Raw genomic sequence first — 72,089 nt, 5'->3', positions numbered from 1 at the left:
CTGACTGATTAATTGCTCTGCTGCCTTGTAGACGCAGGGAGTTTCCTCCACATGACCTGGGACTGCCCTTTTATCACACAGTTCAAGAACAGGGTTGGGTAATACATTGAGAAGATGGCAGAGAGGAGGCACTATATGATGCTTGATGCCTGTATTCAGTGTCTGCCCTCACTCCACCCCCAAATCGGGCAAATCAGGGACAAGATCTACAGATTTAATGCTAATTGTAGGAAAAATATCCACAACGATGCAATTGAAATCCACTATTAGTCCGCATATTAGACAATGGAAGTCATCAGAAGTGAAATGTCGGATAGTAAAAGTACAGAGCCACACAGAGAAGAGGCCAGGGGCCTACAAAAACACCTTATCACGAGAGAATGAGGTGAATTGTCCCTGTCCTTCTACCAAAAAATAAAAGATGATGGAAAACACCCATAGAGTGGGTGTAGATATTTGTATTACTTCTATTTTAATTTCCATGAGGGATGTGCGGAAGTATATCCCAGGTTTCATATCATGCGCCTGAGCCATCCCTTGATCTTTGTTCCTGCTGATGGGACACCTTACCTATGCACAACTTCATTAACATCACAAGGCTAGTATGTAATAACTTGATTAGGATGGTTGTTGTGATCTTGTGAACAGATGAACTCAGCTCATTTACTCTGTTACGGCTCTTTGGATAAGCCATGCTGTATGTATTGCTGTTATTGCACTTCAATTATGTATTTTGTATTACAAAGAAATGCAAATATAAAATGGTTTCTAAAATGTCAGTTGATGGTTGGATTTCTGAAGTGAGGCCACACTTTGCTCTTATACTGCAAATATAAGAAATTGTCTTCTCCCTGTCTTCCACATTATAATCAGAGCCACACAAGAGTGAACCTCGCCCAAGAGACAGGGAATTTCAGTTTTCTCATACCTACAAAAGTGAATCCTAGAAGAAACGCACACAAATAGGAAACTAGGCGGGCATGAAAGGAGTTAGACACAAACATATGAAAAAGCACACATATAAACACATAATTCAACATGAGCACAAACAGGCACTCTGGATACAAGCATGCATACAAACACACCCATTAGGGGGGACTCAAAATATACTCAGGACGGAGCACTGCAAAGGGTACAGCCGCCCGGCGGGCTCTCCAAAGGATTCCCAGAGTGGTAATTGTGAGTGAAAAGGCGTCATTGTCCTTTTAAGAGCCGGGCCTGAAAGGAATGCACTATTTCAAGTGGCCCAAATTAATTTGATCGCGACATTATGATGCACTTGGAAAAGATGAAAGCCGAGGCAGGCCGTCTCCTCCAAGATCTCTCTAATTATAGATAATATATCCTATTTCAAAGCAATTAGCCCAATCAGGCGGAGCGAGGCACTTTGCTGCCAGGGAGTAACAATGCCTCACGGTTATTTAAGCTTCAAGATGTCAGGCAGACTCTGGGCTGCGCCCAAGAAGGACTTGGCTGGCCTGGGAAGAGCCCGGCGCTGGCGGTGCCACCCCTCGCAGACAGCGCTGCAGACGGACGAGAGCGCCTCAGAAACCCACTTGTCAGGATTCAAGGGGGGTAAACCAGGATGAACATTCATCACATACCGCAGGGCGTATCGTCCCAAGTTTACAGCTTGCTGTACTCGCTGGCTCTCCCGTCTCATGAAGACTTATCCCTGCAGTCTGTCATTAGCTCTATTGTTGGCGATGACAACGTTTATAAGCCCAGGCAGGCTGCCATGGCGGGCGCGGGATGAGACACCGGCAGGAGAGGAATAAAACTGCGCAGCCCCGACGGGCAGCTCAGAGAGGGAGAGCGCCGCCGGCCCCGAGACACCGCCGACAGACAGCACCTACTTCCGGTTTGGCCGGCAATGCTTCCGGGTCGCCGCAGGCAGCGCGGCGGCCCGCCCTGCACGGGGAAGGGAGGCAGCTTCCCAGGAGGACAGCACCTGGCCGCGAGCGCGTTCTCGTGCGCGTGGCCTTAACAAATCGCCGCGCGCGGCCAGTGCTGTCCTCCTGGGAAGCTGAGTCGCTAACAATAAGGTCTCTGGCGAGAGCGAGCTTCGCTCGCTTCTAGCCGAGACCTAAAAACGGGTCGGAGTAGGAGTATTATGGTCCTAAGACCCTAGTGCCAACATGTTTCAGTCCTTATGCGGCCGTAAAGGTCCTGGACTTTCTTCAGGGCTCGGGTTGGCCTCCCTGGGGTACAGAAAGGGGAGTTCCCTGTCCTGTCAGTGAAAAAAGGGCAGAGTAGGTGCTCCTTATGTGTGTGATAAATAATTTGTCTATCACATGTGGGTCTCCATCTGTAAGAAATCAACAATAAAGAGGGAAAAGCATACAACATTGTATGAGTGTACATGTGCACTTCCCTGTTCACATTGCTCAAGTATGTGCTTAGTTGAAAGAGAACGAGCCCACAAGTGCCCAAATGCTGTGCAACATAGTAGTATTCAACCTCTTTCAATCTTGTGCCACTCGCATAAAAGTCTGTACATGACCATGCTATGTGACAGAATATAGTGCAGTGGCGAGCTTGCTCGCAACCTGACATTATCTGCATCCCCAGCAGTGCGTATTATCAAGGAATCACACACTCCGAAGAGGCACCTCACTGTTTGTTTAAGACCACTGAGACAAAAGCTTCCATTATCAATGGTGCTCTGGGGGTTTTATTCTTCTTCGTCATTTTGTGCGTTGATAGGGACAGTCTTGTGGGTAGGAGTCAGTTCAGCGGTCACTGTATCAGATCAATGACCGGTCAGCAGTGGCTTTATGCAATAGATAAGAACTGCGTTGGCCTGTTGCATAGTAGTCTGCCCGGTATCATTTCACATCCTCAAATTAATGTCCAGGTCCGACTCCCGGGTCCCATCTGAAATATGTCCCCAGAAAGTTTATTAAGTCATTTTTTTACGTGTAATCTAGGTGATTATAAAACAAAGAACTGTAATTAGAAAGTCTCTTATAATTTATGGTTTAACATTCTCTGATTTGTTGTTTTGCCTATGTTTCTGTCGTATATTGATTGCTAGAAATATAGGGCCAGATGTAGGAGCCCTAATACCGGTCGGAAACGGCCGATTCCGACCGGTATTAGGGTTTTGAGATGTAGGGGGCTGAAAAATACAGAATCGGTATATTTACCGATTCGGTAAAATTACCGAATCGGTAAATATACCGATTCTGTAGTTGCAAAAGTAGGTGGCACAGTTTACAGTGCCACAGGCCCTTAAGAGTCTGTATTTTACCACACAATCCTATTGTGTGGTAAAATACCGAATTCAGGTGTGCATGCACATCTGTGCATGCACACCTGTGCAATGTGACACACAGACTTGCCCTTAGGGCATGTATGTGTGCCACATTGCACACAAGCCTGTACTTGGGGTGCTAGAGGGTTTCAAAGTGACACCCCCTGCACCCTTGCAGGATTCGGTATTTACCGATTCTGTAAATACAGAATCAGTATTTCTCATTGATTCCTATGGGCTTCAAATCCCATTGGAATCAATGGGAAATACCAATTCTGTATTTACAGAATCGGTAAATACTGAATTTTACAGATTCGGTAATTCAGATTTAAAATTACCTAAATCTGCCCCCTTTCCATTTACAGACTCTTAAATACCGAATCGGTAAAATTCGGTATTTAAGAGTCTGTAAATGGGAATTACCTCCATCTAGTCCTAAATCTGTAAATATTAGATTATCATCAAAGATATTCGTTTTGATGATGAGTAGTTACATAAGGTTAGAAGATTTCACTTGACGGAACAAAGGTTTAATAAAGGGCTCTTGATTGGCTTCTGTTCTAATAGCTGAGACACTCTTACTAACTCATCTAGAGCCTACCTCTTTATTCTTTGACAGTTTAAACCCATAGATCTGATAGACTTGCTAACTTAAAGCATTCTTTAGAGATTGCTTGATTTGTTTGGGATATGGCCAGAGAGACATTTTCTTAGAAACTTTATCAGATATGAGGACTGTATGAAGAAATACATTTTGAAGGCTGGCTGCCCCCTACAAGGAATAATCACAACCTTTGTCAGGGTGAACCGTCAAAGTCGTAAAATCAACCTGCGCTTGATCCCCTGGAAGCTATGCAGAAAGTCTTAACTTAAAGCAATATGTAAAGTATGTACGAAGTGCCAAAACAGTAATAAAGTTGAAATGCAAACAATAAAAATATCAAACCAAATTAGAAAAATAAGTAATAGAGCATAAAGTGCCTATGATAGTCAGTGGTTGCAGCAGACAAAGACCTAGGTGCAATTTGATGTTGACCGCGATGAAGCGCGGATTGGCTACACCAACCCGGTTTATTCTGGTCAAAGATTTTACCATGTGACTTTAGTTCTTTAAGTCCCAATCCACCACAGAAGTACACTTCTAAATCCCCACAGAACCTAAGGGGAAGCATGTAGAGACTCATGGGGTGTCAGTCAGAGGCCAAAAGTAAGGTTCAGTCCAGATCCAGTGCCACTGGTCAGCTGAGCAGTTGTAAGAAAGCCTTCTTGTAGCTTGTTGTATCTCTCTAGCTTGAAAAGGAGGCCAGGCGTGTGACTTTGTAGTCCACTTCTTTTTCCTTGATAAAAGAGGGAGAGTAGGTTCAGTCCTTCAGGGCTCTTTGAAGGTCTCAGACAGCATGTTCAATCCTTTTATGATATTCTGCAGGTCAAGTAGTGAGCTGAGGAGGGTACTAAGGATGCTACATTTATGCCTGCCATCGGCCTGTGGGTGAGGGAGACTCCTGGCCCCTTCCTAAACAAAAGGGTAAAAGGTCCCTGCCGCAATCCTATCCACTTTTGCACCAATTCTTGTGTTCCCCTATACAGAGCTTGTGTATCCACCCCAGAGGTGTAGCAATAGAAAGGAACAACCCCTCCTCTGTGAGCACTCTATACCAGTTTTGAAGGCAGCTCCGCTCCCACTGAGATTGGTGCCTGCTTGGCTGGGGGACAAAAGGAGGGCCTGCCCAAGTGTTGGCTAACATTTGCCGGTGACAGGTATGCCTCGTTGAAGTGAAGCAAGTTCCTGGGCACAGCCCACTGACCATCCTGTCAAGGGAACAACAACTTAGATCTTTGACCTTCTCTAGGAGAAGTTTTCACACCTTATCTATGGGGATATTATGTTGGCAGGTGGAATTTGGGGCTCATTCAAATGGTTCTCCAGAGGCTTTAGGCAGGGGGAAAGGTAACTTTCTAAAAGTAGATTTTTCTTAATAGATATTAAAAAATCGATTTTACCATTAAATTTAATTTTGAATAACTCTGTGAATTATATTTCTAGCTGTTTCCAAACTGAAATTACAAGTATTAAAGGTAATACTGTAACCAATGGTTTCCCATTGAACAGCCAGCCTTGCTACAGTGAAAATAGGTTTTTGAAGTTTTTTTACTATAAGGAAATGTTCAATATAAAACTTCAACATTTCTTACTTAGAATACAATGCATCCTGACTTATGGGCATTAAGACCTACTTAATGCTGACTTATAAACATTTAAAAGTAAGGTTTTCAGCAGTCAAATGGTTTATTTTGGCAGATTAAAACTGCAACATCCAGGCTACAAATGGTAGGCCTGAAATCATGTATGCACTGACCTTATAGTGGGTGACACAATGGGTGCTGTAGTCCACTATTGCTACTAACTTACAAGCCTTGTGTACTCTTTAAACCATATACTAGGGATGTACAGATGAGTTAAATATGCCAGTTTCATCATGTTGAAAGGAGGAGCACTGGCTCTTTACCTCTGGTTAGCAGGGGTAAAGTGCACAGAGTTCTACAGCCAGCAAAAACAGTTGAGGCAAAAACCTGGGGGTACACCAAGCAAAAGATGCTCATTTCTTCAAGGAAAGACTTCAGAAGAAAAAAAAAGAAGTGCCTGGTGGCCACGTGAAACTATACCTTTGTAATCTATGGCCAGGTAGTAAAACTTCTCAATTCAGCAGGATATTCTGATCTACAAAATGGTTCAGGGCTGTCACAAGGGAGCGACAGACGGGACAATATGGCCCAGGACCCACAATTTACAGGGCCCCGCTATCCTTCAGCAACAATAATATATAGATTTTGAATTGCAGCCAAGCTTACCGTCTTCAATATTAATGAGGTAGCTTAAGTTGCCTGACCATTAGATGGTGCCAAATGCCATGTTTTCTCTTTCCCTAGAGTACGTTATATTTGGTACTTAGACGCAAGTGCTTATGGCACCTGACAAAAGTGGAAAGAGCATCCAGGGGACCCTGCATCAAGTTTTGGACCAGGGCCTCACAAAAACTTCAGACAAGTCAGAAATGATGTAACCTTAAACTACCATTTCAGGAAATTGTGGCATGTCTGAAGAGTGAAGAGGCTTTTTAGATGCTAACAGTAGTTCAAAATCACGAATTCTGGTAATTTATAGGTGATTATTTAAGTTATTTAATCTGGTTCTAATATTGTCATCCCAATTGAGAAGGAGTTTTTATGATATGCACATGTTTATTGTCTGACAAAAAGTTACATAACAGCCAAGTTTGTCAGGCTCTCCCTAGTGTCCACACTACAAAAAATAAAAAGAAATACAATTTACAGTTTATGGTACTTCCTTTACCTTTCAGTCTTTTTTTTTTATTTAATAAAAATTTGTATTGCACAGATAGTGTACGTGGCCATTTGCCTACAACCCTGGGGCCAGCAGCATGTCTATTTGATGATTGAAACACAGCTTCTACGCCAACATCCAGTAGGGCAGGCAGCGATTATTAAACTTTTGTGCATATAGTATTTATATTCAATAAGGCACGTGATACGATCAGGTGTGTCTAAACATTTAAACCATGTAAAAAACAAAACAAAAACAAAACAAGAACTCTGCAACTCCCACTCCCCCCGCCATCCTGTCAAGTTAAGAGACTAGCACCTTTACATAACATATGACAACTCACAGGTACCCTCGTTAGTTCCCTATCTGTAGTTGTGTCTGCCAATGCTCTTCTCCTCAGTTGTTGTCCTGTAGTAGTAGTTGTGATAAACGTAAAAAAGTAAGAGGTACCCCTTGAAGTTATCAAGGGAATTGAGGTATTAGTACCAGCACACAGTGTGATCCCCTTGATCCAACAATCATATAGACAGATAGTAGTATACTCAATATCAGTTCCTTCACACCTATAGTATAATTAAAATGACACTTTATTAAGAAAGAATATTGTTCTAACAGTTCACTTAAAATACACAATGACATCCACTATGCAAAAACACAATACAATAATATAATCACCTAAATAAAAACAAGCATAATGATCTCATAAAATTGTATCTAATACATAATAATTATGACCTGCATAATTAAGACAGACAGAAAAGAATTTTGTAAGACATAAGACTTGTCCAATACTTTTGTACATCTAATGTCCTATAATAACACGTTGTCTAATACATCAATACAATCTGTATTTCAACAATAGTGTCAGTCTTCTGGATTGTACTCTGATTTGCGTCGACGCATTTCGATGGATATAGCTTGTTACACCATCTTTATCAAGACATTTGATAATTCTGTCAATTCAATTCAAAGACTTTATTCGGTTATATCACATAGATAACCATAAAAGTTCATAAAATCACAGCATTATATAATCAACAATATGGAATCTATATTTTCCTCCCTTATTATTTCTACAGATGTTTTCTTTCCTTCCCTTCCCCAGAACAAAATGTGATAATCAAGGCTCTTTGGATCGTATCTTTTTAACTCAATCCTCTCACCGGAGACCCGTTTATTTTGTAAATGGGGGATCTATAGCGGTAAATCACTTGAGATGCCGTTCCGTATTTATATCTGGCAAAACTCTCTGTGCTGTCGCCTAGATCATCTTACAGCAATCTTATCGGGTTAATAATGTAAAGTCACTCCGTCCTTTGATTTGAACGTAAGGCGTTCGTTACTTCGCTTAACGATGCCCTTTCTTAAAAATATGCAAAGTTTCTGCCTCCATATCGTGGGGTTCCGCATAATTCCGCCAATTATACTATAGGTGATGGACCTGATATTGAGTATACTACTATCTGTATATATGATTGTTGGATCAAGGGGATCACATTGTGTTCTGGTAGTAGGTGTGACCCATGTATCCTGTTATAAGTATGATATGAATTAACTAGCCAACTGTTGTGTGTGTTTTACGTGGCTTGTTCATTCCGTTTCCGTTTCCGCCCGATCGTAGCCAGTCAGCAAAAGGTTCTCATATGTCCGTAGGTCTAGATCTGCTAGGCATTAGTTCCCAGTATTGGGACAGCTGATCCTTGCAAAAAGTGGCCGCCTTCAACCATTCGGCTATTGTAGGAGGATTCTGTTTCTTCCAATGCATGGCCACCTGCCGTTTCGCCAGCAACAACAGCATGGCCGTGAGTTTACGATAATTCTTCGGCACCCCCTGTACATACCCCAATAACGCTATCAAAGGTGTAACAGCTAACCGATTGTTGGTAATATGGCCAATGTGCCTAAAAATGTCTACCTTTCAGTCTTTGAATTGAAATTTCAAAATGGGAAACTACAGAGAGACAGTGTTTTCGACAGTATAATAAACACCGGCCCCAATTGGGATGGGGGCTACATGCATGCTCCCAGAATGTTAGGGACCCTAGAAGGAACCAACTGGGATGTCACACCACAAAATAGCACAACACAGATAATGAGCCATCAGCTGCAATTCGGCACAGAAGCAAGAAAATACAGATTATACATTCGGAGCCTCCTTATGCTTAGTGGAGCCAAGTTAGTGGCGGCACTCTCTCCTGATCTAAGCATTAATGTTTGTCCCAAATGTCACTCTCAATCGTACCGTTTATAGCAGGCTAGCTAGAACACAAGTGTCTAGAAATTCGAACATTTGCCGGTGAGAGGTAGGTCTCTTTGAAGTTAATCAAGTTCCTGGGCACTGCCCACTGACTAGCCAGATATAGATAACTAGCTGGAACCCAAGCGCCCACAAATTCCCTTTTGATTTTCCGCAAACTCTTAGTGATGGTTGTTTGACACTTGAGAAAACAAGCATTTGCAATGCAATAGGTCGCGCATTACCGATAGTTTGACCTATTGGTGTTGCTAATAATAATGCAACGCCAATAGCTCAAACTTTTAGTAATGCGAGACATATTGCATTTCAAATGCTTGTTTCTTTCCATCCTGAGGCTGCACTTTGGAATAGAAAAATGTGAGAAAAAGACAACATTTCCAGCAAAAGTTTTTTTTCTCTTTTGGATCCATTTCACAGGAGAACGAATGAAGGAAAGAGATGGTAAGAGCTGTTTCTTGAATCATGCATTCATTCAGCAAGTGAGGAGGAACGAGACAGAAAAAGAGTGAAGAAGAGGAAGAAAGAGATCAGGGCATCTGAAAGCAGCAGAGCAGCAGAGCAGGAGAAGTTGACACTGTCCTTGGATTTTTGGATTTGGATTTCGATTAGGATTTGTAGAGCGCATAGCTACCCTTGGGCATCCCAGCGCTGAATCAGACCTTATTTCCTGGGGGGCCGGAGTGGCGGTGAGGGGGAAAGAGTGTTTAGGGGAAGAGCCAGGTTTTTAACTGTTTCCGGAATGAGAGGAGGTTGTGATCTCTCCTCATGGCTACTGGAAGGGCGTTCCAGAGTTTAGGCGCGTTGTAGGCAAACAAGCGGCCGCCTGATCGTGCCTTTTTTATTCTCGGGATGCTGGCCAGGGCAAGAGAGTTGGATCTTGTCAAAGCAGAAGGCGAAAGTGCCTCTTTCTGGACACTATTAAAATTAGGAGGCCCCCTATTTGGGTTTGTCTGGGACCAGGGGGAAGGGAAATAAAAAACACGTGGTGTCCCACACTATCAGTCCCAATGCTAGACTTAAGGACTGCTATATGGAGATTGTTGTGAATCTATCAGTGAAACACAAACAGAAGACCTGTCTGAAAATACTCGGGAACGAAAAAGGCATGAGGTAAGAGGTACTACAAAGTAATAAACTCCCACAGTTTATAATACTGTTTTCACACAATTATAGCAAAAAGTGGATTAACGAGGCTGTTTTCAAGAGGTTTTTTGTGAAAGATGTATACAAATTGTTATTCTTATTATTACATACAGTTTGATTTATCAATGCGTTAAAAACAGAAGTTTTGCTGAATAGCCAGGTTTTGAGAATTTTCCGGAAGGTGAGGAGGTTGGGTTCGGATCTGATATGGAGAGAGGGGGGGTTCCAGATCCTGGCTAGGTTGTAGGAGAGCGAACAACCACCACATCTGGCCTTCCTGATGCGTTGTACTGAGGCGAGGTGGGAGGTCGCGGATCTGAGAGAACGAGTGGGCTGGTAGGCTTTCACATGGGGAGAGTTGATGGGGGGGCCTGTTCCCCAGTCAGAGCGATGTGCGATGCACATGCTCTTAAATTCGATTCTGGATCTCACCGGGAGCCAGTGAAGATCTCTCAGTCTGGCTCTTACTGAGGTACGGCGAGGAATATCCAGGAGAATTCTTGCCGCACAGTTTTGAATGACCTGGAGTTTGTTGAGTGTGGATTGAGGTGCCCCAAGATATAGGGCATTTCCACAATCGAGGCGGGAGAGGATCAATCCTTGAACCATAATTCGTCTCGAGTGGAATGAAAGGAGAGGGAGAATTTTGCGAAGCAGTCTCATCAGCCCAAAACAAGTGGCAGCTAGCTTGGTGGCCTGATGGTTGAAGGAAAGAGTGTGGTCAAGCCAGATGCCCAGGCTCTTGATTTGCTCCTTGGGTTGCGGGGAATTGCCTAAAGAGGGAGGCCAGATGGGGTCAATGGTTTTATGAATTAAGGGCCATATGAATTAAGTGAGTTAATACGAGTATGAATTAAGGGCCATATGTATGAAGGTACCGATTTGCGATTCTGAAATAGCGATTTATAAGAAATCGCTATTTCAGAATCGCAAATTGGTATGTATGTACAAATTCGCTTTTTTTGTGCAAATTCTTAGTATTCCTTAATTGCAATTAGCAAATTGTGAATCGCAATTAAGGAATACTTTCCCATTCATTCCTATGGGCCAGGAGGCCCATAGGAATGAATAGGAAGGTATTCTCAATGTTGTGATTCGCAATTTGAAAATCGCAAATTGAGAATATCAAGGGTGCAGGGGTGTCCAAATCACACCCTGTTGCACCCCTGAAATATGCATGGGTGCACATGTGGCGCACATACATGCCCTAAGGGCATGTATGTGCGTCACATGGCACTTTGAAAAATGCTGAAATGTGCATTTTTCAAGGAAATCGCAACTTACCACCAACTAGAAGTTGGTGGTAATTTGCGATTCCTTAAGGGCATTTTGGAATTTTTTTTTGTTCCATACATTGCATTGAAGGAATCGCAAAATTTGCGATTCCTTAAATGCAATTGCAAAATAAGGAATCGCAAATTTTGCGATTCCATATTTTGGACCAGATTTTACTTCATACATATCATTTTGCTAATTCGCATTCGGAAAGGCCGAAATTCTGCGAATTTTGGCCTTTGTGAATGCGAATTTGCTTCATACATATGACCCTAAACATCTCTGATCAGGGTTAAGTTTCCATAATGTTTGCTACCAATGTTGAGGAAGATCACAACAAGCCAACTGTTGTGTCTGAAAATAAGAAAAACTTTGGAAACAACTCCCTATGTCCCAATATTACCATAGGACCTTCTCCTGCCTGGAGGCAATCAAATAAGGACTGAAAATCCTTCCGCAAGGTCTGTGGCTCCTATGCCACATAAGAGCTAGATTTCAAGGCAATGTTTGATATCGCAAAAGCATGTTTTATGGTGCTTTTACTTTTTGATGCAATAAATTGATTTTTTAGAGGCTAGAGAGGAAGATAATGCCATACCTAAAAGTACTGTGTCGATGATGGCTACTTGCGAAAAGTCAATATCAAACTGTTCCAAGGTATATCTTTTAGGGAGAAAAAGTGGAAAACTTGAGCTTTCAATATCTTTCCACTCTTCCAATGTATCGATTCTCAGGACATCACGAAAGGAGAACTGATCCAAACGCTGCTACTTTCGTAGAGAGGAATAGAAATGTAGAAAGGTACAAACTTCTGCACCTCTCTTGGGTGTGCCACCATCTGTTGGAAGAGAGCCCCTTGGATATGCTCACTTCCCTTTGGGACTCACTTCCTGCTCCTTTTGCAACGAAACTGACACCTTTCCAATGGGATATTGGGGAGAATTCTATTTTGAAGACACACATTTCTACCCACTGAGTTGATGAGAGAGACATTAATGGTATCTGTATAAAGAATGGTAATGCCTCCCGCTGGGCTCCCTACTCTGTGTACTTCAATCATTCGATAATTGTCTGGGAGAGCCTGTGCTGAAGCAGGTATAGAGCTACAATTTAGCCAGGTATCCGTCCAGGGGCGGCTCTAGGCTCATGGCAGCCCTGTGCAGGGAGCGTAGGTAGGGGGCCCCGGAAGAGGGGGTCCGGGCGGGGTGGAGCCCCCCAGAGCTCAGGAAGGGGGTCAGGGTGTTTGGAAGTGGAACAGAGCCGGAGGCCGCCAAATTCCTGCCACTGGGGCCGCCACGCAAATATGTATCCATCCTCAGAGGATTATTATATTAAGGATACATTTTGGCGTGGCGGCCCCTGGGGTTTGGCGGCCCTGTGCTGGTGCACAGCTTGCACATGCCTAAGGCCGGCCCTGATCCATCCAAAAACCAACCTCAGGTCCAAGCGAAGAGAAAAGATCATAGCATTCCGTGGCTTGTTTCTGTAAGGATCTTACATTGCATTAAAAAAAACTCATGCCATTAATAACATTTTTCTACACGCTATATAGAGTGCTTCACTCAAAAGAAAAAGTAGTGCTTGAAAAGCAAGCAGTGGATGCAACGATGCAAAGCTAAAGCGTGTGTAAAGAGGAAACGCTCCATGGGACGGACAAACATGAGACTCACAAGCAGGGACATGAATAAGAAACAGGTAAATTAGAGTGACAAAAAGAACCAACCAATGGGAAGCAAGGTGCGGGCTTCAAGCTACTCTATATATTCTAGGTAGCCTGCAATATGCTTTGCAACGGACAGCGCGAAGCTGTGTAATAGGCTCGACCTAAAAAACTATGTTTTTGGGGAAGAGGGGCAATATGTGCATGGCAGGAAAGGTCTGAGCAATACAGAAAGGGTGAAAAACTGAATGTAACGTGTTTTCAGCAGGAGGAGGCGGCCGGTCTCATGAAGTATGGAGCTGTAACAGCCTCCGACTCTTCTCCCTCACCTACCGCTCTCTACCCCTTTGATTTTTTTTATTTATCCATTCACTCTGTAAATATGTGATATATTGGAGTTCTGGACTTTTTGGTTCCGTCCAGAGGTGTCAGGGTACAACACCCAAAGACCCCGGAGTCCCACCTGCCTTGGTGCACAAATGAACAGAAACACGGGCTTCTCGATGGTGGCGTCAAAGACCAAAGGTTTATTACTGCAGGGACACAGAAATCACAGAATCTACACACGGGCAGAATCTAGGAGACTGTTCGATTTGTACAAAGTGGGTTGCTCCTTATATACCAAAAATTGTGCTCTAGGCAAATATTTCACATGTCGGTACATTCCCAAACCTTTGTGTCTCTAAACAATAAATATTTGGCGTTTACACAGGAACTGTCGATAATATCTGATACCAAACATCACGAAGAGGGGTTCCCACCAGTCCATCACAATCCCTTGTCAATATTGCATTCAAGACCCGGACCGCCTCATCGTAAAGTTCGTTACCTCCCCCTAATAAAGGCCCAGAAGGAAAGGAGCAGAGCCAGGTGCAGAAGATAGAAAAGCGGGATAAGAGATGTTTGTGGGTTGTAAATGGGCAAGGCTACCGGCTTCGGCCGCCTAATCATGATCAGGTACAATGGACAGGAAAACCAGTTCAGGTGGGCTGGCCTCGGGCAGAGGAGGCAGCCTTTGTCGAGTCATGCAGCTTCAGCGTGATCTGGTTTAAGGTGCACGTGTCATGTAAGAGGTGAATCTCCGGCTAAGGCTACGTGTCCTTAATCAAAGTGAAGTAAATGAAATGATCAGAGGCTATTGCATATGTGAGGGCAAGGAACCACAAAATGGCGGCCACGATCTAAGATGGATGCCGTGGGTATATCAGAAATATGTCAATGGAAGGAGTGCTCTTGCTCGTAGCGTAGCGAAAACACCAGGATATGCTAAATGGATCATTTGCGGTTCGCTGATACTAATTTTATGTATTTCCGACAAACTTGAAAACACGGGTTCAAGTCGTCACGGAACCGTCACGGAACCGTCACGGAACCTCAGACCCTCCTTTTGCCCTTACATAGGCAATTACTCAATCTATGTCTGAATCTAGTTCTATGCTCATCAGGTCAGTGACATGCTGTTGTATCATCATCCTTTCTCGTGTCTTTTCTCCAAACGCAGGTGGTTTCCTAAAACAGGTTGTAGCACAAAGACTACACAGAGCAGGACCACACTGGATAATCAGACAACATGAGAATAGGAATACTAGGATGACACCAATGACCATTAGAACCTTCCATCCCCACGCTGAAATCAGAGTCCAAAACCACTCCATGAAGGACCAGTTTCCCTCATCTACATGTATGGAGTCCGAAATCTTGTGCAACTTAGAGATCGCCTCGTAAACTGTTGGAGCATTATTAGGAATAAAGACACAGCAGCTCGATTGGATCATTCTGCATACCCCACCTCGATCTGCAAGTATAACATCTAGAACCATACGGTTCTGCAATGTCATGAGCCTATCCGCCTGAAGCTCAGCTGTCAGATTGCTAAGGGCACCAGCAGTTTCGGTAATAGTAGATTCAACTACCCGTGTTAGCTGACGTATGTTTCTACTATTGGCCATAGGCCCCCAGAACGGAAGGAAGCCTTTGAAGAAGTCTCCAGCTTCCTGACCAGCGGTATCTTCCTTGCTGAAGACACCTCTTGCTACTCTTGTTCTGTGGTAATCAGGTGAAGCAGTGTATGTCGGAGGCAATAATCGAGCAATATAACATGATCCTGAGAAGTCGGCAGGCAACCATGTATAAGCTCTGTCTCGACAAATGAAATAGGTACCCCTAGCAGTAAGAAAGGCAGGGGAAGAGTTAGCCGGAAACACATAAGTCTCTACGCACTCACTCCTCCCTAGCTGAGCTCTCGGATTTCTCCCATTACCTTGCAAACAGACCTGACCTCGGTGAGGTACGACCCAGATTGGAGTTGAGCTTTTACGCTTGCTTTCTCCTAAACTAAGGCGATACTCTGAAGTATTCCAACTTAAATATACTCGCAATTCGTCTCTAGGGTATGATGGAGTATTATTGACGTCTTTGACCATGTCAATAATTCCCTGGACTAAAGCTTTGTTGGCAGAGTTATATTTAGTGGAACGTGGTGGACGTGGAGGATAGGTCTCAAGAGCATAAGCAAAGATGGTTTGAAGGGCCTGAAATGATCCATTGTAGCTGAAAGGCAAAACCAGATAGGGAATACCTTTATCCATAGTGTGAGGTATCAAGCCACACACCCAACAGTCTGTCGTGTTAACTACCAGTTGGTGTTGGTGCAAGAGCTGTACAAAAGTATTATTAATGAATTCTGAGCGTCGAGCTTGCTCATGTTCCGGAAACGAGTGAAAAGAGTGTATAGAAGAAACAGTAGAAATAGCAGGATCAAGGGGAGGTACTGTAGATACTGGCACAAAAATCAAATTTATGCTAAAGACAATTCCACCCACCAATGTTGCTAAAACAATCAAAAATGTAATGGCACATTGCATCAAGAAACATTTGCTATGAAGAATTCTATTTAGTCTGTTTCTGCGAACGTAAATCACATTTTCTCGTTGCAGCGCAGGAAGTTCCATCTTCTACAATCCGCTCGCGACCACTGATGATGTGTACGTAGATGAAAATGCCTCTGTCAGCCCTGGGAGTTCCCAGTACTAACAGAAAGATCGACCTTGTGTCAGACCCCTGCAAATTCAAACTAGGCACACAGCCACGACCCTACGGCTACCCAGACGGCAAGGCAATTTTAAAAACAATAAACAATAACAAACTTCCTGGCTGAAGGCAAAAGTTCAAAATATATATATATATATCAAAATCACAGTATGCAGTTGCCTGCTTTATTAGTCCTTTTTATGGCTTCTAAGGTTGTATTTCTGCTTCGCTGGTACTGTCTGATCGGAGAATAGTGTATCACTAGCAGCTGTTGCAGAGTTTACGTTCGCAGATGGCAAAGTTTCTTCTGATGCTGGAGACAAATGTTCAATGTTCAAAGCAGTCTTTTCAAGAGGAGAGTCACGTTTCAAAGTGTCAGAAATCAAATCGGCATCGCTGAAAGGGACAAATTTCGGAGTTGTTTCAGCTTCGGAGGCACCAATTCCCTTCTTCACCCAGTCGTCGTAGGGCAGCGGCAGTGGAACACGCTTTACGTGAGAAGCGTGGATCCAGTGCTTGCGACCAGCAACACGTACAGCTGTCCTCGTCGCCAGCAGGATTTGGAAGGGGCCGATGTAGCGAGGCTGAAGATTCTTTGTCCTCGCAAAATTTCTGACCACCACATGGTCGCCGGGTTTCAGCTGATGCCCTGGACTCTCCGGAGGTTTTGGCAAAGCATCAAAGACCTGTTGATGAATAAGACTTAATTTAGCAGTCAAGTCGTAAAGATAGTCTATCAACATAGGATATTCAATGGAGCAGAATTGTTTAGGCCTTGGCACACCCCAGACATTTGCCGGGCGGCCAAATACAATCTCATATGGAGAAAGCCCTATTCTAGAATGCACTGTTGCTCTCGTTGATAACAAGGCCAAAGGAAGTGCGTCTGGCCAAGCCAAACCTGTGGATGCTTGAATTTTAGCTATTTTAAGCTTGAGGGTGCCATTGTAACCCTCGACTAAACCAGCAGACTGGGGATGGTTCGCACTATGAAATTTTTGTTTCAATCCTAGACCAGCACACACACTCTGCATAACTTTCCCTATAAACTCACTTCCGTTATCTGACCATACAATCCGTGGCATTCCAAACCTAGGGAAAAATTCTTTGAGAAGAATTTTGGCAGTTGATAAAGCAGTGTTGTCCTTTAGTGGGTATGCTTCTATCCACCTGGAAAAAGCACAAACCACCACCAGGACGTATTTTAAATTGTTGCAGCGTTCCATGTGAATGAAGTCTAACTGTATTACTTCAAAGGGACAGGAAGGAGGAGCAAAATGACCAGCTGGAGTTGGAGTTCCCTTGCCAGGATTATGCATCAAGCACACCATACAATTTTTCACCACTCTCTCTGCACACTTACTGATTCCCTCATTCTTCCAAACCGGAGCTAACATCTTACATATCCCTTTAGAACTTATGTGCGCCACTCCATGCGCCATCGTCACTACTGCAAGCACATACGCATCAGGCAACATCCAACGCTGCTGTTCTGTCAAATCGATCCAACATCCATTCGAGTCCAGTTTGCCCGTACTTTCTCTCCATACGCGTTTCTCTTCCTCAGTCGCTTCTTTCTGAATCTCTTTCACACTTTCCATTGTGTCCTCACACATTCCAGACTCAGCAATCCATCTTGCAGACGTAGCAACATACATTCTACTCATCATGTCTCTAGCTGTCTGTTTAGCGGTTTCATCAGCAAAGGCATTTCCCCGACCAACATCATCCGTGATTGCTTTATGAGCACTGCACTTCACAATCGCAACTTCAGTCGGTAAGGTTAGAGATTCTAACAAGTCGTTAACTAGCTGACCATGTTGAATCTTAGTCCCATGGGACGTAATGAAACCCCTTTCTCTCCACAACCGGCCAAAACTATGGGCCACGCCAAATGCGTACTGACTATCTGTAAACACATTCACTCTCTTTCCCTCAGCTAAAACACACGCTCTCGTGAGAGCTATTAACTCTGCAGCTTGGGCAGAATTCTGACTCACTCTTGCAGTCTCCACAATCGTCTTCAAAGTCGTTACCGCGTAGGCAGCAGTCACATCACCATTCTCCAATTTAAAACATGACCCGTCCACATACAGCGTACCATCTGGGTCGGATAGAGGAGTATCTCTCAAGTCGATACGACCTTTTGTCTCTTCCTCCGTTTTGAAATAACAGTCATGTGGCTCAGAATCACTCGACTCTTGATCAGTCGGCAACAATGTTGCTGGATTCAATACATTGCATCTTTTGATCTGAATATGACTCGCTAATAACGTCAGCTCGTAACCAGATAATCTCGCACTAGTAAGGTGTTGTGTCTTCGTTCGGTTCATGAGTGTGTCCACTGCATGAGGAACCATGACCACTAGCATATTGTTCATCACCAAACCAGCAGATTGTCGAATGGAAGCTGCAGCTGCCGCTGTAGCCCTCAAACAACTAGGCAATGCTCTAGCTACCGGATCTAATGTTGATGAGAAATACGCACAAGGGCGTTGTTTATCACCAAACTTCTGTGTCAAGACACTCAACGCGCAACCTTCTCTTTCGTGAACGTAGAGCGTGAATGGCTTACTGTAATCAGGTGTGCCCAATACAGGAGCTGAACACAAAGCTTTTCGTAATTCAGCAAAACTCTCTTGACATTCATCAGACCATGGCACCGGACTCGGAACATTTTTCCCAGTCAAAGCTACCAACGGCTTTGCCAAAAGTGAAAAATTTGGAATCCATTGCCTACAGTAAGAGGTAATACCTAGAAAGGCACGTACTTCCCTCTGTGTGCGTGGAACACTCATCTGCGTAATTGCTTTTATTCTTTCTGGGGTCAACTTCCTTCCCTCCTTTGATAAGAGGTGACCTAGGTAGGTTACTTCTTGGCAGCAATATTGCATTTTGGAAGGTGACACCTTATGATTCAAATTAGACAAATGATGCAATAGTGAAATTGTAGCTGCCTTGCAAGTTTCCTTGTCATCGGCAGCCACCAAAAGATCGTCTACATACTGTACTAGGGCAGAGCCTGGAGGAAGGACAAAAGAATCTAATTGGCTTTTTAAAGCTTGACTGTAAATAGATGGACTTTCACAATAGCCTTGTGGAGCGCGTTTAAATCTGAAACTGCGACCTCCTAAACAGAAGCCAAAAATATCTCTGCTTTCCTCGGCTATCGGAATGCTGAAAAAGGCATTCTTCAAGTCGATGACTGAGAACCATGTAGCTGTAGCAGGAATCAATGTTAACAAAGCAGTAATGTCTGGCACTACAGGAAACTGCGGAATTACAATCTTATTAACTTCTCTAAGGTCTATGACAAACCTATAGACTGGAGGCTTTGTAGGGTCAGTTCGCTTCAGAATCGGTAAGACAGGACTATTACAAACATTTCCTCGCGTTTCTTCAACCACACCTTTTTTAATCAAATCTTGCACAATCAATAAGAGTGCACGCTCACCTTCATTCGATATTTTATATTGAGGAATTCTTGGAAATTTCACATTCGCTTTCAAAGTTACTACATACGGTGGAATCTCTAGTAGACCTACATCATTGGGACCAGTCGCCCAAAGAGAATCAGGGAGTGAACGTAGCTCCGGCGGGAGTGCGTCCATAGACAAGTACATCGGAGAGGTGAGTCTTTTACCCAAAGTAAGCTGTACTCCTTCCGGAGAACAGTACAATGTCGCATATAGTCGTTTTAACAAATCTAAACCAAGCAGATTTTCATTACAACCTGTCGTCAAAATTAAGGGTGCTTTCAATTGACACGGTCCAACAGAAATAGACAAAGGACCAGATATCGGGTTGTACACAGGGGCGCCTGAAAAACCTACGGAAACATTTGTTGAGCCAGACAAAGGTGCGCCAGGGAGTTTCGCATGCATGATAGAACTTTTTGCGGCACCAGTATCCAACAGAAACGGTTCGACTACACCTGATGTTGCTACTGCGACATAAGGCCCACTCTGATCCACTGGAACTGATACTACTCCCTCTCTCTGTCCATGGCTGTCCTAGTACCCATTTTGTTGAAATCCTTCTTCAACTTCACAATAATCCTCAACAAGATATTGCTGAGATCTATTCTGTTGAGCTGACTGTACATTTCGCTGATCAAAGTGATTAGAAGGACGATCATTAGTTTGTGGAGGCATAGCACCTCGTCCCCGACCTCTAGAATTCTGTGCAAAACCACCACGACCTCTCTGAGCTGCTGCCGCATTATTTTGCGCTAAAATCTGACAATCATTTTTATAGTGACCCTCTTTCTTACAGTACGCACACTGATTCCACTGGTATTGAGGCCTGGTCGAATTATAATCTGTCTTTTGATACGAATTCTGTTGCATATTAGTCTGATTCGTGCGAGGCGGATACGCCTGCTGTAAAAGAACTTTAGTCTTTAAATCTTTCGTTTTCTTCTCTGATTTCTCCTTCTCCTCTTTATCCCTATTTTCATAGTACTGTGCAGTCGCAAGTATTTGCGCTGTCGTAGATACAGCCCACGCACTTTCTGAGTCTTTCAATTTATTGCATAATTCAGGTAACAAATTATGCACAAATTTATCGACAAACAATCTCTGTCCTCCTTCAGTGCTCATATCCTGACCACTATGGTCCACAAAAGTCTCTTCGAACCTCGTGAAGAAGTCGGAGACACTTTCGTCTTTCTTCTGCTTGCATGCGGATAATTTATCCCAATTAACACGCAATGCTGGCATCAGAGTCTTCATTAAATCTATTATTCTGCCTGGCAGATTAGCAATTAGGGGTTCGGGTTTCGCACCACCTATTTGTTGAGCATCTGCTGCAGTGATAGCTGCCCAATCACCACCTAAAGCAGCCTGATGATCCTCTCTACGAATTTTAGCCCACACTGGTTGTGGAACTACATTACCAAACAACATATCAATGTCGGCTAAGTTCATTATACAAGCCTCAACTGTCTGTGTTAATTCCTTGTAATATCCGGCTGGATTCTTACGTGGATCTGGCAAGGCCTGTTTCACTGCTAACACTTCTGCTCGCTTCCACGGAATATGTATCCATACTCTTTGGAACTGTGCTGGAGCAGCTGCAATACCCGCATTATCATCACGTTGTACTGCTTCGCGCCAAATTGGAGGAACCTCCCTCATAGGATATTGGCGACTTAGCTTCATTCTACCTTTCTCTAAATCTCTCGGCGAGCGAAGAGATGGATCAATCCTAAAACTCAAAATGAGTTCCATCGCTTCCTTTATATTATCGCCCACTATCATTCCAGCAGCAAACTCTTTTTGAATCTTAATTAAATCTTCCAAATCTGATTCGACATCGTCTTCTTCTATTTCCTCACGCAACAACGAGCACATCTCGTCGAAGACGTATCGCTGTGTTGGCTCTCCCCATTGCATAAATGTCTCTAACACATCTCTCGTACTATATCTTCTAACTTTTGTAATCCATCTGAGAGCCGTGGAGTCTAAAACTCCCCGTTCCTCAGTACTTGGAAGCTGACTCCGTCTCTGAACAGAGTCAGGAGTAGGAGTCTTAATCAAGGTTTTATATATAGGAGACAGCATATTAGTAACAGAATCAGTAATTCTTCGACGAACAGAAAGTGGAGTTAGTACACTCGCAGACATAGAGAACGCAGTAGAGGTAGGAATAGATGACGAAACAGTAGGAGTATCGAGGAAAATAGTTTCTGAAGCAGTAGGTACAGTGGTAGGTATAGGAGCGGGCAGTGCAGGAAGAGGAGGAGCTGTAGGAACATTTACATTCACCACAGGAGGTATAGGAACTTGATTCTGAGGAACAAGAACACCAGGTTGTCCAGCAACCGGCAATTGAACATTCGGTATAAGTGGAGCCGTAGCACCTTGTGCATACGGTGGAGGCGACCGTAACAGATAAGATAGCAGAGGATCGTTTTCGGAATCCTCCAGTATCTTAGCCATTTTCGATGGCAAGGCAGGATAGCACTTGTCAATCGCTAAGTTACGCTCTCTAATGGCTACATCTATGGCTTTCTCACACTCGTTAGCCTGCAACTGCTTAGTCGCTTGCTCTAGAGTTAACTCTTCTAGTTCTTTTTGCTCTTTTTTCAACCTTTTCATTTCTCTCTGTTTGGATTCTTTCCGCCAATAACGAAAAGAGTCAAACATTGCCGGCCGGGCTTTCTTCCTAAACAATTTCGCTTCTAAATTGTCGAGAATCTCTTGTTCAAAACTACCATGCAGTGGCCAACTAAGGACACCATCCTTCTTACAATAACGGACCCATATCTCATTATAAGTTATAGGACCCACACCATACTTACAATATAGGTCATATAGGGGAGTCCCAATCGGAGGAACCAGACAAGAGTCCTCTAATTGTGAGTCACTGTTGCAACTAAAACAAGACAACATTTTCCGACTTACCATTCTCAGTCCGGAACACAAAACAAACAAAACACAAAACAAATTGTGCACTTGAACCAAGAACTTAGGCCTACCAAAACGAACTGATGTATCGATACTCAAAACTGAACCAAATAGATTATCGTAACCAGAACAACTAGTGATAATCTTACAAAACCAAACCAAACCAAGAACCGATCAAGGATTTTTAACAATCCTCACAAAAGTAACCAGCTAGCTATCACTAAATACTTAACTGAGGCACTGAAGACGTCACCAAGGAGAAACCCGTCACGTTTCGCCGTACTAAGGACTGCACCACTTCGGGTCCAAGACAGGGCGACGGTCAAGGCAACGGCCCACTGCAGCCGTCCTGAACGGGAACCCTCGTGGAAGAGAACTTCAGGGCCACTTTTGCGATATGCCGGGATCGATGAAGTGGGGCGCCTCCCTCAGGAATCTTCACACGAAGCTTCTCGAACTCTTCAGGCTTTTGGACCGGTACCGAATGACGTCGCCCCACGTTGGGCGCCAATTGGAGTTCTGGACTTTTTGGTTCCGTCCAGAGGTGTCAGGGTACAACACCCAAAGACCCCGGAGTCCCACCTGCCTTGGTGCACAAATGAACAGAAACACGGGCTTCTCGATGGTGGCGTCAAAGACCAAAGGTTTATTACTGCAGGGACACAGAAATCACAGAATCTACACACGGGCAGAATCTAGGAGACTGTTCGATTTGTACAAAGTGGGTTGCTCCTTATATACCAAAAATTGTGCTCTAGGCAAATATTTCACATGTCGGTACATTCCCAAACCTTTGTGTCTCTAAACAATAAATATTTGGCGTTTACACAGGAACTGTCGATAATATCTGATACCAAACATCACGAAGAGGGGTTCCCACCAGTCCATCACAATCCCTTGTCAATATTGCATTCAAGACCCGGACCGCCTCATCGTAAAGTTCGTTACCTCCCCCTAATAAAGGCCCAGAAGGAAAGGAGCAGAGCCAGGTGCAGAAGATAGAAAAGCGGGATAAGAGATGTTTGTGGGTTGTAAATGGGCAAGGCTACCGGCTTCGGCCGCCTAATCATGATCAGGTACAATGGACAGGAAAACCAGTTCAGGTGGGCTGGCCTCGGGCAGAGGAGGCAGCCTTTGTCGAGTCATGCAGCTTCAGCGTGATCTGGTTTAAGGTGCACGTGTCATGTAAGAGGTGAATCTCCGGCTAAGGCTACGTGTCCTTAATCAAAGTGAAGTAAATGAAATGATCAGAGGCTATTGCATATGTGAGGGCAAGGAACCACAAAATGGCGGCCACGATCTAAGATGGATGCCGTGGGTATATCAGAAATATGTCAATGGAAGGAGTGCTCTTGCTCGTAGCGTAGCGAAAACACCAGGATATGCTAAATGGATCATTTGCGGTTCGCTGATACTAATTTTATGTATTTCCGACAAACTTGAAAACACGGGTTCAAGTCGTCACGGAACCGTCACGGAACCGTCACGGAACCTCAATATTCATGTCCAAGCCTAATCGCTGGTAAAATGTAGTCCTGAGAAAATCTACTATTTGTATATATATGTATATAGAGATAACTCTAACCACTAGTATATGTAGTGGAACTTTGTACTCACTATCATTTCTATGTGATTCTTAGAGTTTATCCATTTGTATCTCTTCCTTGTGTGACTTTACAACTTGTACATTTGCATTTTTTTCTGTTTGTATCTTTTTATGTAATTTATGTAATCCTAAATCTGTATGTATTGCAACTGGTTCTTTTGTAAAGCGCTCTGACACCCTTGTGTAATGTTCACGCTATAGAAAATCGCAATAAATAAATAATATGATGGGGGCCCCTGCAGACTATAAAACACACTACATAGAAGAGGGTCCAAGGGCTAGTTTAAAGACTCACTACTAGATACGCGCCCCTAACACAGACATGAAATACAAAAGAAGTATCTAGGAGTCAGAAAAGAGAACTCTAATCACAAACAAACCTTGACATGACAAAAAACAAGTATTGTGAATTAGATCATTCGGTAACACCACGTGTTACATTGAATCACGTGGTGTTACCGAATGATCTAATTCACAATACTTGTTTTTGGTCATGTCAAGGTTTGTTTGTGATTAGAGTTCTCTTTTCTGACTCCTACATACTTCTTTTGTATTTCAGGCCCCTGCAGACTCCCAAACCTGACAGAGATGCATGAGGGACGACGCTCTGGACCTACAAGGACCGGAAGCTACGTCAGGGCCCATCCAGTCGAGGTGTGTTTGTTTAACTCCACTCGCCTGGGATCGGCTTACTCAGCAAGCAGGCGGCTTCGGGGAGGAAAGATAGATTCGGCGGCCGAGCGTTGACCCCCAAAGATCTCACCCACTCCCCAGACTCACAAGACCCCCGCCCCCTCCACAGAACCCGATGCCAGGGCCGGAGGCTCCCTGCGCCAGTGGGGCTGACACCAACCACCTACGAGGCCTCCAGGGGGCGCGCAAGAGCCAGGAAAGCAAAGCTAGGACTAGCAAAAAAACAACAAAGTACAGAAATTAAAAGATACGAGCAGCAATGTCAAAAGGCAAAATATTGGTGATTAAAACCCGAGGATATTGTAATTGTAAACTGTATTTATATGGCGCTTACCACCCCTGACACCAACAACTATACGCAGAATGTTGACTAGCGATCAAATATTAGTAAAAGCCACAACATGACTTGGCCATGATAATAATCGACGATATTGTTTATTTTTTTTTAAAAAAGGGGGGGGGGGGGGGGGTACGGGTTTTATCGCTCTCGGAAGGATAAAAGGCGAATGGTTCTCTCCTAGGATTTTTAACTCTTGCTGCTTATTTTATGGGCAGGCAAAAATAACGGCGACCACAATAATAATGAGATGGGGGCTCAATTAAACATACAATCTCATTTCTGACAATACTTTGTCAGCAGTAGATAGAACTATTAAATTATTATTTTATTAGTAGTAGAAATAGATTTGCTATTTTAATTTATTTTAATTGTATTATTTTAATTATATCCAAATAAATATTATTGTCATGTTATTATTGATCATATTTAATCGTTATTAACCAGTTCAGGCATAATAGTCATATCGATATGGTTTTTCATTTATTTTCGTTAGCAGCTAGACCATTTGCTCTGAAAAAACGATATATTTTTGGTCTCAGTCGAAAGAGTTTAACCACCAAGCAGGCCTCGGTGCGGTTGTTTTACGCAGCGCTGCGAAGTATGGACTTTGCCACACATGGCGCCTCGGCCTACGTCATCTCTGCCCCCTCTCAGGAGATGATCGGTTTCAAGATGATCTAATCGTAAACTCTTGACTTTTCCTGGACTGTCACGTCCCCCTGGCCCGTTGCTGGCATAAAGCACGCCCTTCCCCCTGCCTACAGCCTCTCAGTGTGTATATATAGCGCCAGATAAAATATCGCACCCCCTGCTGGGCGCTTGAAGAGCCTCGGTGCCCTGTTGACACGTTTAAAGCTCTCCACGAAGTCAGCGGAGCCACTCAGCGGCATAATAGCCCCATTATGTGTGGTGAGGGGCACTTTATCACTCTGTATTATCACCCTGCCCCCTCAGGAGGGGAGGCGCTTTATGCCGCTGCTCTCTGCCCCCTGCCTCCCTGCTGCCCTCAGTCTGCCGCCACAGACCCCAGGATCTGGAGGAGGTGGGGTGGGGGGCTGCTCTGGTGCAAGGCAGTTCATTAAAGTGGCCCTTTTCAAGCCTCACACCCTTGTCATCCGTTTAAAAAAACACGACAAAAAAAGGCCCACGTGACCGTCGACTGCAGCCCGCTCATTAGGGGCTTGAATGTGTGGCACTTTCTCACACCCCACCCCCTCCGACGAGTTATCCTTCTTGGCGCTCCACACCTACGGGTCGCCGAGGGGTCCGGCCCGCACTTTATTTTCACCAGCAGCCGCGGGTCCAATGATTGTATGGGCGTCACCGAGGCCGTGTAAGGCCTCTCGGGCCTCCGCTTCTCACGTGCTCTGCCAGCGGTGGGCAGGCTGCACTCCCAGCAGCACAGAGAGGTGCAAAGCACTGCTCACCGCAGGCCCATGTTTTACACCCCCGAGCTCTTCCTGCAAAGAGGGGAGGTTTGGCAGCCTTGCCGTCCCGGGCGGGGGGTGGAAAACGATTTCCGAAGCCTGGTTAGCCTGGGAAGTTTTTGACGCCCACAAACAAGTGTGTTTTGGGGTATCTACAAACTCCCTTTCCACACAGGACAGGTTTGGATTTTTACTCTCCCAGCCAAAGGCTGCCTAAACCCCTTTCTGGGGTGAGCAGTGGAATGGATCACTCCCCAGATGTGTTGGTGGTCCAGTGGCTGGAGTTCTCCCTAATAAAAAATATGTTCCCAGAAGGAATAAAATGTGTGTTTGCAGTTTGCACAGGCGCTGCTGCCCCCTCTTGCAGAGAATTCCGCAGAGCAGGAACACACCCCCGGCTCTCCATGCTGGTTTCCGAATCCCAGCAAGGGGTACATCTACCCTCCATGTGGGTGTAAAACTGTGAGTGCAGATCTACTACTTTCTTTGTGACTTGGGCTCACCCTAGTCCCAGATGCCACAAAAGGTGCACATTTACGCTTCGTAAACTTACTCCTATGATTTACGCTGGTGCAGTTCGCCGATTCTCATAGAATACGCCGTGGGCTTCACAGATTTCCAAGTGCACGAGAAACGACCCCAAATATGCCAATCCTTCCCTCGGTTTGTGCACGTGTGTGGCCATAAACACCCTAACGCTGGCCCGTGTACCTGACTCCAGGTGAAGGCCCTTTCAAACCTGGACTGTTTCGGTGCAGGAGCTCCTCTACTTTTTGGGTTAAGTGGCTTCAAACCCCGGCTGGTCAAGCAAGCAGGCTGGGGCCACGCGTGTGAACATGTGATGGTCACATGTGCTATGTAAGGTGCTACCAGGTATACACAAAGTGTTGTTGGCCACAGTATAGCGGGCAAAATATCGCCCTGCGTAAACATCCTTTCCAAACTACTGAGCACCAGAATGAACAGAAGTAAACATAGGTACGTATAGATTTTCAAAACCTAACTCCACATATCATTAAGGGTGATATATATGGTGTCAGGGAGAGTAAACCTATATGCCCATAAATGTGCCCAAACACAGGGCCAGCCCTATGTCAGACTACTGCCCCCCTCTGATTCTTGTAGGTATTTGACACAAACTTGTATTGACATTTTCTAGCGCTTTTCTGCTCCTTACGAGGCCCAAAGCGCTTCTCAGCCTGGTTCCAGCTTCAGCTGTTTACAATTTTCGCAGACCTCGCCTCCCGGCTCCCCTGGCCTCTCCCTTCCTCGGACCATCAAAGTTAATTCCATGCACCTGGATCATTAATCACACCTGCGGCTCCTCTGGGGCCATAAACAAGGCCCCAGTGTCCGCACAGGGCCCCGGCTCCTGCCGCTCGAAGTCGGCTTCAGGGCCCTCGGCCTCGTCATTCCGCTCTCATCTCCTGTTTCCAGTTTGTTCCAGTTCCTCCGCGTCCCGCGCGCCTCGGCGCTTCCTGTGGCTGAATGTCTGTCTGCACTTTACACAACAGACAGACACGACCCTAACTGCGCACTTCCTCGCCCGAAGACCGAACGAGCAAAGCTACTCCCAGAAGCAGCAAATGCTCCTCAAGGCGCTATGTTGTGCCCAAAACAAACATTGAAAACGAATAAAAAGTAATAGTGCCGTCATCTAATGCTGTCAATAAATACAAATAAATAAATACAAAAAGCTTTGGCAAAGCCGCTAGGTCTGGCATTGTATTGCAATTGCATTTATATAGTGCTTACTACCCCTGACGAGCATTGATTGCCAGCCTTTAAGGTTTGTCAATGCTTGTTTTTTCACGCTGCTTGCAAAACGTTATTCTGGGGGAAGCTACCAGGCCCTCATCAATGAAAACAAAGATTGACTAAAAGCAAAACTTTATTTTATTTAATAAAAGCACACATTGTCATGGTAATCTTTAGCACAGCAGCCAGGTAAACGCTTGGCCTGGTTGGACTGCGCCACAGGGCAATCAGGCAGTGCCTGGCGGACTGGGCTGATGGAGCAGTGGGTGGGCCCGTTATTAAATAAGTTTGTGGACCTGTTTTATAGCCAGGTGGGCCGGTTTTTATAGCTGATTTCCATGATAAATCCGTATTTGTAAAGCGCAAACTACTCACCCATACACGTCTCAAGGCGCTGGGGGCGTTGTGGAAATTGAGGGGCAAATCATCAAGGGCAGTATCGCCGCTTTAGCAGCAATTTAATGTTAACGCCCCATCAGCATGGACACGTTAACGCGTGTTTCCGGGAACATCCTTTACCACGCAACTTTTACAACGCAGTACCTTTACCACGCAGGTATTACAACGCAAGTCGTTACAACGACTTGCGCTGGGGGCGCTGTAGGATAGGGAATAGTTTAATTTACTATCCAAAACCTTCCCTACTATCCACGGGGACTGGAGTTGGAATAGTGAATTAAACTATTCCACTATCCGGCGCCCCCCAACGCAAGTCGTTGTAAAGACTTGCGCTGTAAAACCTGCGTGATAAAGGCATGCGTGGTAAAAGCATGCGTTGTAACAACATACATCCCGTGTTTCCATGCCTTTGCTCCATTTCCCTGAACGCCCAGCTTTGCATCTGTAATGAGATGCAAAGTGGGCGTTCCTCCCCAAAATAACGTGAGAAATGACGCTAACCGACATTTCTCCAATCAAGTAGCTGCCCGCTAACCTGCACAGCGATAAAGTAGCGCTAACCGCATTATCGCTACTTTTCTAACGCCTGCTTTCAGTCTGACTTAGCCATTATATCCAATGGAAGGTGGATATTATGGCTACGTCTGACCTGCCCTATCACCAAGCTATCGCCTAAGCATGTGCGATTATCGCTGGATTTCCAGCGATAATCGCACATTTAGCAGGTATCGCTTGGATTTCTATCGCTTTGGAGATAAGCGTCGCTGATAGCGCACTATCTCAGCGATAAAATCCAACGATAGCCGGCAATAATTATCCTCACGCTAAGTGCTCGTAGCGATAATTATTGTCGGCTGTTGCTGATATGCCCCTCAGTAGGCTATTGCCCAGAAGCAGTGAATATGAAATGAGTGACTACTCTGCTCTTTTCATATTCCCAGCTTGCTGTTGTTATTCTGGGGGGGCCTGTCCACTTGGACACACATTGAGTCATACCCTTGGCCACTTTAAGCATTACATCAAACACACATAAGGTGATGAGAAGACCGCTTGTAAAAGTCTGACCGCTTGCAATCACTTGGGTAGCATTCCAATCCGTTGTTAATTTGAGCTGGTGGTTGCCGATTATATAAAACATTCCGACTTTCTACAAATGATTTGTTATATTTATTTATTTTGAAGGTTTTATATAGCGCGAACAAGACTCTTGCGAGTATCAGAGCGCTTTACAAGTCAAAAGTAGACGGCAAAAGATAGCATACAGAGATCTATGTGAAGATGTTATACAACGCTCTTAATCGAGAAAAAAAATAAAAATAATACTATATATAATAACTGTCTAATGTATTCTCCCGCTGTGTTGTTTGTGTAATGACATTTTATTGTATGTTTATTGTATGTGATTTGTCTAATGAAATGTCTGCTTTTTATGCTCTTTTTTAAAGTGTACGCAGCAAATTGCTGTCTTTTAGGTATAACATTTTTGTATTGTGTTTTTAAAGAATCTATAATAAATTGTTGTAAGAAATTTGGCCCACACTGAGCATGTATGATTACTCATTTTAATTTTAATTTATGTTTTGGTGATATTATCCGATCATGGGTATATTCGTATGTGAGTGAAGTGATTGATCTTGCCAAAGGGGAATCTTATTTCTCGACCTTGGTTGCCGGTGGAGGCCAACAGCATTCATTTTTGGGGACCGGCAATTATTTTTCCTCCACAGACATTCACCGTGAGCAAGAGATGGAAAAACATACAAAGGGGAAGAGAAAGACAAAAAAAATCACAAGGGGAGAAGCCATTGACCAACAAGTGTGAGATGAAGAGGCAAAGAGTATCTGATAAGACATAAGGTGGATTCCCGACTAAGCAGCCTTGGTATTCGACGTGCTGCTGGCGTCTAAGCAGAGTTTTGGGCTCCAATTATTTTACAAATTAAGCACTGATTCCAACCCACAGGTATTTTGCCTCCCATGCCACCTCAGCTTAGACCCAGCCATGTGCCAATCAGTAATGGTTCTGCTGCAATAGGAACAGTTCAGCCCAAACTGCCAAACCAGATCCTCTCCGAACTTGAACGCAAGAAACGTAAGACCGGTTTCCACCTCATCAGGCCTCTTCAGTGGGGTGCAGCTTGGTTCCCGTGACACAGTCAGCAAGGGACCCGCATCTAGGCATACCCTCGGCCCCTTTGGGCATTGCATCCAACACACAGAAGGTAATGGGAGAAATACTTGCAAACGTCTGACCACTGGCAATCACTCATCGTAGTATCCCAACTCATTGTTCTTTTGCCCACCATGCCACCTCAGATTATACCCAACCATAATCCGATCGGTCTTGACCTTGCTCCAATGGGAACAGTCCATCCGCAACGGCCAAGCCCAGTCCTCCCTCTTCCAGGACACAAGCAACCCAAGGCCAGTTTTGGCCTGTTTGGGTCTCTTCAGTCAGGTGTTACTTGGTTCTATGGTGCAGTCAACAAGGGACCCATGTCTGGGTATACCCTTAGCTTAGTTTAGAGAGAAACATGAGACGCATAAAAGATGATGGGAGAGATACTTGCAATGAGTCCAACCACTGGCAATCACTCGAGGCAGCATTCCAGCCAATTGTTCCTTTGCTCACCATGCCACCTCGGATGAGAACTAGTCGTGTGCAAATCAGTCTTGCTCCTGCTCCAATAGGAACAGTCCAGCCCGAGCGGTCAAGCCCGAACTGCCAAGCCAGGCCCAAGTGTAGCCTGGTTCCAGTGGCACAGTGAAAATATATGTGGGCATCATTCCTCACATTTGAGGACCAGAACTTGTTTTCATCATCAGATGTTGACCAATTTCAAAACAATGAAAGGCAGAAACAGGAGAAATCAGGAAAGGTGGGATAGAAAAAGAGCGACGAAGGGAGAAGGTGTGGATTCAAAAGAACCTGCAAGAGTGAGACAAAGGTGCAGGAAGTGTACGGTGGTGGATTATATGGGCATGAAGTGGAATCAAGACTTGGCATCCTTGGTTTTTGCCATATCTAACGTTTGGCAATGTTATGGATGCCTTCTATGCACTGCTAATCTACTATATAAATATGGCAAGCAATTATTTTAACTACTAATAGAGCATTAGCAAAAGCAAATAGTAAATGGAATGCTAACAACAATGTAACATTAGATAAACAGCCCAACATTGCATATTATTATCTGCCTTTCGAAGGAGATATTGATGGGGAAATACTGGCACCCTCCCAGGAGCAAATGAAGGAAACTCACCAGACATAGCAGGTTTGCTCAGAAACAGAGTAACATTTATTTATTGGTACCAAAAGCATGCATCATTGCTAATTAGCAAGGAAGAAGTCAGATCTGCCACCATAGGGGCTCTCAGACCGCTTCTTCCCAGAGTGACACGTTTCTAGGTGTTATATACTGTATGAAATGCCATGTTAGCGGAACTAGAATAAGGCACCAAGACAAATATGGCTGACATGGATGTGCAATGTCTGCACCATGCAAAACAGCCAGATATGGGGAGACCAGAAAGGCAGGCTCTGCACTGTGTAAGCAACTTGCAAAACGAGAATAAGAAATATCATGTAGTGAAGACAAGCAAGGTGACCTGTAAGGGGGTACAGAATAGCTTGTTGAAGCTTGTCCAGTCAAGATCAGATAGGAAGGAAGCCCTTTTGAGCTCCAGGCCTCGTGTTAATGTGGTCTTATCTAAGCATGATATCTTTTGAAGTGCATACACATGAATTTATATGGATATTCATGTATAATTTACAAGAGATGTCCCCAGTAGGAGGTGAGATGCCGCCATAAAGTGGCATCTTCAACTTACCATGCACTACGCCTAAACACCCTTAAAAACATTAAAATAAACTGATCCTCTATGGGACTTCCAACAGATGACACTTAAGGAATTATCACCTCCAAATCCAACGCCTCTTTTATATCTGTGCTGAGGACAGTGCTAAGCGCTGACCGGAGGCTTTGCATGGGCCGAAAGGGAAGAAGCACTACTTGCGTTGTCATGTGGCAAGTTGTGAGATGTCAACTTCAGTGCGTGGCTGAGAACTTGGGCCACTCACCCTAGTGTCTCTGCACTCATAGCAACCCGGTAGAGTGCTCAGCGAGCTGCCAGGCGTACCAGGCGTGGATGATGCTGGGGGTGGGTGGGGGCAGAATGCAGCCCTGGTTACAAGATGTAACTCTTGGACCCAATGTGATGCTGACAGAGGTTCCCATCCCAAGATGAGACAAAGCCTTTGCCTGTGATGTCAGTTCCTGTTAGTACCTCAAATAAGGAGGTATTTCCCAGTAATGGGTGTTTATTACAATGCACGTGTTCCCTTTTTCATCATGTTCATTACCAAATGTGTCCTAGATTCTTGCTCCTTGCAGTTGGAACTTTCTTCTGGCTCTATAACATTGCGTGGCTCTTTTCTCCTTCCTGAAGTTGGAAGGATTTCAGCGCTATGCTACGCTCTTCACTACTCATTTTCGTCTTCAGTCAAGATTTCTAAGAAGTTTTTTCACCCTTTGTGGGTTTTTCTCCTAACTTTGACCTTCTTAAGGACACACTTGTCACTTCTCACTCATATTAATCTGTGCAAGGTGGTACCGTGGATAGTGGGAGGAGCTCCCCTTCCCTCGGGCAATCAAGAAGGACTCAACAGACTTCATAGTATCCATTTCCTGGCAGATTGTGACACCAATGACTCCTTAGATCTTGCAATGCTGAGGATCCCTCCCAGGACTTGGGTCAAGAGCTACAACAGCTGCGCCTTGGGAATTCAGTGCTAAAGCACTCCTTAGTGTCAGAGCCTGTCCTTCAAGTTCACATGCTTTTCTGGGGATCACATGAACTTAAAAAGATATTTAAACTCTCTTATTAAGCCTTTTGCTTTCTATCCTTCAGGTTTTTTCATGACCAAGTCAAGATAGGTTGCCCGATAGGATGCCTTCTTGCGCCTGCATTTATTAGGTCTCCTTTTTAAGACCTTTTCAAAAGATTTTTGAATGCCATGATTTGGAGTATTCAGCAGAAGAAGCATTGTGTGATATTCAACAAGGAGCGGATGTTATGACCCGTGTGACTCATTTTTGTCACTTGGCATCTGAAACTACCTGGGTTGAAAGAGCTCGGATGAGTCTTTCTCAATGTGATTTGTAAGTCGAAATCATGGACACGTTGAGTTGGAATGCTACCCCGAGCAATTATCAGTGGTTAGACATATTGGAAGCATTCCTCCGGTCACTGTTTATGTGTTTACTGATACCAACCACCTGACACAAATTAAGCACGGTAGGTTGATATTCACTTACTTCACAGACAGAAGCACAGGAGGCCACCTAAAACAACCATGCTAAGCTCTCTGACTCCAGACCAGCAGGACCCCATTCAATAGCCCACTAGTGAGATGGTGAGTAAGCAAATAAATATTTATTGTTTGGTTAATAAAAACATTTACAATTTTCTACATAAAAAAGAACGTAGCAGCAAAATCCATATTTAAAAAGAGATGGTGAAACATCAGACAATTTTCCCAGGCTACATCAGAAGCTATTGCTCAGGGGTCTAACAGTGGAGGAGCAGACGTTTCGGCTTTGCTGGAACCGGGCTCGTAAACGGGCGGGAATCCGCCGCATGTATGCTCCGGAGATCCCGCTGGGAATGGTCACGGCCCTGCCTCATGGTGGGGATTGGTCGAGACTGCTGGGCTGGGAGGAGGCTGGGGTCCAGATGCTGGGCGATCTTTATGAGGACGGAGCCTTGCTTCCGTTCCAAGAACTACAGGAGCGTTTCGACCTTCCACGTGGTGATTATCTCCTGCACGCGGCGGTGACGGGCCCCATGCAAGACCACTGGAGAGAGGGCCTGCAGGAACCCGCAACCTCCATGGCGTGCCAATACGTGATGATGGCGGCGGGAACTTTTAAGGCGGTGACCTGTTTGTATTCCAGAATGTTGCAGGAGGCCTTGCAGCCGCTCACTGCTCTAAAGGCCAAGTGGGAACTGGACCTCCAAATGGAGATTCCTGACGCCACTTGGGGCCAACTCTTACGGAGGGCGTGGAAGAGCACGAGGAACGCCAGATTCCAACTCATACATTTTTATATTATTCATAGGGCATACCTCCGCCAGGAAAATTGCAGCAGTAATTTGGAGTGGAACAAGCGGCCTGTCCTAGGTGTGGTACACTGGGGGCGGACTTGGGACACATGCTTTGGGATTGCCCTACACTGGGGGAATACTGGCAAGAGGTCGGGAGGGCTTTAAACAACGCCACGGATAGGGAGATACAATACACTAAAGCAGTGAGGGTGCTGCACTGGTTCCCACACACACCTAAAAATAAGACGACCAGCAGGTTCATAGACATGGGGCTGATATTGGCGAAGAGGGAAATAACCAGGAATTGGAAGTCAAAAGTGGGGCCCACATACAAACGCTGGTATGGTGAATGTTTGAGGTGGGCGGCATGTGAAAGCACTCTACGACACCAGATGGCTAGGAGGGCGGCTGATGAGAAAGCCATGGAGAGGGCAACAGCATGGGAAATGATGGTGCAGGCGCTCCGGGATGATAATGATGAGGAGGAGGGAGAGGAAACGGAATCTGAAGCGGTCGACCCCACTAGCGCACCAGGACCACACCTTTAGCGAATGTTTAACTCCTTCTTGCACACACCAGACCTTACTTTTCTTTAGGATTCTACTGTAGCGCTGCCACGGGGGGGGGGTGTTGGGGAGTTTGGGGGGGTGGTTGATAGGGGGTGGGGGAGGGGTGAAAACTTAAAAGCAGTCCACGTTCTCCTGTGCTTCTGGAAATGGACATTGGACGATGGAGCAGAGAATGGACTCACTGTAGTCGTTGCTTGGCTTTCTACCTGGAAGCTCGAGCATCATGTTCGGAGTAGCGGAATAATTATGTGCCATACTGCTGTATTGATATGTTATTCATCACTGTAATGTCTATGCAATTATTTTGGTACTGCAATAAAAACGATGTTACAAAAAAAAAATCAGTCAATTTTCCCAGCTCTGTGGGTCCCCAGGCTACATCCTCTGGGCTGGGCTGGGCTACTGGAAACATGCTGGGTAATCCAAATCCTTGCCACTCACCTCCAGTGAAGATAAGCACACTCGACTCCTCAAGAAAGTAAGTGATGGGTTGACACAATCCAATTTTCTTTAATTGCACCTCTGTATACAGAGAGGGTTAGTTTTGGGCCACAGAAAACAGTCGAATTTTCAGGTTCTTCCTGAAGCACTTGTAGTTTTGTTACACTCTCACCCGGGAGGACTGGACTCTCATGATCCTGCCTCCGTGTATCATCCATTTGAAGGTTCTTGTGGGAAACAGGCCTGCATTTGCTAATCGCAGTATTTGATTCAATGCTAAGTTCTGCAGGTTTTTTGGCTTTTTCTCCAGTTGTATTAAGTATTAAGGGTGTAACACACAAAAATTACCCAACCTGGGTCAGTAATGCAGTACAAATAGATGAGGCGTCGCGGTAGCAACACATTTGATTGACAATAAAAAATAGCATTTACCAGTTTTCATAAAGCATGAGGTTCTGTGATTCTGAACCCGTTTCATAAAGGTCATGATATCGTGACGATTTTGGTAATAGCGAACCGCAAATGAGGAGCGCGGCAAGTACGAGTGTTTTCGTCATGTTCGATTGATGGATTCATTATGAAATTAGGGATTCCGTTCTGAACCTTCGGATTCCATTTTGTGTACGGCAGCCATTTTGTGGTTGCCCTCACATAGGCCGATGACTACGGCCGAACGAGTCTTTGGGACACGTACACCTTTAGCTGACTTTTGTGTGACCTGAGCGAACTGACTCTGTTGCCTGAAGCTAACTTGCTAAGCCAGTTCCTTGTCCGGCAGCTGATCAAGATAGAGATCAAAGAGCAGGACATTGGAGGCGCTAGGGGGCGCACAGCATAATGGCTGCCTGAGCTGCAGCTCCGCCGGGCGATCATCCAATATGTGATCGTTTGCCGTTATCACTCCCGCTACCCACTCTCCAGGCACATCAGCAGGTGGGGGAAGATGTCCTGCGCCGACTGCGGTGCGGCACACGCTCCAAAAAACGACCATTGGGAACTTTAATACTGTGTCAAGCTTTGGCGCGTTAGGCTGCCTGACAAGATGGCCGACGCTAGTGGACAGCCGACAGTCGAGCAGAGAGCCGGCAGCGAATAATCACCCTCCCACACCACCGATGCCACCACAGGGGTAAGGAACTGTTCCCTGAGCCTTCCGGTATCGATATCTCGTCCCTTGCCCAAGCGGATGACCAGAAGCTTCTGCTGAGTCCCCGCACAAGATGCCTGACAATATGGCGGCGGCTGGCACCGGACAGAAAGGACTGTCGCCTTTTCCCCGGTAGACACGAACCCGCCCCATTCTTGCTGGTTTACCGGCGTGATACAGCGTTCCCTGCTGCCTGAAGCGCTACTGTCGGGCGCAATCGGCGTGCATGCTGCACAGGCTATGTTGTGAAGGCCGGTCAGCGTGGAGTAAGAGGGGTCCCACAGCACATGCCCGCAACCCCAGGAGCGGTGAAGCCCGGTTGGCAACCTGCGCGCCAGCCTGCAATCGACTGCCCCGAAGCCTGAACTAGCGCATGACCGGTGACCAGCCACATTGCATGGGAAAACCGCTGGCGATCTCCCCCCTGGCCGCACAACTGGGTGACTAGCTGAGGTGGCCCCTTCCTAATCTGGGGAACAGTATCGTATGCGACTGCTGTGCACCCTGTGTGGTACACCACGGCAACCGCAGCTAGAGTCACGAGGGCATCTGTGCCCACAAGCAAGAAGACGACATCCCCAACCGCCAAAATGGGAAAGCCAGATAAGCAACAGCAGAAACTATCGTTTGAGAACAAAAAGGCGACGAAACCCACGGGAGATGTGATGGACGACAGCGATCAGGCCGGGCCTGCGACAAACAACAACATAGAGAAGATTCTGTTAGCGATCCAGTCTAATTTGCAGGATATAAATGGCAAGCTGGATAATCTGACTTGCAGAATGGACGGCATGGCCGCTCGACAGGAGAAGCCTGGCGAACGTTTAGATGAGGCCGAAACAAGAATATCCGCGGTCGAGGATGAAGCACGGGCCTCCACCTCAAAGTGCGCAGGGATGGAACGTCTCCTAGAGGTGATCAAAGCGAAGGAGGAGGATTTGGAAGCGCGCTCGAGGCGCAATAACGTACGCATCACAGGCCTGCCGGAGACTACCAACACAGGGAGGATGGAGACCTACATTGAAAATCTGTGCAAAGATCTATTTGGAGCGGAGGCCTTATCGCCACTTTTCATCGTGGAGCGTGCACATAGATCGCTGGCCCCGAAACCACCGCCTGGTGCCACACCGAGGCCAATAGTGGCGCGGATCCTCAATTATCGTGACAGAGACACGATCCTTCGACTTGCGAGGGAAAAGGGGAAAATTCAACATCAAGGTAACTCCTTGGAGTTCTACCCGGACCACACGGTAGCGGTCCAACAGGCCCGGAAGGAGTACACTGCCGTGAAGGCCAAACTGCGTGACCTGAACATTGTGTACTCAATGTTATATCCAGCAAGACTCAGGGTGGTATGGAAGGAGAAAGCGATTGTGCTGGCGACACCAAAGACAGCCCAAGACTTTGTTAAAAAGGTGCAGCGCGAGATGAGGGACGGCTCGCAAAATGACCAACATCGTGACTCGGATTGAAACCAGTGGCTAGATTCCGCGTCAACCGGCGGTGAGTTGTATTGTGCTGTTCACCTATGTGTATTATAACATGGCCGCTGGTATGTGCTCTGGTGGGACAAGATGGCGCCGGTCTCCTACGTCAAGTGTTATAGAGATGGTGCTGTACTGTCTGGAAAACTGGGTAGTAGACGACTGTTGGGGCAGCCGGGACTGCTGTTCATTTGTATAGTGTTAATATTGATTATGGCTTATGGCTGCCGCACGCTGCCATGCCCCCCCTCACACTACACTGGCTGCTGGAGGAGGAGTGTCAGGGCGCCACTTTCCTGACTCGGAGCAGGCGGACTGGATCCCACCCTCCGCACTCATTGATATATCTTCTCATCGTGCACACTAAGGTGGGGCGACCATGGGAGCTCAATGCACTGTGGCTGATGGACCTTGCGAAATGTAGGCCGGCAGCTATGCACCCGCTTCTGCACGCCTAAAACAATGCTAATGTTGCCGATCGCACATTTACTATATGGGGTGCCTGAGATACTGGGCGAGATGTGCACTGTACTGCTTACTGCCGTCTGCTGAAGTTGGTGTGTAATGGTTCTGCCATTAGCGTGGTGATATTGTTGTAACACTGTTGGTGTGTTATTGGGGAGTGTTGGGGGCGGCGGTGAATGATCACTTGAATTGCGTAACTAAACTGTTGCTATAGCATCTCCTGCACCCGTCTATCGGGTGGAGAGTTGTGCTCCTAGCGGACCTCCGTGAGGGTAAAACCCACTAAGAGTTCTACTCTGGGCACTGTATTTATGGTTAATAGTTCTGGGGAATGGTGCACTGAAGGGGTAAGGCTTCGGCAGGTTGGGGTTGCTGGAGTGGGTGGGCTGAGGGGTGGAGGGTTGTTTACATGTATGCAAAGACCGACAGACTTCAAGGTATCTATCCTTTTTGTTCCCCCGGGGGTACGGACTGCCATTGTAGTGCTTGGGCCTTATGCTAAGGATCTGCTAGCAATCCTTGAAGTGTTGAAATGGGTAAAACTGCCAAGTATTGTATTGATCGATATTGATGGGTTCTAGAGGTACGGATAGGAGAAGCTTGAACATTATTACCTGGAACATTAGAGGGTTCTCCCAACCTCGTAAAATCAGACAGATTTTCGCCAGCCTGGAGAGGTGGAATGTAGACATAGCTTTCCTCCAGGAATCACATCTAGCACCACGCACTCATGCACAACTGGGGTCGAGGTGGGCGGAGGCGGCCTACCGGGCCTCATACTCCTCTTACTCTAGAGGGGTGATCATATTGATTAAGCGGGGGGTTGGCTTTGAGACTCGCCACGTTACACAAGATCCCTCTGGCAGGTTTGTGTTAGTATCAGGTACACTAAAGGGACAGCGAGTGACGTTGTTTAATGTATATGGCCTGAACACTGACGCTCTGGACTTCTTTCGGGAAGTCTGGGATCACTTGCAAAAACATACTAGTACACACATATTATGCGGGGGTGACTGGAATATGACCCTAAAGGACGGCTTAGACCGCTCATCTAATTCCCTGGAACAACACAAGCAATCACGCCTACTGGTGGGGCACATGATGAAAGACCTAGAATTGGAAGATCTCTGGAGGCTGAAACACACTGACGCATCCGGGGCCACACACATAACTGCATCACATAACAGCTGGTCCAGGTTGGATTACTGGCTAGGCTCTAAGGACCTGGCACTATGGGTTCGTCAACTGCAGGTAATACCCCGCACGCTATCCGACCATAACCCGGTCCTGTTACAACTGGAAATTCCACAGTATACACCCCCTCCCTTTCAATGGCGCTTCAATTCACATGCCCTCACTGACACGGTGTATGCAGACACCATTAAAAAAGCGATTAGGGACTACTTTGACATTAATGCACAGACAACTGACGACCTGTGTCTCCTCTGGGAGGCATTTAAAGCCACGATCAGAGGGGTCTGCATTAGCACCACAATAGGGGTACTGAAGGATATTAGGGGCCAACTTCACCGTTGCGAGCAACAGATGAGAGACTTGGAATCGATGTATGAGGCAACTCAGGATGTTTCCCTTCTATCTAAGTTGCGCGAAGTGCACACTGAACACGCGGACTTCCTGGAGTCGGAAATAAAGTACCGGGATCGCAAGCATGTAGCTAGATCCTTTGGAGAGGGGGCAAGGCCAGGGGCTGCACTAGCCCGAAAAATCTGTGAAGGCCGAGGTCCAACGGCAATACTCAAAGTGAGGTCTAGGGAGGGCTTACTGCATACACACGGTACAGACATATTGAAATGCTTCGTCGACTCCTTTGGGTCGCTATATCAGTCACAACCCACAGCACCAGCGGCAGAAACGTATGACTACCTACACAATGTGGCGATTGGCTGGCTATCGGATGCGCACAGGGAATACCTAGCTAGGCCCATCACGGTGGAAGAGGTGACCGAGGTGATAGGTTCTCTTCCGAACGGTAAGGCGCCAGGCCCTGACGGGTACACCTCGGAATTTTATAAACAGTATGCAGACATCCTTGCGCCACATTTGGTGGACATGTACGGCACCTCATTTGAAAAATCATTGCTCCCCCCCACACTGCGCGAGGCCATGATAATCGCTCTCCTTAAACCATCCAAAGACCCGGAGGAGTGTGACTCATACAGACCACTATCTCTGATCAATGTAGACTCAAAAATCCTTGCGAAACTTATAGCAGGGCGACTGTCCCCCCTGATGACTTGTCTAGTCCTGCCGGACCAATCTGGCTTTGTGCCAACCAGATCAACCACACATAACACCAGATCCCTGTTTGCACTCTCACACTATCTTCAACCCTCGGTCAAAGCGTTGGCTGTCATGCTCGACGCCGCAAAAGCGTTCAATTCCATTGAATGGCGCTACATGCTTACCGTCCTGAATAGAATGGGGTTTCCTAAACGGTTTGTGCAATGGGTCTCCTTGCTCTATACACAGCCGTGTGCCAGGGTTAAAATTAATGGTTATGTGTCGGACAAATTTGCAATTGAAAGGGGTACGAGACAGGGCTGTCCGCTCTCGCCTCTCTTGTTTGCACTAGCACTGGAGCCGCTGGCCTGTCTAATACGTCAGAACTACAAGGAATCTGCTTTGCAATTTATAGCCAGACCGCTACACATATCGCTATATGCAGACGATATGTTGCTCTATGTTCGTGACCCAGAGACTCACCTAAACCCATTGCTAAGGGAATACATCAGATTTGGCGGACATTCGGGGCTAGCGATCAATTGGGCTAAATCCTCTATCATACCCCTTAAGGACACCACATCCCCCTTTGCGGTGGATTTCCCGTTAGAGTGGCAACAGGACCCGATTAGATACCTGGGGGTCATGTATCACAGAGTCCCAGAGGAGGTACTGCGAGCGAACTACGGTGTGGTACTCTCAAAGCTGGAGGACAGCATCCAACGCTGGATACATTTGCCACTATCACTGGCCGATAGGATAGCTATTGTTAAAATGAACGTGTTGCCCAAATTGCTATACATGTTTAATAACATACCAATCACACAGCCACAAGCAATATTCCGTCGCATAAACTCCCTGGTGAGGACCCTGATATGGGCGGGCAAACAGGCCCGTGTTGATCTGCAGACTCTGACACTCCCATTTGCACAAGGCGGCTTCAGTGTGCCCGATTTCCTTCTATACTATCTCTGCGCACAGGCGCAATATGCGGCGTACTGGTACCATACGGTCCCATACATCACACATGCGGCTATAGAGAGGAGAGTGATGCACATCCGGTGCCCCTCTCGGCAATAATCTCGCATGCACGACCCCCACTACATGTCAGGGATATAAACACGGTGGATACTACGATCAAAGCGTGGCACAGGCTTGGGCAGCTGGCGCATAAAACCCCACTGTACGCGCCGGCCATGCCATTACACCATCACCAGGCACTGTCCGTTACAGGGGAGAGAGTCGGAATGTCCTTGCTGAGTAGGGCTGGAATTGACAAACTGGGGGATGTCTTTCGAGGGGGCACATTCGTAAGCCTGGACCAACTGAATTATATACAGAACCAAACCCCCATGTTTCGCTTTACATATTATAGGCTGACTAGAGCATTGATGGAACATTACCCAATGTTCCCATCAGAACCAGAATGCCTTGCACCACTGCAATTATTGATCACAACTAACGACTTATCCCACTTGGTATCTAGGCTGTACTCAGCTGCACAAACGGAATTAGCAGGTCACGCACTGAAGGCCAAAGGGCGGTGGGATACAATCTTAGACACACCATTGACAGATGAAGAGTGGACAAGCACTTGCGCCCTGACACAAATATTAACACCTAACGGTAATTTAAGAATTATTCACTTTAAATTTCTCCACCAGGTTTACTACACGCCGACAAAACTGCTTAGATTCGGGTTACATGAAGAGGACAGGTGTAAAAGATGCAACAGGGAGGGAGCGGGCTTTACACATTTGGCCTGGGACTGCGCCAAAATAGCGAGGTATTGGGAGGAGGTCACTGCCACATTATCTGTCATACTGGAGGAAGAGGTGCAGTGTACACCCAAGGTCTGCTTACTGGGTATAGTGCCACAATTTAGAGCATTGAAACGCAGGTTTTGTGCGATAGCCTTATTATTAGCAAAACGGCAGGTGGCACAATGCTGGCACAGTCGGAAGGTGCCGACAAGAAAAATATGGTTGCATGACATGTCCACCTGTCGTGACAAACTACAAACTTATGAGGAGCAGTTGCCAGCAAAGTCCAGGCCAAAGAATATTTGGTGTTATTTAGAGGAATACCTCGCCTCAATACAGGATGATGAGGAGGACTAACACCTTGGTTGAATAAGTTAGGAATTGTGATGCTTGGCGCATGGGGTCGAGCCCAGTGGCAGCGGACTATTGGTGGGAACTGGAAACAACGTCACAGTTGAAGTTTAGCACGTGAGGGATAGCACTGTACGGTCTTAGTTGGGGTATGTTGTTTTCTGTTTTTCTTACCTATAAAAGAAGAAAATGTAAGACTCACGTCTTGTTGTCAGCTAATAGCCGAACGAGAGGCACTTGGGGTGGCTCGACCTCACAGTGCAGAAATGTTTATGTACAACGCGAATGTGCTTTGATGAATGTTCATACAACGTAGCGAGCCGGCCCCCGGGTTGTAGGCTCATGCTGTGTAAACTACTTGTGTTAATAAAGGTCTTACACAAAAAAAAAAAAAAAAAAAAGAGCAGGACATTGCTGAGTTTATGGTACACGCACCCACCCTTCTATCTTGCTTCACATCTGTTTCTGTTCCTTCTTTTATGGCTTATTTATGATATGGGTTGTGGTTCTTTTATTATGGGTTCGTCCGGCCTGTCCGAGCAAGAATGTTGGGCTTTCCCGTGTAATTGATGATGGGCTGGACAACTGGAAGGTGGGCTTGTTGTTATGTGATGCCTTTTCCAATGTCATCTGTGATTGGATAGTTTGTAAATAATTGGTGCTTGTCAGGAATGTGATTTTTAGCATAAAAGACGATGTCTCGCAATACAGAAATTGAGCAGTCTCTAGCGAACTACCCGTGTCGTGCTTCGTAGACTTCTGTTCCTGGTTGCAGCCAATAAATTTGATCTTTGACGCCACCAAGAAGTATCCCGTGTCTCTGTATTCTAAGACAGGTGAACCCGAAGACATTGGGCGTGCCCCTGGCGCGGCTGGGTTCTAAAACCCGGTTCTTCAAGCATGTTTCCAATTTATTCAATTGGAACAGGAGCATCTAATGCTATTAAATTCGAAGCATTAATAGATGATGGCAACACAGTTGCTCAATTGTATCACAGTGCAATATATTGTATACAGTGCTCTTGGTGTGAGTAGGAAAAGGAAAAGGTATGGGTGTCAAGTGGTAGCGTGTGGGTGAAGGACAGGTAAGCGGTGGTTGTGACATATATACATCAGTTATACATGATATGAACCTTTCCGGCCTAGAACAGGTCAAATGTTCCTGGTTTTACACATAACTCTAGTGAGCATCCACTTTTTAATTCTTCGCCAGAGTTTGTGTTGTATGTTGTTTGTGTATTGTCGACGTTTCGACCCCTAAGGTGCAGGTTGGATTAATGTCCTCACGGTGGGGTCTTAATCAGGACTGAACTGAGAAGAGCACTCGGTAAAACAGAGGGACTACTCCACTGCATGGTTAGAAGATATGGGCTGTGAATGGCTCTCAATCATCAATAAATGAAGAATCTCCTACAGCGGTGTCTCTATCCCTCGCAGTAGGTCTGAACAAATCCAAAATATCTCTGACACAGCCGGTCGTCTCATCAAGTTCAAGCTCCAGTTGGCCATCTTATGAGTGCTAAGAACTCTGAAATGGATGCTTGTGTCCACCAGGAGCCCAGGCAGAGATCTCAGGACAAGTTTCAGATTCCCAGCGTCTGCAGGTCCAGGCATGTTCTGGCTGTCAGGTTTTGGAGTCTTTGGAACCAGTATCTTCTTTGTATCCTGGGTAAATGGTGAGGCGGTAGTTCAAACATGTCATTGTAAGAGCTCTCGCCAGTGACGTAACGAAAATTGAGGGGTTCCCCCTGCAAAGTACATGGAGGGGGCCCCCTCTGACCACACTCAGGAGCTCTCAGGCCAGGGTACTGTGCTAACGGTGTCCCCTGGAGCTCACCCCCCGCATTGTGGGGGCTGCAGGGGCCTTTGTTACACCCCTAGATCTCACCAGCTCCACGTTGTGGTTCTTAGTGGAGTGGAAGGATTTTCCAATTATGTGTTGAACATTAAATTGTGGTGACTTGTAGTCAGAGAGCGCATCATTACAGACGCCTGTTCTTCTCGACACGGAGTAATAAATGGCAGACACTGGGACGATCTACCTGCCAAAATGCAGCAGCTCTGACCCCCAAAACAAGTAAGGAAGAGCATCACCAGGGAGGTCAGAAGATGCAGGACGTGGCTGCGACTGCAGAGTCCACCAAGCCTGGTGATAGTCCCCTTGTTCTTGTACCAAAGGCAGATACTCCTCATTTGCATATTTGAATGAATTAAAGAGCTCTCGATTTGTGGCAAAGACTGATACCCAACCGATCTCTGCAGGGACGAGGTCACTAAAATTGGCTACTGCAAATTTTCTGATCAACCTGGATCTCAGCAGCTGTGGGATGGAGCTCAATCAAGGAGATGGGGAAGAGTCAGTAGTTTTGAAAGAATCCTCATAATGGTCCACACATTCTGCACGGTTATGTGTCAGGCATCCATCCCGGCTGCAGCACAGAAACAGCCACTGTTCAAGCCATTGCCTACGTTGACATAGATGACCTCTGCCTCCTGGCACAACTGGACCAAAGGTACTGCTGTTCACAAGGCCCCCTCTCTATTTTAACTGGGTATTGGTGGTCTGAGCTGCAAAAGGCACTTGACCCTCCAGATAAAAACAAGTACCAGTCCCCTGTGGAGTCCTGCTTCCATCCCTGCTCTCCCCTGTGGTCCTCTGCCTCTATACAGAATCCTTGTGCCCTTCTGGCTGATCACCCAATCAAAATACACCAGTGTGTCAGCGATGCTCAGAAGCACCTGTGTGATCCCCTGGTCAACAACTTCCACCCCACTCGAAACGGGCCCATCTCTCATTCATAACTTTAATGGCTATGACCGTGGGGTCTCCAACCAGTAGCTCGTGAGCTACTGTAGCTCTCCAGTTACCTCCGTGTACTTCACCTGTGTGCAGCCCAGCTTATCAAATTAGAAAGTTTTTGCTTGGTTGAAGGATTATACATACAGAAAACTGAAATGAAAGAGCATGAATCATTTTAGTAGCTGTCAATGTGTTTCATTGAACATAAGTAGCTCTCAATACAGAAAAGGTTGGAGACCGAAACTGAATGTGTTCTCAGAGCTGAACTCTCTCACTGCCAGTCACGGGTCTCAGACATGAACATGGACTGTTACAGTAGTCACTGTGCCGTAACACGCAGATAGAAATGAGTGCGAGACGAGGGGCTTAGATATCAAAGAGGGGACTTTGACTAGGAATTGTAAGACATGGAAGCATGCAAAGGACCCAGTGTCAATCTATGCCTTAAAGGACACATCCTACTTCCCAATGCCTTTAACTTTGCTACCAACAGAGGTGGCGCTCCAAGATATGTCGGCCAGATGGTATCTTGCCAACTGTGGTTGCTGATAAGCAGAACTAGTTTGTATTCTCACAGATTTCAGAAAATTGCTGCTCAAACACCTCTGAATGGCAGCAAGGGTGTGCCCTACTTTAAACAGAGAAGTCTGGATGTTTTGGTTAGGATGCACAAGGAGCCAGGGCATTCTTGTCAAGATGCCAAATCCCTTGGGTGTCATCAATGTATCTGTGGGATGTCTCACTCTACTGGACAGGTGCAAAGCAGGAGCAGCGGTACAGCTAGGGGTTGAGAGAGACCTGCCAAGAGCGAGGAGAACCAGGAAGACAGAATTTCTACTCACCCACGCCTCGTTTTAATTATGACGTGGTCCTGCCTCTGTCCCATGTTGGATGGGTCAAATAAGACCACACTTGCTACGTTCAGCCATCTACAATGTTCCTCAACTCATCCAGTCTGAGTCAGTTTCCACAATTGCAAACCCCACTGTCATGAATACAGCAGCTGCTGATCAGAGTTGCTTTGCGACGATTCTCTCCAACACTTTGCTGCAACACTGTTGAATGTGATCACACCAGTCTTCTATTATGTGGAGACAACCCGCGTAGAAAGTAGGAGTGGGTGAAATGTTTTATTTCTATTCATGGAATTGGCGTAAAGTTGGCCACTCAGCATTCCTCTTTGACGCATGGTTTCGGCCAAATTCTGCCAATCGCTGCGTGGCACACTTTTTTTCTCATGAGGCTCCAGAAATGTGAGCAAGTTTTGGTGTCCCCCAGGGTGATTTCCTAATGCGGCCAGTAGTGAGGGAGGGAGGGGTCACGGGCGGTTACAGTCAGAGGGTTGTCGCTCAAGTAGGTTTTCTACTTAAGCGGCAGCAAAATCAACTCGAATGGCTGCGCGGTGCTGCACAACGCACAGTGCAGTTTGCGCAAATTTTTTAGGTGCTGTTCTTGCTACCGGCGTTAAATTACAGCACGTGCAATGGAAGCTGCATATTTTTTGCTTTTTGGTTGAATTCTGCGGAATCTCGCGGAGTTTTTATGTAACTTCATGGAATTCCACAGACTCCGCAAGTTCCTACCACCCCTAGTAGAAAGGGAGTTTAAAATCTCTAAGATGTGGCGTAATATGTGTTTTAAAGTGTTAACCACTTAGTCGCGCGGCGCACTGCAGCAGCCGCAAATGCTGTTCTGTGTGAAAAGGAGAGAGGGGGAGAGTGCCAAATCGACAGAAATACAGCACTCTCCTCCCCTTTCCCTAGTGAGACTCCGTTGTGCCATAGTGGGTCTAGCGTAGGTTTTGTACTTCAAGGGTACCCTTCCAGTACAAAATACTATGCGTAGACTGACTTTAACCCTAATCTTTGTATTTGTGCTGTAGAGTGCAGCACACGTGCAAAGTCAGTAAAGGAAGGAGAAACGAAAGCTTTGCGTTACATTCACGTTATTTCCAACGCTGACAATAAATTAGTAAAAAAAAGTTTGCGCCGATTTGTGTCATTTTTGTGACGCAAACCCAACATAATATCTTAGTAAATCCCCTCCATAGCGTTTTATTGAATAGTGCGTTTCTGTACCTATGACTCTGATTACGTGTTTGTATTGTAGTGTGAGTGTCTAAGGTCATGTGTGTTTGAGCGTGCGTGCATACACAGAGCTGTAACTAGAAGATTGAGTACATTTACATCTTGTAGTGTGTGTGTATCGAGTTCACATTACACTGCGTTGGACTGGCATTCCATGGTCGGAGCACGGGCGTTCCCGCAATCCACCCATGTATTGTATTTTGACGCAAACCCATATTTACTAAAGTCAGTACACCTGGGTTTGTGCCAAAATAGTGCACCTACCCGAGAGAGCGTATCGGGGAGAAATATCTGAGCAGACATTGCACACTTCTGTTCTCTCCCTTTCACGCAACGCCTCAAGTTGCCTCAGTGAACGGCTAGTACATCTGTAAGAGCAAAATTGACCCCGCACCCAAGCAAAAAAAGTCTATAATATGTATAGATGTCCTAATACATCAAATCACAGCAAAAAAAAACATTATGTCAATAAATAGCTTCCAAGATGAGCAAGATAAACAGTCGCAATACTTGATTGTAGATAATTTAGTCTTTTTATTCAGAGACACTTTATTCCTTTAAAACATCACAGAATTGCTTGCCGCCAACGCGTTTCATCCCTCATGGGACTTCTTCAGGGCTTAGAAGGAGTTTTTTGACGGAGGTTCACACCTCATGTGAAAAGAACATCTGTGTACACCTCCTGGAAGCTAGAGAGAGCCTGGGAGAGGGAGAGGTATTGTGTGTGCTGTTGTGTGGAGCTGCCTGGTCAAGTGGCTGAGGTCAGTGACGTCACTGGAGGATTCTGGGAAGGCCAGAGGGTGATCCCTTTCCCTTTGAAGTCAATGGGTGCTTTTCAAGTGTTAAGTGGATGCTTCAGATTATATTGCGGTGAGAAGTATGTAACAACCACGTGTGTATTCATGCGAACACATGGAAAGTTGGCTGAACTTGTCTCGTGGTTATGCACGCTCTCAACGAATGTGTTCCTATTGATACCTGTAAACAGATTGGGCCAGTGAGTTCGCGCTCGCCACTGACATTGCGGTTATCAGACTGTCACGTGTTCGAGACCCAACTTGAAAAGTTAACCCTTCTGACGTCAGTCTATGGCGGACCATCTGTTATATACAGTACTTAGTAAGGGCCGGTGTGACGTGAAGCGCTATATATAAAAGAAGCTGTAGTAACGTGGGTTTCGCCTAGGAGCGTGTACGCACGTGCACTGTCTCTGCAGACAGTACCTGCACCCTGTGAGTGTGCGTGCAGCGGGGCCGGGAAGGGTTAATCCGTATTCGGTGGGAAAGGTATTTCTTGAGAAGAAAAGCGGGCCATTAGCTCCGGGCCCCCCGCTCCCCACTGGGCCCTTTGACGGCCTTTGCCGGGGCTGTCAGGCATAAGTCTCTGTGGCATTCCGTAACTAATCGGAGGCGATGCGCCCACAGGGAGGCTAAGAATACACGGCGCTACCCAGAATGCACCGGGGGCGGAGGGGGGCCTGGGGGGCAGCTGCATGGGTGGGAGGGGAGGGGCGCTGAATGTCCTCTTTTGTGTTGTTGTGTTAAACTTTTAGCTCCCTCTCGTTCCGGACGGGACCAATTAAGGGTCTCCTAAATTCATTCCCTCTTGCTTAATGCAAAAGTCTGCAAGACCAGCCCGGGCGGCTGAGGAAGGGACGGGTGTGCAGGAGGGCAGGGCCCTGGCAAGTGCAGGGAAGGCGGCACGTACTCCTGTCCACGGGCTACCAACCCTGCTGAGCACCACTTATGAAAAATAATTTTGGAGTGCAAACTTGTCATAACCCCCCATCCTTTTTTTTTACAGACAGGCAAACGTGGAGGTAAAAAAATCATAAATGCACTGTATTTCTGCAGAACGCTGCATTCCTGTTCTTTCCCCCTGCACTGGCGCAGTTTCAACAGCCTAGTGCCCACCTGGGCACCCGTGCAGCATGGTGCAAGGGGGCCTCCGTTGCATGAGGGATTGTTTTTGTGCACTAAGGGGCAGCACAAAAAACACCTTTTGCCGGCGGCATCTCTCTCCGGTTTGGTCCCTTCTCAGCTTCAACTGAAGCAGAAAGCAAACAGGCTCCCTCCTCATAGCCAATCACAACGCAGCAATGCAGCGTTGTGATTGGTCTGTGCACCATGGTTCGACTCTCAGATAGGGAATGGGAGGCTGGACATGTTCTTCACCAGACTGTAATGCAGCCTGGTCGGGAAGATGCAAAATGCACATGACTGTTTGGCCGGCCCAAGAGGGCCGGCCAAACAGTCATGCACTCTTAGGAAGTGTAAACCACTCATTCCCCTGTTACCAAAGCTCCGCCCACCCTAACCTGGCCCGGTAGTTAAAAATAAAATGATAATAAAGTGGTATTATCATTCTATTTATCCATTCTCCTGCTCTGAGAGCAGTGGGGCGATGCTCCTCCGCCCTAGCTGAGGAGCCGCCCCTGTGTGCAAGTATTATCATTGGGATGACATAATATGAACTGCACTCATCATGCATATAAAGTGTGACTTTTTTCCTCATTCACCTTTTTGGAGCTCCATGAGGGTAGGATGCAGGTGGACCCTGTAGTCAAACTCTAACAAACATGTAAAAAGAACATCCATACGAGTGTCAGGGTCTAGGTTCTCCTAGTCAAAGGACCCCCCCCCCCCGCCCAAAGCCTTTGATGAACAATAAGAGGAGGGAAAAGAGGGTTCCAGGGTCACTCTGGGACACATGTATTAGGACAAGTGTTTAGATAGCTAAGGCTTTGATCTGCAGCCTAAGAAGTGCAAAAAAAAAAAAAAACAAGGCAGCGGGCCTTTTCCATCTATGCACCCAGGATCTAGAACAACTTTCCTGTATCCATAAGGGCCGTCACAATGCTGCTCCAATTTAGGAAAGAATTAATGAACACCAAATACCAATGCATTTACAATACACAACCCAGCTACCTCTCCTATCACTCTTGTCTTTTTTTTTTTTTTTTGCAGTTTTATATAGCGCGAACTAGACCTTAACCGAATCGGGTATCAGAGCGCTTTACATAGCACCAGTTACGTTACATGAGAACATACATTAATTTTAGGCACGGGGCAATTAAGTGATTTCTCCAGAATCACAGGAGGTTTTTGGTGTCGTTACCGAGACTCGAACCCAGAACCCCAGGTACGAGGTCGAGCACCCTAGCCGTTAGGCCAACTCCTCTTTGGCCCTGTACAGCGCTATGCTGCCTTTTGGCTAAGTGTGTGCTATAGAAATAACGGCATTCAACGAGAACATAAGGGGTTCAAATTCTTTGCCAGACCGGATTTCGCACACACAACAGTAGAGCGAAGATGGAAAATGCGCCAGCTAATCGAACCCTTTCAGAAACTTGGAGCAAAAGTATATTTACCAAACCCGGCACGCCTGAAAGTCATATATAAGAGCTCCACAAAAAGCTTTACCAGCGAAATACTGGCAGAAGACTACCTACGTGAAATTTCGGGGACAGGATCCAGTAACCATGTGAAACAAGATAAACTTGATAAAAAGACTGAAAGTAGAAATAGATAAGCCGAACTAACTATTTTATGTTGTGTAATGACTTTACAAAATATTCTCTAGGGAATTGTAGACAAGCAATAAGTTAGATGACCAGGTCAGATAAATCTAAAAACTGAAACAAAACGAAATTATCTAGGCCATGATTTAAATGAAACTAGATAAGCATATTAATTATGTTAAGAAAATTAGCCCGGATCACAGGGCCCACTTTCGCGGACGTCACATCCCTGGCCGAAGCAAGACCAGGTAACCTTCAAAGGTGGTGGTGGGTGGGGGGAGGGAAAAGGGGAGGGGGAAGGCAGGGCAGGTCAGATATATCTTGGGTAAACTATGGAATGGAAAGGAAAAAACTCACAAAATCAATACAAAAAAGAGATATATAGATGGGGATGTTAAAAATACTGTCATTAAACATCTGCGGTTTAAACAATATTAAAAAAAGACAGATGGTGGCAGTGGGTTTACAGTCAATGGGTGCTAACATAGTATGCCTACAAGAAACTCATATTGAAGGGTCACAATCACATACTTTGAGATCTCTTGGGTACAACGTGATCGGCGCAACTACACAAGCGGGTCGGGTTAGAGGGGTAGCTCTCCTAGCTAAAGGTACGGGGATTAAATTTAACAGAACACAATCTGATAAATTTGGCAGATGGGTTATCACAGAAGTACAGACAGGGCAATCCTCAACGATGACCATCTGCTCAATCTACGGAAATAATAACGATGACCCCTCAGAAATTAATTATTTATCCAACGAGCTTACCAACTGGCCGCTACCAGTCATATTATGTGGTGATTTCAATATAAATCTTCCACATAACTGGTCAACTAAAGACGATTGGCAATATCTGGGCCGAAAACCAAGAATCATTAGAGCTATTAAGCAGTTATGTATCACTCATGGCTTGGTAGATGGGTGGCAGACATCGAATCATAATCCTAATGATCCTGGCTATACTTTCTACTCTAATCCTCACCAGACACATACCCGGTTGGATTATTTTTTAATCTCTAACTCATTAAAATCGTTACTTAAACTAGAAAAGCTACCTCGTGTCCTTTCGGATCATAACCCCCTGGTATGTACAGTTGACACAGCTTCTTTAACACAGAAACAACAAGGTTGGACATTTGATAGATCTTTGCTACTTGAGAACGAATACTGCAGTCACATGAGAAGATGGATACCTGAGTTCCTAGCAATAAACAAAGGAAGTACAATGGTAAATTTTGTATGGGATGCCCTAAAAGCAGGAATTAGGGGAGAAACTATACAATATTCCTCTAGGATTAACAAACATGCTAGAGAATCTCTAAGACTGCTACAGGACGAATTAAAGAGGGTGGAAGAAGATCTTATATGGGTGACAAGTGGTCCCTCCAATATAGAGGAAATAGATAAAATCCAGCAACAGGTTGCAATAGCCAGAGCATCAATCACAAATGAATATACCATTAAGGCAGTAAAAAAAGCTACAGCCCATCGCGAAATAATGTATGAAGTTAGCGAGACAATGGGGCAGCAGTTAGCTATACAGATGAGACAGCAGACCGCACAGAATGTCATACTCGAGATCGATGACCCGACAGAAGGTAGGGTAACCGACTCAGGGAAGATCAGAGAAGCATTCTGGCGCTTTTACAGTGCACTATATACAGAGGAGGGAGAAATAGACCTAGACATGACTACCGAATATCTAGAAGCAGATTCCTGCAAGCAATTAAACGTAGAAGATCAAGAAAGACTAGAAGAGCCCCCCACTCTTGAGGAATTATTAAAAACAATGAAGGATCTCTCCTGTGGGAAAGCAGCGGGATTAGATGCTATCCCATTAGAATTTTATATAGCATTTCAGGACTCACTCCAAGAAATATTGTTAGATCTATGTCTACATGTGTTTGAAGGAGGACAGCCTCCAAATTCATGGTCGAGGGCAAAAATTGTGATATTCCCGAAAGAAAACAAGCCCCCGGATCAGATGGGCTCCTATCGCCCTATCACCCTAATAAATGCTGATTCAAAAATTTATTCTAAACTTCTGGCTAATCGCATTTCAACAATTATTCATAAATTCATATCCAATATCCAACATGGCTTTATTCCCGGGAGAGAAACCACAAATCATACACGGTGGGTAATCAGCCTTTTTGACAGTACCCAAGTAGCAGGAGACCCGATGGCACTAATATTACTCGATGCCGAAAAGGCTTTTGACAGGGTCTCCTGGCAGTTCCTCTGGCAGGCCATGTCCCGGGTGGGATTTAAACAGGTTTTTATACAGGCAATTCAAAAAATATATAATAATCCACGGGCCATGGTAATGGTTAACGGTTGCCTTTCTAAAGAATTGATAATTACTAAAGGAACTAGGCAGGGATGTCCTTGTTCCCCATTGTTGTTCGCCATTTATATTGATCCGTTTATTCGCAGACTAGAAGGCAGCAGGAACATAGCCCCTATATCGACACAAGGCTACCTAACAAAAACCCTTGCTTATGCCGATGACATTGCCATCGTTACGTCCAATCCAAACTTGGCTATGCCTACTATTGAGTCAGAGGCCAAAATATTCGGAAAAATCTCAGGGTATGCACTAAACCAGGGGAAAACGCAGATTATTACTAATAATAACTGTGATATGACGGACTCGCGTATAACAGAAACTGCTACTTACCTAGGGGTGACCATCACATCTGATTTAGAAAAACTTGTCGATTTAAACCTGAAACCCGCATTGAATAAAATGCAGAAATATCTCCTCCGTATTAATAATTTACACCTCTCATTGATTGGAAGGGTCAATGCACTAAAAATGGTCTATTTCCCAAAGCTACTGTATATATTTAGAGCCATTAATCTTGAAATTTCAGACCATTGGTTTAAGACAATGGAGCGTATCTTTACAAACTTTATCTGGTCATACAAACAACCCCGCCGCTCATACAAACTGCTGACGCTCCCCAAAGAAAGAGGAGGTCTAGCGCTCCCAAATCTTAGAACATACTATTGGGCAACAGTCCTGTTATATAATCAGGAACTCTTCCACCTTGAGGGGATAGAGGTAGGGTAAGTTAACGAGACCCCATCAATTCACCGGATAATACTGGGGGATAACAGCACAGGCTATCTGTGGAGATATCTATTCGATAGCTATCACAAAAAAGTGAGATAAAAAACGCTTATAGGAGCGTTTAAGGTATGGAAATCTGTGAAGAAGATGGCAGGTTTAGGTCGTTTATCCTACTATACACCAACTCAAAACAATCCCTCCCTACCGGAAATCTTCAAAGATAGCTGCATTAATAGATGGAACGCGCTTGGGATCACTTATCTGGGATGCTTTTTCTCCACAGAGGGGCTACACTCCTTTGGAACATTGAGGGATAAGTATCATCTGGAATGGAAAGACTTCTTTAAGTATCTTCAGATTAGAGACTTTTTGTCAAGACATACAATGGGAGAGGGTATCATCCGCAAAATCGACATAGCTGATATGTTAAGCTACTCACACAAAAAATTCAAGATCGGGGAGATTTATTCTTTATTACTGAAATATTTTGCGGATGATATTCAAAAAATCACCCAGAAGTGGCAAAGTAAAATCTCAATCTCCTCTGAGGAATTTGAACACTCGTATGGGTTATCTCAAACAGTCCTTATGTCTACTAAACTTCAAACCCAATTTTATAAAATATGTTTTTTTATGTACTATACCCCGGACAAAATATCCAAATGGGGTAGTGGGAGAGGTACATGTTGTTTTCGATGCAGTCTACAAAATGCAGACTGTATACATATCTTTTCTGCCTGTCCCGTTTTAACTCCTCTTAAAACAAATATTGCACGTTTTCTGACTCTGATCCTCGGAATAACGATTAATTTATCAGATGAAACCGTAGTTCTAGGTGTTACAAACCCTGCTAACCACAAAGCTGGTCGCAAATTGATTTTTATTTCGATGGCCGTAATGAGAATATGTATAGCCTCGGCTTGGCTAGATCCTATAGCCCCATCATATCAACAATGGTTTGCAAGATTGTTAGCAATTTTTAATTTAGAGATGGCGATATACAAAAATAAAGGCAGGAAGAGTCAGATTAAAGGACAAAAAATGTGGTCTCCCTTAATAGAATGGTCTAAAATGCAATGATATATACAGCAACAACCAGTATGTTTTGCTTAAGCCGCTACTAAACTTTGCAATTTCACGAAATTGATTGTTAATGCATCAAGTTAACTTGTAAATTTTCCTTTTCAGTATTGTTTTGTATAGCTTCCAATGATTTCGATTGACCAATTTCTTGCTTTCTGATCTGCTCGACCCGGGAGGGAGGGGCGGGGTCTGTGTTATTTGTTGTATTGTCTTATTGTTGTAAAATCAAATAAAAAAATATTTAAAAAAAAAAGAAATAACGGCATTCATACATCTATGGAGGCATTTGTTTGCTAAGATGGTGCTTGTAAGTGAAAAGAGGGGGCCTGTTCTAGCCGAGGGTGAGTTGATGGGTGTGCCGCACCCACACTGAGTAGGAGCTTACTCCACACTCTAACATTCATCTCTGTTTCTGTTTGGCCACGAGCACTCGCACTGAACCTCCCACTTCCCGGCACGTCCCAGCATTCACTTCGACTTCGGCTTCCGGCCTCAGCGATATCGACAGCCGTATTGACCGCCGCCGCCGCACAGAGCTAAAGAGAGAGCGGCATGTGCGGGAGCCGTGACGAGCCGCGACAAGCATAAATCGCGGGGTCAGCAAGGGCGTAGAGCCCGCACCCTCAGCGGCTGATAGAAAGCCGGAAAAAAAAATGAGCTAAAAGCGCGGAAAAGAACGAGCTGCACCACAGGAGGTATGAAGTGCGGGGCGCGTGTGGTGTAGAGATAGTGGTAGCCAGTCAGCGGATTACCTTGGGTGGGGACAGAGCCCAAAAGAAATATATATACAAGCGGCAGGTATTTACAAACAGAAGGAAAATAGCTTTATATGTAAGGAATTGTGAAGGGGTGACTACAGTCATTGGAGCTTGCAGCTGTTTAAAAGTGCAGAAGTGGTTGAGTATGCAGTTTGGAAATTGATTGGAGAGGGGGAAGTGGTGGAGGCAAGAGTGCGGGCGGAATAGGATCATGTGGTGGTCTGACCAGTCAACGGGAAGTATGTGATTGATAGTGATTCTGTTTCTTTGCGCAATGATGGCATTGAGGGTGGCTCCTTTGTAGTGTGTCTCTTCTGTGCAGTACTGGGTTAGATTGCGGTGTTGGGTGAAAGACAAATAAAAATGATTAGTCTGGGTCGGGGTAAGAAGGAAGCCCTTGAAATCACGATAATCCCAAAAAATCGGAGGGTGGATGTTGAAGATGTCCTTGCCGGGAATAGATATAGATAGTTGGCCTACATGAACTGTGAGGAAGATGGGTATTTGAGTAATATTGATTAGGAAGTAGGGTCGTCGCACAGCCTATCCATTTTGTCTTGGAACGTAAATGGATATAATAGAATATTGGTACAGGAAGACTTTAAAAACATCCTTAGGAAAAAAGATATTGTATGTTTACAGGAAACTTGGCTGTGCGACGAAACCCCTGTTACCGCAGGCTTCACTCACCATGTAAAACCTGCAAGAAAGAACATAGCAGGTAGACCATCAGGTGGGCAGATGACGTTGGTCTCAACAAGGATAGCTAGAGACATAGAACCCCTCTAACTCAAGTGCAACTGGGCATTAGGTAGTAGAGTGCGGACCTTAAATGATATGTTAGGGGGAGAAAATCTATGCATCATAAATGTGTGTATACAGAAAAGGAAAATAAATGAGTATAAGGCTGACCTGGAACGTTTAAAAAAGGACCTGGAGGGTCTATGTGATTGTTATCCAAGAGATGTGCTCATGATACTGGGGGACTTTAATCATAGATTAAACCCCCAAAAAACAGACTCTTGGCAGAGCGATCTGCTAAGAGTATGCAGAATAGAGTTTGCAAAGTTTCCCAGTTGTGACATCTCAACACAAGATGACGAGCTTGGTCAGCTGTTGGGGGCCATGGGTCTGATCTGCGCTAATGGAAGAAAGGAAGTGGATCGGCCCGCAAAGCGTACCTTCAAAGTAGGGCAGCAAATGTGCCCTATAGATTACGCATTTATACAGGCCTGGAACTTCCACTTAATTAAACAGTTCGAAGTACTCAGGGTGGAGGGTAGTGATCAGTACCCACTGCTGGTAGAATTACAGGTAAATAGCTCCCCGCAGAGACAAAAAGTGCTACCAATAGAGGTGGAATACCCCAAGCGACTTACTACGCAAATTAGCGAAGAATATATAAAGAAACGGAGCGCACTCCAGCTAACAGTCAAATTGGATGACCTTGCACCAGGAGGGGGCATATCCTGGTATGAGGGTATAATAAGGCAACTGGTTGAATGCCTCAGGATAAAAATTAAACATGGTAAACACAAGTTAGTAAATAATGCTAAATTATATCCTAATAATAAACCCTGGTTCGATGATGAATGCCAGAAAATAAAGGCCGGTATTAGGCAACAGGAGAGACGCCTTAGAGGTAGCTACAATGAAGTAGCATCATTAGAACTTAGGAAACTAAAGATAAAATATAAGGCAATTATTAGAGATAAAAAAAGGACGTATAAAGATAAATGTTGGGCGAACCTACTGGAAGTAATTGAAGAAAAAAATGTGAAAGGCTTCTGGAAGTTAATACAAGAATGTACCAGGAAAGTTTTAGGGACCCTGCATGTTCTGTGCCAGAGGATAAGTGGGTGACCTACCTTGAGGAAATCTATGGTAAATGGCTAAGGAGGGTTGAAACAATAGCCAACATCTGGACTGGAATAAGGGAAGAAGTAAAAGAGCATTTTCCCCAGGCCATATTATGAGTATAATAACTAGGATACATTTAACACGAGCTGCGGGCCCTGATAATTTACCAGCAGTCATTATAAAAATAATTTCAGAATGGTGGGCCGAGTTCTTTTCGAATATGTTCCAAGGGATATTAAAAACTGGCATTATCCAGATAGTTGGAAAGGGGCTATTGTCAGACCTATACACAAAAAAGGTGACGTAAACTCTCCTAAAAACTATCATCTAATAAACCTTCTGGACAATGGTGAAAAGGTTTTCTCCAAAGTAATTTTAGGTTTGCTAAAGGAGTGGGCAGATGACAAACAGATATTACCCCCAGAACAGGGTGGGTTTAAAGAAGGTCACTCAACGGTTGACCACTGCTTTGGTCTTTGGTCCATTGCACGGAAGTCGATTGATCAGAGGGGCAACTTATTCTGCTGTTTCATGGACTTCCGTGCAGCATTCGATCTGGTGGACAGGGAGCAGCTGTGGTCAACACTGGTAGGGTATGACATACATGGTGATTTATTAGCCCTGATCCAAGCATTGCATTCAGAAAACTGGGCTCAGATAATCTTGGATGAGGTGGGAGGATTAACTGAGACGATCCCAATTGGAAAGGATTGAGGCAGGGGTGTTTACTTGCCCCCCTACTGTTTTCCCTGTTCTTAGCCGATTTACCCCTAAAATTAAGAGAGGTTAGAGTGGCGAGCCCGAAATTGGGAGGAAATCAGACACCGTGCCTACTAAATGCCGATTATTTGGTGATTATGAACCAGACGGAGATAGGCCTTCAGAGAAAATTAAACAGGTTTAAAGAATACTGCATAATTTAAACATTAGTAGTGAAAATGGAGAAGACAAAAATGTTATGTTTCGGAAGGAGAAAAATGAAGTTCTCATGGTATCTTGGTACAGATTTGCTTGAGAGGGTAACAGCTTATAGATATCTGGAAATGTGGTTCACCAGTACCCTGAAATGGTATACACAGTTGCAAGCTTTAAAAATGAGGGCATCAGTTTCTGTGAAAGGCCTAAAAAGATTCAATAGTACCTATGGAAAAATGTCGGATAGGCCGGTCATAAAAGTCTACCAAGCAATGGTCCCTCCACAATTTCTGCATGGAGCCGAGGTACTTTACTTAAGCGGTAAGAACTCCTGGGATAAAAAGGAGGGAAATATACTAAAAAGCTTGTTCTTGCTACCTAAATCATCAATGGTATAGGCAGCAAGACTTGAGCTGGGAATTACCTCCTGGGCTATGACAGGCTGTATGGCCCTAGTACGTTTCTGGCAGCCCTTAGGAGCAGGGGAGTCTCTTAAAATCTCCCAATGGGCTAAAGGGGAAATCGCCTTTATCGAGCTGCCCTGGGCGAAAGAGACTAGAGCATCAATTAGCGAAGCATATGGGGTGCTTGGTTTGTGACAATAGGCAAGAAGGAATTAAGGTTTCTTGGATTTGATATGTCTCATATATTTGATCGGAAGTACCTCTCACGAAAAACCTCGGTGGCCCACATGACACTGGCTTGGGAGAATGATCAACATTTTCCCTATGTGGACCGGCTACCTAGTTACCATTTAAGGCGGGAAGTTTTAAAAATGCGAATTGGGATAAACCCATGTTATGCGAACAATGGGGTTCGAAACCTAATGATAGATTGCAATGGTAGATGTACTTGTATACTAGGTACCCCCTGTGATATTTTACATATTTTACTAGATTGTATGAAGTTTTTAGACAAACGAAAGGAGATTTTATGTCCGATTTAAAAAAAATATAGGATCAGGAATAGGATGCAAGCTGTTAACCTTTTGGTGGAAATGGGGAACTTAGATATAGCCTGTGTCATGGGGAAATATATGAATAAAGTTAAAGTGTTCCTCAAGTGCGCAGAGTAAGCATTGTAAGTGTTCCCCTTAGGATTACACGAGGTTGAGCTATCAAGGGATTACAGTATTGCTTGTCATATATATATGAAGGATTTGATGTATATGTATGAATTAATTGATTTTAATAATTTAGAATGATATAACAGCCCTATTTTAAAGAGAAAGCTAAATTATGTGTGTTGAGGTGTGCAATATCTTTTTATGATACCGCAGTGTTTATGTCTTTTAATGTTATGATAAGAGGTAAATTGTATACTTTTATGGTTGCAACAAACCAAATAAAGTTTTGTTTGACTGACTGACTCAATCACGTTCAAGATCCGGTGATCCACACAATCCTTCTTCATTTCTCCACATCTCAGGGTTCTTTCAGGACAGGTCTGAATACTGCTTGACATTTCTCATCCCCTCCAAAGTGTTTTCACTTTAGAAACTGCTTGTGATACATGGTTACAGGCTAGGCGGTCTCTGTTACTAAAAGCTTGTCCTAATACATGTGGCTAGAGTGACCCTGGCTTTCTCTTTTTTCTTCTCTTAATTTTTCTTCCTACACCTCCCCTGCTTCTTTTCTCCATCTTTGTCTTGCTCCCCCTTCCCCATCCGGTCCTCCTCCGGCCCCATCGACATTCCAGACGTACATTAGTAATCTGAGATTTTACAAGCCAAAAATTGTCATTTACTTTTGCTCCATTGCAAGTTAAAGGGCAAATGAATCTCCCCACTTCATTTTTTTACTCCAAATCTCCCACACAGCTGCTCCCAAATGTTGGCATGTATTTTACTCCTGCACTGGTTCTCGTGGTGGTCTTGATCGTCCTGGTGGTCTTCCTGTTCCCTACCGGCCTACCTACCTTTCCCTTCTCTTATTGCTTCGCCTAATTTTCCTTCTTATAATTTTTTATTAATTTATCTAGGTACGTTCTTCATGGAGTGCTTAATTTGTGCCAGTGGTTGTAGGTGCTGGACACCAACAAAACATTTTGGGAACTCTGGGGGTCATTAGGATGGCAGAAGGATGGCCACCGCCAGGCCGGCAGTGGAGATCCTTCAGCCAGCACATAGGATATTCCCACTGCTGAGTTAGGATGGCTGTGGGAAGCCCAATCTGTCCCCGGCAGACGGAAAGTCCCTCCGCCACGGTTCCGCAAGGCAGTCCTTTTCCGCCCACCGTGCAGAACCAAAACACAGGCCAGCATTGTAGGGATTAGATTATCCCTTCCGCCTGTCTTTTCATGGCGGCCATCCCACCGCGAAAACACAGGCGGAGGCTGGATTTGGGGGCTCGTTGCAAGCCCCCTCTGTGTTGGGGTGCACTGGGGGGGTGCCGATGGTACCACCCTGCATTTACCTGCACTGCGTGGCAGGCACTGTGTGATGCCTGCCACGTAGTGCAGGGAACTGCACAACATGAAATTTTAGCATTGCATACAGGTCCTAATTTCAGTGGTGGGACCGCCGCATGTCTGATGTGCGGTCCCAGCACCGCAACGATGGCGGGCGGACTTATGTCCGCCCACCATCGTAATGACTGAGCCCCCTAGTCTTATTTTTAATCAGGAGACTTTGACCCAGAATAAAAGAAAAAGGTAGAAAGGGGACTGGAGGAACAATGAGGAAGAGATAGATGGAAAACAGTGGCAAAGAAAGCAGGGATGAAAAAGAACTTGTAAATGTGCGATAAAAAGACAAGTAGAATAGGGTAGAGAAAGAGAGAGGTGTGAGGTGGAATCAAGACTAGGCAGCCTTGGAATTCGGCAATCATATGAATCAGCAGCACCGGTGGTGTTGGGTTTCTAAGATAAACTTTGGGGCCCATTAGAACATGTTTAGGCCCCACACATTCTTTTCCAGTTTTTTTAAACATTGAGTTTTGCCTTCAGGCATGTCATTCTGATTTTTCTTTTTTTTAGCTACTGGATTTTTATGTTGTGTGGAGACCGTCCAGGACATAGATGACCCAGTAGAGTTCCATTTACATGTCTGTCACAAGGTTTTCAACTTGTTGTGATGAGCACCAGCAGTGTCCGGGCCATATATAACACGGTCACAGCTTGGAATAACATGCTATGACTTTTTACCTGTTGTTTGTCAGGATCTCAACCACATAAATATCACGCGACAAAAGTATCATAGCCAGACTATCGATTATTAAATCTAGTGTGTGGGTAAGTATGCATTGATAAATATAGATTTATCATTGTAAAATAACCAACTTCTGATATATGCAAAGGAGAAAAAAAATCCAGTGCCAAGGGCAGGTGCACTCAGGAATACTAGTTACCTCTCTGGTGTGACTAAAACCAAAAACATGTATTTGATACACTATAAAATGATATAAGTTGCTCTTAACTTTCATTCTTTCTCTTTATTGTGCACCAGTCCACATTCCAGTCATTTGTCAGAGAAATTGTTTATATGTTTCACACAAATAACTGATTTTTCCCACTCAAATCATTAGTCACATTTCAGAATTTGGCTTTGAAAACTTATAACTGATCTTAACATGTCACAATAACACATTAATCTGTATGCCATCAGAAATTATATTTTAAAAAAACTATAGCCTCTAAAAGTCTCCATCACAAATTGGCTTCAGTTTAGCATGCAGATGTATGTATTGTGATATATTAATATCAGTTGCATAGTAATTCCTTTTAATTTATCAATTCAGAGCTAGAACCAACACCCACACCCACAGACCACGCAAGAAATCTAGGGATCATTCTAGATGACATGCTCAACCGGACGGCTCACGTCAACGTAGTGTGCACCTCCGGCTTCCAGGAATCAAACTATCCAGAACTCCACCGCAAGACTCATACTCGACCTCCCACGTTGCGCTCACATCACACCGCACCTCAAGAAGCTCTACTGGCTCTCCCATTAACAAGCTCAGCCAATTCAAACATCTCAATCACACATATAAAGCCCTACAAAACACAAGACCAGAGTACCTGCACAGCTGCTTACACTTTCACTAACCCATCAGACACATACGCTCTGTCTCACTCTCACTCGCACACACTCCCTGCATCCGCAAAAGTAAAACTGGAGGTCGTTCATTCTCATACCTCGCACTCAAGAAATGGAACATCCTCCCTCAACACATGAGAGCCTCATCCTCACATCTTGAGTTCTGCAAGAAGCTGAAGACCTGGCTCTTCATATAAGCACCTTGAGGACCACACACTAACACACCTGCCCAAGCGCCTGGATGCCCTCTCTGGTAATTAGTGGGCTATATAAATCAACATTACAATTTGACGTATTGTGTTATTTAACTATATGTTTATATTTTTTTACGTTATTTTCTATACTAATTTTTTTCTCTACATGCATAATTATTTTTAATTTATTAAAATATTTCTTTATATATTTAAAATAATTCTATCACAATTTTTATGGATTGTAGCATGCATTGGGTTTTGGGTGGGTATTGTCACTAAGCAAGTGCATATTATTACTATAAACTTTATAATATGTCAAATGTTTATATTTACATTTGAAAGTTCAATATTGCTAATGATATTTTTTAAATCTCTATTTTGTTAGGCATATAGGGTATATCAGAGAAAAAGAGGGTATTATCTGTGCTTAAAAAGTGTTGATTATAATTAATTAATAGATCCATTTTTTTTATTCATAACCATTTTTATTTGTTATGTTTGCTTTACATGTGTTGTGGGGTGAGGGATAATCTTAGTTCTAAATATTTATTTATGGAATGTGAAACCAAATGTATGTAATTATTATATATTGTCATATTTAAAACATATTTTAATGTTGTATTTTTTATTTTTAGGATTTATAGATTTTAATGACATCTATTAAATAATTTTTAATGTTTAAGTTATTTGAGCGTGTTCTTTCTGAATGCCCTAGTGAATACACCTTACCCAGGGTTTGTAAGATTGGAGTTACAATAGTAAATAAGATCTTCCACCCCAATGTATGCACACTCCTCTAACTGAAGATAGAATAGTAAATCTGGCTAACCCATTGTGTGCACAATGTTTGTTAGAGTCGAGTTAGAATAGTACATTTTATATTGTTCAATGTATGCATTATCCCCCATATTTGTTAGAATGGACATAGAGAAGTAGGTTTCATTCTCCTATACAATGTACATTTTCCCACAATGTTTGTAGTAATGTTTTTGAAATTGTAAAACAGGCTCAATTCACAAAGGTAAACTGAGACTAAAGTCTAACTTTACGACTTTCGGTGTTCAAAAGGGCATGTATGAGTAGTAAAGTTAGACTTTTGTCTCAGGTAAACTTAAGTTTGGGTCTTGAGATTAACTGAGACCAACACTGAGACAAAAGTCTAATTTGACTACTCATAATTGCCCTTTGTGAATGCCAAAAATCGTAAACATAGACTTTCATCTCAATTTACCTTTGTGAATCGGACCTAACCTTAGCTTATTTAATATCACATTATATAGTTTGCAATTTGATGTATTTCTTATAATTTCCCACAGTTTCTTTTTTAAATTATATATTTTTTTTACAGTTTTTAGTATTTTAAAATATGAATTCTGCTGTATATTTTCATTGATAACGATTATCTCTAAGTAAGGCTCCCAGTTTTCCATTGTTACTGATATATGTATCGATAAATACACTTATATATTTATTTTTAAAATGGATATAACAAAAATTACTTTGTCTGTTGAATGATTTTAAATGCTGTCATTCATGTGTGCCAGGTCAATAGCTGTCTGGATCCACAGGTGAGGGTGTTAACAAAAAGAGAATGTTTTGTAAGGAGGATTACATCTCTATATATGTGGAAAAGTTTGATATTAATATGTGCATGTTTTTATATGAGTGAATTGAATTGTCATCTAATGGTATTCATATAATTGAAACCAGTCGGACATTTAACTATGTGTGTACATTTATGTGTTAAAAAATGTGTAACTATTCTGGTTTTAGCTAAATCTTGTTCACAAAGTCCTACATATGGATAAACCTAGAAACAATAATGAACAAAAATAAATAAATATGGATAAATACGGGTGGAAACAAAAAAAAATACCATAAAACTAGGAGCCCTGTTTATAATGTTTGAATAAATATAAAGCATTCTCTTATTTACAAAAAAATATGCATATGTTGTGTTTTAACAAAAACGGTAGGAACCCAATGTACTGGATTCAGAGACCTAGCTTGTGTGATGGTCACTGATCAGATTTTGTCAGTACAAACCAATGAGAAAGAAAAATGTATTTCTAGTGTCCCCTCACTCACCGGGGTTTCCCCACGGTGACATGCTTCATCAATGGGGCCATCCCAGTTCTCTACGAAAAGGGGCGTGCTGCGACTAGCGAACTACGCAGGAGCACTTAGTTGTTTAAGACTATGTGTGGTGTGAGTGAGATAGTGATAGAGTGGGTGTGAGTGATTAAAAATACAGTGCTAGTGGTCCTCAACAAATTTATTTAGCTCCTAGGTTGGTATATTAAAAGGGGTGTGACACTGCAATTTAACCTTTAATGAGGGCTAAATCAGTGTGCGGTCAATATGTTTCAAGCTCCCCAGGCTTTTCATCAGGACCATACAGGGACCAGCCCTGTATTTACCACTCCTATGAGTCCCTATTCAGGGTGTGCAAATTTAATAAAGAACATTCAACGCTGTTAATTCTAAAACATGCGTGTTATACATACAATTGTACTGTTTCGTTACTTCTGTAAAAGGAATGACACATGGTTAGTGGCAAGGTAACCCTTTCTTAGAAGGAAGGGTGTCACACATTTTTCACGCCTCATATTCGAGTATATGGTGTCCGATCTGCACCTTATTGGCGCGTGCAGGCTTTCAAGTCCAGTGCATACATAAATATAGAAAAGTGTAAAAGGTGGTTTGTGAATTCACACATATAAACAACACAGGACTTAATGTGACTAAGGACAAACACACAAAACATAAATGTTATTATGGCAAAACGGGATCTTTACATGTATTGGTGCCTTTTAGCACTGCATGGTCTCTGGTAGGGTGCAGGATCACCTTATGGAAACATTGCTGCCGATTTAAAAAGGAAGAAACAGGAACTGCGATCAGTATGTGTCTGCTTCGTTCCCATGTGAAAGGTAATGCTCGTATTTAGAGAGTCGGGATCTTCACGCTGTGGAAAAATGCAAAGTACTTACTTCCTGCACGGTGAAACCGCACCGAATTACCTAGTTGTTACCCCTCCGGACCGCATCTTGAAGCTGGTTCGGCGGGGAATGTTTTTAAGTGATTGCATTTCCGGGTCCGTTGTTTAAACACTAGACTGTGTTTCGTTAGCGGTCATCTTGGGGGGATGTAATTCCGATGTATAATAAGGATGTTGACAAACCTAACGTGCCTTGCAATCGTTTGTAGTTTTTCGTTCATTAATCTCAACACTACATCATTACTACATAAAAAACGCATATTTCTATTTCTTTGATGTATTTCGCATTATTTTAAGAAACGCGAGTGACCATGTTATTTCATTTGCTCTCAGTGTTATCGGGAGAATTTTGATAGGTTTGTTAATACATGAAAAACGGAAATCTTTTTGTGTAGAAACTTTTTTAAAAATAGATCTTGTTAGGTAGTAGGTGTTATTTGTATACACAAAGTTTTATGAGTCTAATATGGACCCAGGCAGAAAAAGTTGCGTTTCATCACCATGAGGGCGGTCCTGATTAAATCTGCCATTTCGCTTCTGTAATTCAATTGTTCAGTTTTATAAGACCCTTCTATTGCGTAATAAGGGTGAGGGACATTCCCTATGATGGTATATGCGCCTGTGCATATATACTTTTATTATCTTAGAGCGAGGATAATTATCGCCGGCCAATTCTGAATTTTATCGCGGAGCTATCAGCAACACTTATCTCCAAAGTGATCAAATTCAGAGCGCAAGCTGCCAAATGTACAATTATCGCTGGAAATACACCGATAATCGCACAATGTTTGGCAAAAGCTTGCTGATAGGGCAAGACATACCTAGCCATGATATCCACCTTACATAGAATATCATAGCCAAGTCAGTTTTGAAGCAGGCGCAAGGAAAGTAGCAATAACAAAGGTTATCGCTACTTTGCTTGTCGCTCTGCAGGTTAGCGTGCCCCTTGATAATTGGAGAAATGTCGCTTAGCGACATTTCTCCAGGTATGTCAGGGCAGGAATGCCCACTTTGCATTTCATTAGAGATGCAAAGATGGGCGTTGGGGGAAAGGGCAAAAATCCAGGGTTTCACACGATAGCGTGACCTTGCTGATTAGGCGATAAAATTATCGCCGCTTTCCGTCCGAAAACGGACACTAAAGCGCTGATAATTTTATCTCCGGGGCTTGATGATATGCCCCTTGGTGCTGTGAATGTAATGCCAAGACCCCCTTTTAATGACTTAAATTCTTGAAATTAAAACTCACCCCAGTCTGGAGGATGCTGACATTAGGAGCAGGCCACACTTCTCAGCAAATGGCTGCCAGTGTATTTCTTGAGTCCTGGTGGCTACTTGAAAGGCATGCTTTTGCTGGAAGCAGGGAGAGAGGTGGCTGAGGCTGGAAGCAGCTGGAGGGATGGCTTGCCAATCCTCTTAAATTTGCAGGTCAATGTTCAGGCAAATTCTTTGTCCAACTTGACTACCCAGCAACTTTTTGACCATGACCCTACATTGCGGAATCCTGCTTCACCTACCCACACAACCCTTAACTGAGTAGAGACATTGTAAGATGGTGTGATGGATCCTTGATTATTTTTGTCACATTTTAGGAATTTGCTGTGCAGAAGAGGCTCATGAACAGTGTGGAAATAGATAGACACATTTGCACCCCTGATCAAATTCATACAAAATGGTTGTCTGTACTCTTAGGGCCTGATTATGATCTCGCTAGGAATGCCCTCTGTAAGACTCTGTTCTGGAGGGCTTTCCAAGCGAATCGCGCTGTGCGAGTCGACCGAACGAGTATGATGCAGCCGTATGCTGACGGACTCGGTTCGCTCGGACTCCCATTGAACTCTATGGGAGCTTGCGTACTGACGCATACACATGCTCCCATAACAAAAATGGGCTGGGTGGGGAAAAGCGTACACCCATGTTGCCTGCCACCCTGTGCATGCTTGGATCAGGGGGACCCATGCCTACCCACCTCGACCGATTAGGAGGGCTCCGGGTGAACGGGGGCCTGCTACGGCCTCCCGGAGTCTGATTCCGACAGCCGTTTTGTCTCACTGAGACCGAGGTGATACAGCTGTCCGAATCATGCATCGTACTCGCTCGGTCAGAATTCACTTCCATTGTGCATCACCATTCATCTGCCAACAAGTCGGTCGGACAGGATTGGGTTCCGGATACAATTCGGTCGGCGCAGACGAGATCTTCACATCGTACTTAGTCGTTCGGAGTGGGTGACGACTCGGTTGGCAACATCAGCTCCGAATCCGATTTGCACGTTCCGGTACCCATCTGGAGGTCTTCCTGATGAGATCATAATCAGGCCCTAAGTGTGTGCTTTGGTGCTCAATGGTGTCAGCGATCTGAAGCAGCGCTCATATGGCTATTTCTAGCCCCATGCCCAGTAATCCATATTAATGCCCTCCAAAAAGAACAGTCATGGGTCAGTTTGTTCTGAAGCCCCCCAGATCACTGCACCTCTTCTTAAAGACTTGGAACACAACCTACGGACACTTAATGAAAACTAAAGCAAGCCGGGGGAGGGCAGATCAATGGAAATGAAACAGAAAGAATTGATGGCAAGGAAAACCAAGGCTAGACAAAAGGATCAAAACACAAGAACTGTACCCATCCAATCACAGAACACATGAGCTATCTCTTTGCTGCAAGACCAACACCATCTAACAATTGGTGCATCACTGGTCAAGCAATGCCCGCCATCTAGTGCCTTGACTATCCATCCAGCACTTACATACGTCATATATTGTGCCAGGGACCTTATCCTCTCCTAGTTTATGGGATTTACCCTACATATGATATCATGCTCTATTTCCCTGGACCTTTTGTCCTTTTTTTCCTCAGAAAATCCATTTTCCAGCCCCAGCTTCTCTGAGTCCTAAACAGCCCATTGAGTGAGAACAAAGAAAGGTGGTCAGAACACAGACTCTGTGCTGTGTGGTTTGAAACTTTGAAACTGCTCTTTCCCTCTACCTATGACTGTTGAAATGTTTCTCTTGGTTTCTGTGCAATTTGTACAAGTTGCACTTTTAAAACTGCTCTTTTCCTCTACTTGTGACTGGTTAAATGTATTTCTTGCTTTCTGTGCAATTTGAACTTTTAAAATTGCTGTTTTATCTGTTCCTGACGCCAGCACTAGGTCCAGCCACACAAGTGAGGTAGCATTTTTATCAGAACAATAAGGGGAAGACCGAGTGGTAGACATTTTGTGTATCCATGCCAATTCCAGAAGTTGATATCACAAAAATGCAAGGAAATTTAATTTTATTGACAGAAAATGTTGATGTCTCCACATTGCATTTTGGGCCCTTTCCTGTCATGAGTATTCGGCCCACCCTTGAACGAGGTACCATTTTTATCTGGAGAATTGGGGGGTTGTTCGGTGGTAGGGAATTGGTGGCTCCACACAGATTGTGCGCGAGGGGAAGGAGGGGTGATGGCTGCATTGAAAAAAAAATAATAACACATACCTTGCCGCCCCGGGTCCTGCGTCTTCTCTCCTGCTCGCCTGTGTCCGACTCCAGGTCATAACAGGAAGCAGGCAGCCAGGCTCCAACCCCTAAGCCAATCACAACGCTGCAGTGCAGTGTTGTGATTGGTCTGAGCGCCGTGACACAGTGCTCAGCCAGGGGCTGTAGGAGTGGGCATGTTCTCCATGCATGCTGTAATGCAACCTACATGGAGAAGGGGGAAAGTGTGTATGACTGTTTTGGGCGGCCCAAGAGGCCCGACCAAACAGTCATTGCGCACAGGAGGGTTCTACCACTCCGCCCCTGCAGCTCTGCCCGCCCCTCCATGCACTGCCGCAGCAGGAGGACAAAATAAAATGATAATATTATTCTTTTTTTATCATTTTATTTTTTCCTTTCTTTTCCGGCTTCCTGGCAGTGGGGTGACGCTCCTCTGCCTTAGCGGAGGAGCTGTATGGCTCAGTCCCTATGATCAGGGGACTAGCCTTTCACACTCTAGGGTTTGGCCAGATGATATGACTGATCACAAAAGTCTCTTTTGATGGAAACCCTATATCACTTTTTTGGGACTGGTCAGCCACTGATGAATATTCTATAATGTATCGATCTCCTTTTCACCTTTGAGTCCACTTTTCTTTAATTATGTCTTCATCTTTTCACTATCATATGTTTCACACAAGTTGAGATCTAGGCGACTCCGTAGTGATAGTGTAGCTGTAATAGTCAGCTGATAGACCCCCTGTGTTTCTTATGGTATATATTAGCGGAGGAGCTGACACCGGTCCTTGGCAATCAACTCATAATAGCTCAGAGTAATATTTGCATATGTTATATACATTTGAATTGTGTTCCAGCTTTTGGAAGGCAGAGGGCTTTATTCATTCAACCATAGAGAGTTGGAAACAGAAAGATAGTCATACGGTATGCCGTAAACAGTATCAGAAGTTGTAGGTGGTGGAGCCTCCTCTTGTCTTTGGATAGCAGCGCTCGCGCACTGCAGACCAAGCACCGCTCTGCAACCCGGCAGTGTCACAACATCCAGTGCCTCTGTGTCTGACTTTTGTTCCATCCCCCTGTCCAGGGTCTTCTTCCAAACAATATATAGTCACAAACTAATATGTAGTCTAATATTTATCCCCAGAACGGAGATGATATGTGGACCTGCATCTACCGGTCTAAAGCCACATGTGCCTGGATACCCTCCCGGGTGATTAGTGCGCTATACAAATCAATATCACATAACATACAGTGTCTACATTCCTGGGACTAATCCACTTTCATTTGCCTCCCATTCATGAGTGGGTGGTAAATGGAAGTTTGTGGGCAGGTGTGGGGAGAGGCTGTGGGCTTTCCCAGCTCCTCCTGAAAAAAGTTGGGCAAGGGCTGAGACTAGCCTGGTAAAATCAGGTTTGGCAGCGCGTTTTTCTAGCGGCAAGACGCCTCGGCATTCGAGCGCTTTATAAGTACATCAGTCAGTCGGTATTCCCTCACCTTAGAAATCTGGGTGTGGCAGGAGTGTAAAGCATGCCCCTACAGCAAGAGTGGGGGCACCAACCCTTTAGGGGGCCTGCAACCTTTCAGGGGGCCCCCATTGAGCCAAGACCAATGAATATTTGTGAGATATGCGTCTTCTCATCCAGCACAGACATCGACTTCAGCCACGCCACAGAGCTTCAATGGACGGACCACAGCTGCGTCCACTTCACCTTCAAGAGAACAACGACCCACCAACACCAGCAACACACCGCCCGCAGAAGCTGGAACAAGATCACAGCAGACCAGCTCGCCACCTCCCTGAGCCAACACCCTCCTGCCAGCTCAGCGAACCCCAGCCAGGCCGCCGATAACATCACGAAGTGGATCAGCAACTGCGCGGACGAACTCGCCCCGCTGAGGACCCCGCCTAACAGACCCGGCAGCAAGAAGGCCCCATGGTTCACCGACGAACTCAAGAGCTCCAAGAAGAACTGCCGAGCCCTCGAGAAAGTCTGGAAAAGGGATCCGACACCGGACAACAGGACCTCCTACAAACTTGCCACCCGGAAACACCACCAGCTGATCCGCGCCGCCAAGAGAACAGCATTCAAGGACCGGTTGGACAACAA

Source organism: Lissotriton vulgaris, chromosome 8, assembly GCF_964263255.1.
Source record: "Lissotriton vulgaris chromosome 8, aLisVul1.2, whole genome shotgun sequence".
Taxonomy (NCBI): domain Eukaryota; kingdom Metazoa; phylum Chordata; class Amphibia; order Caudata; family Salamandridae; genus Lissotriton; species Lissotriton vulgaris.
The sequence above is the reverse complement of the archived record's forward strand: the minus strand, read 5'-3'. Positions refer to the sequence as shown.